The sequence below is a fragment of the Dryobates pubescens genome, chromosome 5, assembly GCF_014839835.1.
Source record: "Dryobates pubescens isolate bDryPub1 chromosome 5, bDryPub1.pri, whole genome shotgun sequence".
Taxonomy (NCBI): Eukaryota; Metazoa; Chordata; class Aves; order Piciformes; family Picidae; genus Dryobates; species Dryobates pubescens.
The window spans coordinates 5,726,925-5,796,786 of record NC_071616.1 but is presented as its reverse complement, the minus strand read 5'-3'; the positions used below and the strand labels follow the sequence as shown (position 1 = coordinate 5,796,786).

At 50.2% G+C, this 69,862-nt stretch overlaps 2 protein-coding genes across 2 annotated transcripts; one reads left to right on the top strand and one right to left on the bottom strand.

The window, feature by feature from the left end:
- Positions 1–15,112: 15,112 nt before the first annotated feature.
- Positions 15,113–41,652, bottom strand: SPINT1 (serine peptidase inhibitor, Kunitz type 1). The gene is made up of 11 exons (XM_054161496.1): positions 41,644–41,652; positions 41,034–41,506; positions 28,445–28,596; positions 25,212–25,350; positions 23,139–23,309; positions 22,320–22,346; positions 21,262–21,387; positions 20,152–20,202; positions 18,137–18,307; positions 17,370–17,423; positions 15,113–15,776 (listed from the first exon to the last, which is right to left on the bottom strand). The coding sequence occupies exons 2-11, from the start codon at positions 41,461–41,463 to the stop codon at positions 15,580–15,582; spliced, it is 1,518 nt and encodes a 505-aa protein (XP_054017471.1). The 5' UTR covers positions 41,464–41,506; positions 41,644–41,652; the 3' UTR covers positions 15,113–15,579.
- Positions 41,653–54,715: 13,063 nt separating this feature from the next.
- On the top strand, positions 54,716–65,122 carry PPP1R14D (protein phosphatase 1 regulatory inhibitor subunit 14D). Its single transcript, XM_009910757.2, has 4 exons — positions 54,716–54,968; positions 62,086–62,181; positions 62,381–62,413; positions 65,041–65,122. Exons 1-4 carry the CDS (start codon positions 54,786–54,788, stop codon positions 65,107–65,109), a joined length of 381 nt encoding a protein of 126 aa, XP_009909059.1. The 5' UTR covers positions 54,716–54,785; the 3' UTR covers positions 65,110–65,122.
- The last annotated feature ends 4,740 nt before the right edge of the window (positions 65,123–69,862 follow it).

Sequence of the window (69,862 nt, the reverse complement as noted above, 5' to 3'; positions counted from 1 at the left end):
GAAGAGACTGGCTGGGGTGCTTGGTGCCATGGTTTAGTTGATTAGAAGGTGTTGGATGATAGGTTGGACTGGATGATCTCAAAGGTCTCTTCCAACCTGGTTTATTCTATTCTATTCTATTCTATTCCGAAAGGGCCTAAGCTTCCAGCACAACCTCTCTATCTGGTCAAGAAGCAGAGCATTTCACATTGCACTTGCCATCCTATGAAATAAGGTTGGAGAAGTACCAGTGATAGAGGCCTGAAGGGATAAGTCTGTGATCATCACTGCTTTTCTATTTCTTCCCTTCCCCTCCCAGCATCCCACCAGCTAGGAGAGATTTCTGCTGCCCTGCAGTCATTTGGATGCATTGTCTGGAGAGCTGGATTCGGGATGCAACTGTGCAGGTATAGTGGATTGGTGTTCTGAGGCTGGGGAGGAAAAATGAGCAGGAAGGAAAGCAACTGACTGAAAACAAACCACATCTCAGTCAGCTTATGGAAGGAGTCACTCAGGGCTAAGCTAGTTTTGTGCAGAAGAGCAGGAGCCCTTGAAAACCCAGGGAGCCTCTCTGGCTCCTGAGCTCCTACTGGGGAGCTCCTGAGGGGGAGTCACCCCACATGTGGAGTGCTGCCCTCAGAGCTCTGCCTCCCGGGTGCTGACTGAGCAGGGAGGGCATGAGTGCTGTGCTCAAAGCATTTCCCTGTGAAACAAACACCATGCTGGCTGGAAGGAAGCTGCCTGCCCATAATATGCATTGCTGGTTGCAAAGCTGCACAAGGAGAAGCTGGTTCTGAAGTTGGTGAGAGTGGCTCACTGAGCAGCCTGAAAGAAGAAGGTGGCAGCTCAGGTCCCACAGGCGGTGCTGAGCACAGACCTGTTTTCAAAGGCTGAACCTCCACTCAGTGAGCATAAAGAAAGAGAAAATGGACACCAGGCAAAAATATTGTTGTCTTCTGTGGGCTCCTTCAGGGCCTGCACAGATGTGCCCAACTGTTGGCAGTGAGGGCAAACCAAATGAGCTGTCACTTCCATCTCCAGCACTGTCAGTGACAGGGGAACCTTCTGATACCAGGGACAGATTTCCACTTCAATTTTTACTACAATCTCTTTTCATCTTCTAAGCCAACTTGTACATCCCTTGCTCCTGTTCCTAAAGGGTGGTCAACAGGCTCCTTACTGGTAGGAATTAGCTCAGTGTTATGAAGAGGACAGAGACATGAAAAGCAGGCTTATCTGACAGGGCAAGCCCTTCCATCACTGCAAAACACTGCGGTGCAAACCAGCCTGCAACACTGTTTTGGTGCCCATTGTTCCTTTGCATAAAAGCCTTTGAACCAGAGTTAGTAATTATGGGAGCTGCACTGTGCACAGCTCCTCAGCTGCTGATATGTTTATCAGTAGAGCATCAGTCTGACTTGCTTCCAGGAGGTTTAGAAGGCATGGGGTCATGCTTACATCAGCTAATAAGCTCCTCAGAGCAGGGATGAACTCTTTCTTTTGTATCTGCGAAGCAGACAGCGTGAATAGAGTCCCCATCCCTGATTTAAATAGCTGCCTCAATTCAGCAATGACAAAGTGTGAGGCTTTCAGGCTTGGGGGCTGGAGAAGCATGGCAAAGGTGCAGAGGTGCTTCCTAGCAGCTTCAGGAGGCTGAAAACAAAGGGTCTTTGAAGCTAAAGGAACAAACAGGCTTGCTATGATAGAACTGACTGCCAGCTTCTGCTTTCCTCTCACCCTGCCTGCTAAGTACTGCTGGACAACTTAGAAACAGTCTCTAACCACAGCAGGATCCTCTTTGACATCTGCCCTTTCTTGGAAGGAGCAGGGATGCTTGGGCAGCAGGGCAGCCCTTCTGATTTGTCCTGTGGTGAATCAGAAAGTCTCAGCTTCATCAGATACCCTAAGGAGTTCTGAAAGCTCTCCTGTTTTGTGAGGTTTGTTGCTAACCCCATGGAGCTAGAAGATCCAGCGCTGTAACCATCAGATAGGTGAATGACTGCAGTTTAGCAGCCTGCAAGGAGAGGCTGTGACATAGCCACTGGCCATCCTCCTGAAGAGATTCTCAGCTTGCTCATCTTAGGCATAGAAAAGGCCCTTTTAAGGCAAAGAAAAAAAAAAGAGAGACAATTTTGGACACAATTTAAATGAGTGCAAACTGGAAAAGATCCAAGACAGGTTGGAAAGCAGAAGATGGTTTTATTTTTGGTCACAAAACCCAGAGAGCTGGCACAGTGTGAGAACAAACCCTCCCCCTGCAGACAGAGCATGTCTTGCTTATGAAAACTACTAGATGAAAAAGTTGTCTAAAATAGAAGGTAAGTGGACATGAGTCAGGAGGCCCCTTCCAGCCCTGCCTTCAAAAGCAGTTTCAAAGGGCTGACGTACCTCACAATTACAATCACACTGAGGATGGCTCCCAAGCATTGCCCAGCTCCACACTACTCATCTCTCTGAGAAATTTGGACCATTCTCTGTGCAGCATGGATTCTTCCACTCTAATTGCAGAGCAGACAAGCATAGACTTGGTTAGGAACTGAGTGCAGCGTGTCTCATTGCTCCCAGTGGCCAGGGGAGGTTTAGGCTGGATGTTAGGAAGGAGTTCTTCACAGAAAGAGAGATTGGCCATTGGAATGTGCTGCCCAGGGAGGTGGTGGAGTCACCATCACTGGAGGTGTTTAGGAAGAGACTGGATGAGGCACTTGGTGCCATGGGTTAGTTGATTAGATGGTGTTGGGTGATAGCTTGGATGTGATGATCTCCAAGGTCTTTTCCAACCTGGTCTGGTCTATTCTATTCTATTCTATTCTACTCTATTCTATTCTATTCTACTCTATTCTATTCTATTCCATTCCATTCCATTCCATTCTATTCTATCCTATTCCATTCCATTCCATTCCATTCCATTCCATTCCATTCCATTCCATTCCATTCTTTCAAGAAGCACCCATGCATTGGCTCTTCCCTCACAGCAGAGTCCTTAGGCAGGAGCCTGGCCTTCCAACCAACTTTCTTTTTTTTCTTGAGACAGCTGGGCAAGGAACTGATCTCCTCTCTGACTGAGCAGGGACAAGGACTCTGCCACCACCAGACACCCACAGTTTTAGGAGCCGGAGAGCAAAAGTGCAGGGTTGCGTGGGTCCCCAAGACAGTGGGGAGGGGAGTGTAGCACCTCAGCAGACATCCCTGAACCCATGTCACAGAGGCTGCAGCCTGGTCATGAGGAGGTCATAGCTCAGACTTTGAACTTCTCAAGGAAGAGTTGTTTTGTCCTGCTCCAAAGAGATGAAAGACAAACTGGAGAGGACATTGCAGTTCAGCTTTGCTCAAAAGGGCACAAAACAGGGGCTCAAAAGCCCCACTGAGCTGGATGAGAAGACAACCAGGTTGTTTTCACTTCCACACAGCTGCTGGAGATCCTCCATGGATAGGAGCAGGACTATGGGTCTCATATAGATACCCTGGGGTGAGCATTTCCTTATCCTGAATCTTTCTGTAGAACACTCACCCCAGGTTGGCTCTCCTGGAGTCAGAGGAACTGCTTGTTACAGCCGAGGCACATTTTCAATCCTAAGTGTTTCCTACGGGGCATTCTGCAAGGTTTGCAAGCATCCCACTCAGACTGCTGTGGGAGTGCTTCCCACAAACATCTCTTCAGTGCTTCAAACTGGGGAAAACTGTTACCACTTCCATTCCTGACACTGTCATGCAGCAAGTCTACAGGGCCCCAGGAAGACACAGAGAGATGTGGTGCTTCTGTGACTGGAGAAAGATGCTATCTCCTGCCTGATGCTGTAATATTTGGATTGTGTCATGGTCTGGTGGTTCCAGACACCTTGTGATGCATGTCAGAAGTCAATGGAGGGGGGAAAAAAAAAGAAAGAGAGGAAAGAAGGGTGTGCTGGGAGTCAAACAAAGGTAGAGTTTATGGGAAAGTGAAGGGGAGGGGGGCAAACAAGAGCAAGAGGAAGTCAGGCTTTGAACAAGCCCAGTCACGCCTCAGGTACCAGTTTTACCTGCCTACCACCTGACCACAGCCCAGTCTGCCCAGTGACTGCAGTGGGAGCTGGGGTGCAGAGCAGCACCGAGTGAGCAGGGTTTGTTAGCCAGGGGTGCTCCTATGGAGGGCAGGCAGCTGGGACACGCCGCGATGGCTGCGTCAGCTGGCAGCCTTTGCCAGAGGCCCCAGAAGTGCCTCTGCAGAGGACATCACATGACATCTCTGCTGCAGGGCTTGATTGTGGGGCAGTGACCAAAGAGGGGATCTCTGCAGCTGACCTCAGGGTACATCTGGTTGCCAAAAGAGGTGGCAGAGGGACAGGAATAGGTGTATTCATGAGTCATTGCAGCTTAGCATCACCCTCTCTTTACAGAAGAGGAACAACTGCCCCCTGCCCAGAAGATCTGCCTTTCTCCTGTCCCACAGGGTGTAAGGACCTGGCCAAGCTCTGAGCTTGGTGAGAAGAGGCAGCACTCAGCTGCAACAGCAAACTCTTGGGCACAGGAGCGCTTCTCCATTTTGAAACAGGAGCTGCATACTCCAAAGCAAATTGCAGGCTGAGATTAACTGTTCTGGATTTCATTAGCTATGTATCAATTATTTCATCCCTGGAGGAAAAGTCATTAGGAGCTATTGAGTAGAAAGGGCATTAGCTGGATGGAGCCACCTAAGACAGTTATCTCCCTGGGAAGGACAAGCATCCAGTGCTTCCCACCATCCTCATTTCCCTGGCTGCTTCTCAAGGCCTGGAGACACCAACTGTGCGTTTCTGCTTTGTCCTGGCTGAAGGGAGCAAGCAGAAGGGAGACTTGAGCATGGGCTCTGCAGGTCATCTGAGATTTCTCAGCATCTCAGCTACAAAAACCTGCTGGAGGAACATCACTGGAGCACAGGGAGTGGAGCAGGGCCACAGGGTTTGGTTCCCTCCAGCCTAGAAACCCGCCGAGCTCTTCAGAGCTACCAAAACAAACAAACAAAAAACCCCTAAACAGTTTGCTGCCATCACCTGTCTGGGGGTTTGGTTGGGTTTTCTCTTCTTTTCACCCAGAGGGGAATGATGCCCCAATGGCCTTTTGCACCCACTGCGGGGATGATGCAAGGGCCGTGTGGACAAAACACCAGCGCACGTGGGTGCAGGGGGGCAGCCCCTGTGAGCCGGGGCTGGGGGCAGCCCTCGCTGCCTGTGGGAGACCTGCCGGTGGTCACACACTCACACACACACTCGCACGCACAACCACCCCGGCAGGCAGTCCTCGGTCTGCTGTCTCGGATGACTTAGGCAGAATGAGCGTCCGCTGCTGCCCCCAGCACAGGTCCTGCTGGCGGCTGCGTTCCTGGGCTGTCGCAGCCTGCTCCCCGTGCTGCCAAAACCCGGGCTGAAGGGAGAAGCTTCACCGGCTTTACATGTGGGTTTCACCACCACCGTTTCCCGGCTCGTCCCTCCCGGCCTCCTTGGAACAGGCTGTCAGAAGAGTTTCCAGCCCACAGCCGGTTAATCACGCACAATTAACATAAACCCGAGCTCCGTGGGGAATAAATGAGAGCTGGGAAAGCCCCCTCTTCTCAGCAGCTGGAGGAGGCAATTTGCTGCGAGCCTGGAGGCATGGGAAAGCAGGAGCCTTTCATGAGGTTGCAGGTCCCTGTGAAAGGGCGGATGAGGGCAGTTTGGGGCAGCACTCCTGGCCTCCTCAGCTCCAGAGGCACGGGCAAGGCAGGACAGCCGGTGAGCTGCCTGCCCCAGACACCAGCCTCTGCAAACGGTGCAGGGGAAAGGTCCCTGAACCACAGGGAGGGCTGTGAAGTGAGATGGCAGTGGTAACGCCAATACATGGAGCAGGCACCTGACTTGCAGGACAACAAGCAGGAGCTGGACACAGATTTCTAGAGCCTCAGTTCAGTGCTGCAGAGCTGGGGCACACAGGGAGATGTCAGGGCTGATAGGTATGGTTTGACATTTCTAGGTTAGCTTCCCTCAAAGATGCTCTCCAACAGGCGTGCTCCTGTAGGTTTTCTCCTGCCAGTGCTGGTGCTCAGCTGATGCCCTGAGGAGTTGCTTCCAAAATCTGCACCAGCAGGAAAAAAAAAATCCCTGAAAAGAGAGTAGGTTTTTGCCAGGATGTTTCAGGTGGGACAGTGCTGTGAAGAAAGCAACCTGTGGGGCAGACTGCCTTGGAATGCTGAGCTGCTCCCTAGAGCTCAACTTTCACCATCAGCTCTGCAGGCTGCTGCTCATACCGGGGCCCTGCCCTGTTTCGTGCCCTTGTCTGGAGGCTCCCATTAACACGGAAAAGCAGCACAGCTGAAAGCTCAGCCAGCAGAGAATCAGAAGGTCCCTTCCAGCCTGCTCCATCAGGCAGACCTGGCTGGTGCTTGGTGACGGGAGGGACCAGTGCCCACATCACAGTACATTAGAGGTTGGAAGGGACCTCCGGAGATCATCGGGTCCAACCCCCCCCTGCCAATACAGGATCACCCAGGGTAGTCTCCACAGGAATGCATCCAGGTGGGTTTTGAATGCATCCAGAGAAGGAGACTCTGTCACAACCTCTCTGGGCAGCCTGTTTCAGTGCTCTGTCACCTTCACTGTAAAGAAGTTTCCCCTCGTGTTGAGTTTCTCCTTCTGCTGAGGAGCCTAACTCTCCCCCCCGTGCGTGGAGACAAACACTTTTGGCAGTCTGGGAGAAGCTGAAGTGCGTTGTGAAACATCAGCTGCGAGGTAGCTCACACAAGATCTTAGATCAGCTCCTTGCAGCCAGAGCCACCTGGAGGAAGAAAAGCCTAAAGGTGAAAAAAATACTGATAAAAACAACCGGCTGTTTTCCTGGGATTTTGGCCTTCCTTCTGGACCTCACCCATCGCCCAGAGGTTGGCCAACAGTGGAAGTTTCCCCAGTACACAATGCTTTTCATATTCAAATGGCAGTATTTGCCTTCCTCGACCATTTCCAAACAAAGTCCTCCAGAGGCTTACTCATTTTCTTGATGGCCAGTTATTTGCATGGGTTTTACCATCTTGTGTGCTTAAGACAGTGAGGTGATGCTGAATGCAACAGAAAAGGAAGCAGATAAAGCCTTAGTGGCTGAGAATGTTCATACATTAGGCAGAGGAGGTGATGGGAAGAATGATACTGGGCATACACGGTTGTGCCACCTCTTCCCTGCTTTATCTAGGGGGGGGTGTGCTGCGAGCAGATCCTGTCTCTGATGGGTCTCTTAGCAGCTGAAGGGGGAGATAAGTGGCAGGAGGAGGGTGGGAATTTTCGTTGCTGGGAAGCAGAGGGGTGGTGCAAGGATCAACTAGCAGAAGGCAAGTCGGGCAAGAGGCCATTCCTGAGCAAGCCTCTTTTTCATTTATAACAGATGAGCTCAGACCTGGGGAAAGGCAACAAGACCTCCCCCTCTCCCCGAGCACTAAGGACCAGAGGGAAAGGAAGCTTTGTTGACAGGGTGTAATTCTACAGCATAAGCAGGGATAGTTTCTAAATATGAGAGAGAACCAGCTCAAACTGGTTCAACAGAAACTTTGTGCACCAAAAACCTCTAGCAAGGACATTAGAATAAGACACTTGCATCCTCAGCAGCAGCTCCCATCTGCTCAGCTGCAGAGCCACAGGGTCCGTGCAGCAAACCCACAGCTCCCCAAAGTGTCTGCCTCTGTCTTTAAACCTCCCCAAGTGTCCCTTCATCCTCTGGTATAGATTTGCTGCCACCCCCAAGGCAGAGGAAAGAGCTGTGTGATGAGGATTAGAAGACACAGCTACCGGCTTCAGAACGTGATGACACTCTACAAAAGGGCTTGCTTTGGTTTTAATGAAGTCTCTGCTGCCTCTGATTACAGGGGAAAGGGGGGGGGGGAACCAACTAACCAAGTTCTTATTTCTTTCTATATATATATAGAGAGAGAGTGTGTGTGTGCTGGGGAGAGGAGTGGAACCCAGCAAAAAAACGTCTGGGAAACTGATCTATGTAGATAAAAAAAACAAGAGAAAGAAGCACCCAGATGCTGCTGCTTTTAAAAGGACAAAGCAAAATCTCACTGGCAAGTTTTTGCTGCTGGCCTAGTGCCTCCAGAAGCTGGAGCTGGCTCTGATTAACCCATACAAAACCAAGGAAATGCAGATCCAGGGCACAGAGGAGCCACAAGAGGCTTGGGAAACTCAATTTTCTGTTCTTCTGAAGGTTGTATCAGCTATCAGCTCTCCCCTGCCTCTCAGGTGACTATGAGGCTTTGAGTATGATCACAGAATCACCAAGGTTGGAAGACACCTCAAAGATCAACCTGTCACCACAGATCTCATGACTAAACCATGGCGCCAAGTGCCACATCCAAACCCCTCTTGAACACCTCCAGGGATGGTGACTCCACCACCTCCCTGGGCAGCACATTCCAATGGCAAATGACTCTCTCTGGGAAGAACTTTCTCCTCACCTTCAGCCTAAACTTCCCCTGGCACAGCTTGAGACTGTGTCCTCTTGTTCTGGTGCTGGTTGCCTGGGAGAAGAGACCAACCCCCATCTGGCTACAGCCTCCCTTCAGGCAGTTGTAGACAGCAAGAAGGTCTCCCCTGAGCCTCCTCTTCTCCAGGCTAAACAACCCCAGCTCCCTCAGCCTCTCCTCACAGGGCTGTGCTCAAGGCCTCTCCCCAGCTTCGTTGTCCTTCTCTGGACACATTCAAGTGTCTCGATGTCCTTCTTAAACTGAGGGGCCCAGAATTGGGCACAGGACTCAAGGTGGTGGCCTAACCAATGCAGAGTCCAGGGGCACAATGACTTCCCTGCTCCTGCTGGCCACGATAATGTGGAGCACATTACCGTAAATGGGGATGAAGGGAACAGGACCTTGCATCTTATGGACCTCATAGAAGCCTAGAGCATGTCACATCTTAGCATCAAGCTCCAGCAGTGCACAATGTCCCTGCTGGTTTGGCAGTACAGTGACCAAGGTGACACTAGCTGGTATATAAGGATATTGCTGCCCCCTCTTGTGGATGTTTCGAAGGAGCTGGCAAACCACACTGGGCAGCTGCTCTGGCTGAACATGAATCAGAGAATTGTTTGGACTGGAAGGCACCATAAAAATCATCTAGTTCCAAAGCTCCTGCCATGGGCAGGGACATCTTCAGCTATTTCAGGTTGCTCAAAGCCCCATCTAACCTGGCCCTGAACACTTCCAGGGAGGGAGCATACACATCTTCTCTGGGCAACCTGTTCCAGTGCCTCAACACCCTCACAGTAAAGAATTTCTTCCTGATATCAAATCTAAATCTAGAAGTGGGGAGATTCAGATTGGATGTTAGGAAGAAGTTCTTCCCCATGAGAGTGGTGAGACCCTGGAACAGGCTGCCTATGGAGGTGGTGGAAGCCTCATCCCTGGAGGTTTTTAAGGCCAGCCTGGATGTGGCTGTGAGCAACCTGCTGTAGTGTGAGGTGTCCCTGCCCATGGCAGGGGGGTTGGAACTGGATGATCCTTGAGGTCCCTTCAACACTGACAATTCTATGATTCTAATCCCATGATTCTTTCAGTTTGAAATGGTAACCCCTCATCCTACCACTGCACCCCCTGATAGACTCCCTCTCCATCTTTCCTCCTTCAAGTACTGCAACAGTACCCCCATACCAAATGAAAAGTGGAGCAGCGCAGCCCACAGCCATCGGTGGAGGTGCAGGCAGCAGGCAGGCAGCAGAGCTTGGGTCCCTCCTGGGAGTGGAGGTTGGTGAGGTTGGCTCCCATGTTGGTGAGGGAAGGGCTCCCACGATGCCTAAGTGCGAGGGACACTCTCATTTGATTTTAAGGAGAGTTTCTGGCTGGGGGAGCCCCAGCAGCTCAAATTCCTGGGCCAGTGCTTCACTAGGCAGACTGGTCACAAATACTTGTGAAGATTCCTGAAGCAGTCAGCATGTGGGTCAGGTGTGTCAGGGAAGAGAAGAAAGAAGACACAGACACTTTGTCTTGTGGAAACTTTCCCCTCTCCTCGCCGGAGCGCCTGGCTGGCTCCAGCCGGGCTCCTGGCCTCTGCAGCTCCTGTCAGCTGCTCGCTGTCATTTGTATATCCTCTCATGTAGGCTGGCTCTGGGCAACTCAGTGAAGATGGTAATTAAATGTTGAGTCTGCCCTCTGCAGAATCTCCTGGAGCTGTTAACAGGAACCAATGGTGAGTTTCAAGACTCCTGACACAGCCGGAGATGAGGACATCTCCGAGAGGCAACCACGGGCTGAGGGCGACAGAACTGCTGCCGTGCCTCAGGCGGCAGCTTGCCCAGGAAACACTCATTTGCTTGTGACACTGCTCAGCCAAGCTGCCTTGCAGAAAGGTTCCTCCATGGCCACAGAAGGTTGGATCTGCCACAATTTCTATAGCTGACTGTACTTCTCCACATCATCAGCTATTACAGTGACAGGCAGTTCTATGCTTGATGACCTCATGGGGTTCAAGAAGACCAAATGCAAGGTCCTGCATCTGGGTCAGGGCAATCCCAAGCACTGATGTAGGCTGGGCAGGGACTGGCTGGAGAGCAGCCCTGAAGAAAAGGACTTGGGAGTGCTGGTAGATGAGAAGCTCAACAGGAGCCAGCAGCGTGCACTTGCAGCCCAGAAAGCCAATCACATCCTGGGCTGCAGCAAGAGAAACACAGCCAGCAGGTCAAGGGAGGTGATTCTCCCCCTCTACTCCGCTCTGGTGAGACCCCACCTGGTGTACTGTGTCCAGTTCTGGAGCCCCTGTTACAGGAAGGATCTGGAGGTGCTGGAAGGTGTCCAGAGAAGGGCCACGAGGATGAGCAGAGAGCTGGAGCTGCTCTCCTATGGAGACAGACTGAGGGACTTGGGGCTGTTCAGTTTGGAGAAGAGAAGGCTCTGAGGTGACCTCATTGTGGCCTTCCAGTATCTGAAGGGGGCTACAAGAAAGCTGGGGAGGGACTTTTTTAGGGTGTCAGGGAGTGATAGGATTAGGGGGGATGGGAACAAAAAAGAAATGGGTAGATTCAGATTGGATGTCAGGAAGAAGTTCTTCCACCATGAGGGTGGTGAGACACTGGCACAGGTTGCCCAGGGAGGTGGTGGAACCCTGGAGGTTTTGAAGGCCAGGCTGGATGTGGCTCTGGGCAATGTGATCTAATGTGAGATGTCCCTGCCCATGGCAGGGGGTTTGGAACTAGATGATCCTTGAGGTCCTTTCCAACCCTGACAACCCTGTGATTCTCTGATTCCATGACCAGGGAAAAGTATGTCCAGCGCCTCTCTATTTCTTCAAGGAGAGAAAATAACCCCAACACAACAAAACCCCAACAACAAACCAGCCAAACAAACCAAGAGTGTCTGGGAAGATTGAACAGGCTATTTCCCACACAGGTGCTACTTTAGTGAGCAATGCTTTCTTACCACATTCTGGTGTAGCTGTGGCACTTCAAATCTGCATCTGTTCTCTTTAGGAGGCTCAAAGCACACTTCAGTAGAAGCAAGTCAGGTCATTCCTAAGGCTTTCAGTAAGGGGCAGGAAAAATTGCATTGAAGATTGCTCTTTCCATTCTGCAGAGCTTGCAGACAGCTCCCATCCCTCCTGCCCCCCAGCTTTAGCACTTGCTTTTTAACCTGAATGAACTGTCTGACCTCAAAGACAAAATTATTTCTTCCTTAAGCAATAAATTAGGCAGGAGGGCTAAAGTAGCTTATCAGGAAGGATCACACCACCACAGCTTTTGTGCAGGGGACAATATTCTGGCCTGCCACTGTGGAGCCATCCCTTGTCATGCAGGAGCAGCTGCTGCGTTCATTTGCAGAGCCATTGTGCCAAGGGGCACCTGGGGACACCCAATATTTAGCTGTGAGCAAATGCTTGCTGCATCCAGCCCAGCAGCCACACAAATCCTGGGAGGTCCCCTCCAGCCTGCTGGGATTAACTCAGCCAAAAGCTTGGGCAAGCCCCTCATCCTGATGGCTGGAGCAAGGTAGGTCAAAGGTTTGCTGGTCAGGAATGGCTGAGAAGCTTGATGGACTTCCTTCTGCAGAGGGGGATGTTACCAACAAGGCAGATTAGACACTTCTGAAGAAGCAGCAGGTTTCTTTCACTGGAGCAGCTCAATGGGCAGAATCTCCCAGTTTTGGAGAGCCTTGCCTTACAGAGCCTTGCTCTGTAAGCTGTCTAAACAATGCCCCTGAAAAACACTGATCTGGGTGGAAAGAACATTGCCAGCACCCACTGTAAGGACAAGGGGCCAACCCCAGACCTCCTGTGCTACAGAGAGGCTGCCCTGGGGCACTGGGCTCAGAGGACACACACTGGGGAGCTCCACACCACGAGTAGCAGCTCTGCCCAAAAATGACCAACACTTCATATAACTGCTTGTTTCTGGGCACAGCTGGGGCAGTAGCAAGGACTTGCTCATTGCCAGGCACAGTGAAACCAGGCAGTGCACTTTGCACTGACAGCAGTTCTGGCTCTTGAGGAGTGGGATCCTAAGTCTGCAGGAAGCTTCAAGAGCTGTACTCCTGTTGCCACCTGAAGAACAAAGTCATTTGAAAGAGCTGAGATTTCCTGGAGAGCAGAAGCCCTGGTTTCTGGCATGGAGTGGAGGGGGTGTGAAGGCTGAAGGCAGGTGGGAGCCCTGGGGGGGCAGGGCCTTTCCCCAGCCACCCCAGGCAGAGGCTGCTGGCACAGCCTGAGCGACACCACACGGCAGAACCGGGGGAATGCTGACACCCGGAGTCCGTGGTTACAGGTGGGGGTGTGGCCCTGGTGCCAGCCCAGTGTCTGAACATCCCTGGGTCTCCTGGTACCAAACTGGTGGCACTCCCCACAGCCCCTCTGCCCCTGCGCCTGGGAGCAGCAGCTCGCCTTGGAGCAGAGGGAGCCTGATGGGGTCTGGCCCCTTCACCTGCAGCTGTGTCCCCTCTGTCTTTTTGGGCAGAAGGAGAAAGGGCTTTCCAGGCTGCAAAGCAAAGGAGAGGGCTCAGGCTGCACATGCAGGCACCACCGGGGCCGTATCTAACACCAGGAGACATAAAGATGTGCTCTAGGTGAAAGAGACTGTAAGACACAGAGCCTTCTCTCCCTGGAGACTATCAAGAGAAGCAGCCATGGTTTCTAGCAGCACCCTCTTGCCTGGGGTTACCTGCACCATGCCAGGACTGGCCACCCCATGGGCAGAGCATGGCTCAGCAGGGAGCTGCTCCTGGGGCAGCTTTCAGGGCACATGGAGGATAAAGCATGTGTAAATAGCTGGAAACAAACCAGTGGGACTGGTGTAGAGAGGTGGCAGTGACAGAGCAAACCCCACAGAGCAGAGCAGAGGGCAGAAAGCCTTCCAGCTACAGAGCAGCATTTGGAGGCCCAGCACTGCCAGATCAGTGGTGCTGGGGTAGGTCCATCTGGTTCCCATACATAGCCACTGCTGATTAGCCAAATTAACATTTAGCTAACTTTCCATTGTGGTGCCTGAGCCACCACCTGCCTGGAGACACAGCTAGAGCAACTCCTGCTTGAAGAACAGTGTCTGCTTTTGGTTTCAGACCCAAACCCCAAACCAGTCTGACCAGCTGGAGCCCAGTTTCAGGTTACACCCTGCTTGCTCTCTGGGTGACTTAGTGAGTAATGATCTCACTCCTAGCACACTGAGCAAGGCAGTTGCCTCTGCAGGTACCCACAGATGTTACATCCCCCACTTCCAGACCTTCCCAAGCCATGGGACTGCAACACCTGAGTGCTCTCCCCTGAGCGACCACAGCCTGGGCAGATGAAAGGGTGCGAGATAGCAGGCCTGGGAAACTTACCTACCTCCTCTGCAGGTCATTGCTTCCCAGACACCACTCCCAAGTCAGATAAGACAAACAATTCCTCTTTATTATCAGAGTGAGCACACAAAAAACAGATCAAGATGTTAGGTTTATTGCATAGACCATGATAGGCTGTGGCAAAACCAAAGAGATGGAAGAAATGATACAAGGCAGATCACGATGGTTGGACTCAATGATCTTAAAGGGTCTGTTCCAACCTAAACAACTCTATGAAAAGCCATGGAGGAATCTGACCAGCCCCAGGGACACTGAGGCAGATGCCTGTGATGGGGAGAAGCGTGCAGTCAGATTGCCAGCAGGCTGTGGGCAGCAGTTTCTTCCCTTCCATCCCAAGCATCAGCCCAATAAGGCAGCTCTCCTGGAGCTTGAGAACCATGCCCTGAGCTTCACCAGAGCCTTCCAAAGCCACATTGCTCTTGGCCCTGAAAGGGTCCAAGCATTGAGACTGAAGTCTGTACATAGATTTATGTTTCTCACACACACACATGCAAACACACACACAGGTTTACTCTCTCTTCACAGCAGGAGTTTTTCCAAGAGCAGCAGGCACTGGAAGTTTGGGGATTGGTGCCAACCCCACAGCCAACAAAGTGTACCAGGCACTTCACAAACAGCAGCTTCTGCCCATAACAGCAGTCCTCAGCTCCCAGAAGTACAAGCCCGGACCACAGAGATGCAGCAGTACGAGAAGCACCTCACTGCAAACAGCCTGTGGGGGAACACACCAGATCTTCCTCAAGTGAGAATGTCACACCTTGCCATGGGGCCAGCACCTCCCAGTGCTGGGCTCATCTTGCACTGGGAGAGACAGGCCAGCAGAAGCAAGGAAGCCCCAGAACATTAGCTGGTGCTGTCCAGCTCAGTCCTGTGTTCCGGGAGCTGCCACAGACTCAGGTCAGGCTGTGTTCTTGGAGGGGAGCACAGTAAAATCAAAGCTGCAGCAACGGTCCAACTGCAAGGGAGCTGAGTCCTTCCACCCTTCAGTTCCCCTTGTCAGGAGGAGTAGGGACATTTCCTTTCCTTTCATGTGAGAATAAATAGTTATTTACTCAATGTGTTTGAGGTCAGATTGAACGCTAGAAAAGCAATCGGGGCAACTCACGTGGGGAAAATGGTGGACATGTTGGAGGCTGTAACATGCCAGCCAGGCAGAAAAAAAACCCTAGGTGTGCTTTTCTCTTGAAAAGCAAAGCCTAGTGATTAAAGCAGGTATTTCTGTTTCCTTCCATCTTGAAAACAGGAACCACTGGAGAGTGCCACAGGGCCCTTGGAAGGGTTCTGGGTGGTTACGTGAATCTCACAGCCCTCAAGAGGCTCACACGGCCAGGAGGAGCGCTGGGAGGCAGGGTCACCCTGCAGAGGACTGGGCAAAGGGAGGAAAATACAAGGCTGGGTGGAGTAAGTGGCACTGCCAACAAAAAAACTGTTGACTCTGCTGAGCTTGCACCACTCACCAGTGTGAATGCTACCCAGATCCAGTCCCAGGGTCCATCGGTAAGTTGAGCGGAGTTGTGCTCTGGGCTTGAGCAGGAAGAAAGATGCAATTCAGAGTTTCACTGGATGGTTTGGGCTTAGGAAGGGATAGACATCAGTGAGCGTCAAAATGCTCCCAGAACCTCACTTTCCAGGGCAGCCCTTTAGCCAAGACAATCACAAACACTAGCACTGCCAAATCACGGCTAGATCTTGGCCTCTTGCTACAAATGTCTTCAAAGAGAAACAGTCCTGCAGGCACAGACCCGTGCCTAGCAACAGCACTGCAGAAGTGCTGGGGAATGCCCCAGTGCTGGGCTGCAGAGAGAGGCTGCAGGTCAGACTGGTTTGGTGGCACTGCTGTAAAAGAGATGCTCAGTGTCCTCTGTGGTGGAGAGGGTCGAGTTGGTAGCAGTGGCTGGCTGACGGCGGCGGCTGTTCTTCTTCCTGCTCTTCAGGAAGAAGTAGCCAATGATCACCAGCACCACCATGATGCAGACCCCCAGGAGCACAGCAATCACGACCTCAAAGGCACCTGTGGGGGATACATGAACACATCAGAAGGGCTGCTCCCCAAGCCCTAGTGCAGCAGGAGCGCTCAGGAAGAAGCAGGCACAAAAGCTGCTGCAGAAGCTGCGCTGGCAAAGAGAAGAGGTGGGCAACAGCTGGCCTGACAGCAGGATGGGCAAAGAAGGGAACTGCTTGGCATAACGGCATGGGCAGGGCTTAGCCAGCCTGCCTCTCCCAGTCGATGGTTCTCATCCTTTCCCAGATGCACCACGCCCTCTAAAGGCTGTGTGGTGACTTCGGCAGGCTTGGCCATTTGACACCCCTAGGAATAAGAAGCCCTTCTGCAATGCTGGCCTTGCTTTCTTATGCCAACAGGCAAGCCACCAAGGGGTGGTCTCAGAAAGGACCTCTTGTTTGGGATGTCAGAGTGAGCTGCGCTGGACAGGCTGCAGGGAAAGGAGAAGAGGAGGCTCAGGGGGGACCTTATTGCTCTCTACAACTACCTGAAGGGAGGTTGTAGCCAGGAGGGGCTTGGTCTCTTCTCCCAGGCAACCAGCACCAGAACAAGAGGACACAGTCTCAAGCTGCACCAGGGGAGGTTTAGGCTGGAGGTGAGGAGGAAGTTCTTCCCAGAGAGAGCTGTTAGCCATTGGAATGGGCTGCCCAGGGAGGTGGTGGAGTCACCATCCCTGGAGGTGTTCAAGAGGGGATTGGACATGGCACTTGGTGCCATGGTCTAGTAGTCATGAGGCGTTGGGTGACAGGTTGGACTTGATGATCTCTGAGGTCTTTTCCAACCTTGGTGATTGTATGAGTCTATGAAAGAGCTTGTAGCAGTGCTGTGAGCACTTGTTCTTCCACAGCTATCAAACTCCTGCATCATCAGTGGAGACAGTCACACAGGCTGCACTTGAGAGCTCATGTGAATCTCAGGCTTCAATCAGTCTCTGGGGTTGAAGAATGGAGGTGGATAATTTCAGGAGGTCTCTACTGAAGAAAGAGGCCTTACAGCCCTGTGGTAAAAGGCAGCAACCTCGATGTGACATTGTTTTAAGAACTTTTAATTTAATAGCTTTGGTGTTTGTTACAGTTGTAGAGAGGATGTTTAGGGTCATCAGATTTCCCCATAGCCTAGCACCCAATGTTACTCCCATACCAATCTGAGCCTCCTTTCTTGCAGCAGGGAGTGGTCCTTATGTGACCTTGGCACTTAGCAAGAATTTTACATGCCTTTTTCTGAGCTTGAACATGCAAGTTGATGGAAGGAAAATCAGGAGCTTCTTAATCAGAGAATCATTAAGGTTGGAAAAGACCTCTAAGAACTTCAAATCCAACCTTCTACCCAACACCTCCATGACCAGTGAGTCACAGACAAAGGAGAAACTGGACCACAGAAGCACCTCAGGTTGGACTTGATGATCTTTGAGGCCTCTTCCAACCTTGGTGATACTGTGATACCCCTTGCCACTGCTGGCATCCCACAAAGCCCACGCTGCTCCCTCAGAATGAAAAGCAGGGAGAGAGATAAGACTACTATTTGCAAGGAAAGACCAAATGTTTCCCAGGACAGGGTAAAAGCAACAAGTAAGATCTGTAGGGAAAACCAATTGTCACTTACTTAAGGTATCATTCTGGGATTCAAATTCCCACCGCCGGCCAATGACATCCGCTTCTGAATTGGGAGCACAGAGGGAGAAAAAACTGTTACAAAGAAGGCTGGGAACAAGGCATATGACAGGCTTCTGGGGAGCATCCTTGTGGTGCTCTGAAGTAAGTGAATAGATAAAAGCATCCCTCTTGACAGCCATGGCACAGAGCTCTCGGGGCAGGCTGTGAGGCAGAGTGGAGCTGAGGGCGACACTTCAAAGCAAGCAACAGTTTGCCTCTTTAGAGACACAGTTTGGCAGAATTCCTCCTGTTTCAGCTGCTGGACTCCACAGCAAGACACACAACACTCTACAGTGTAGGCCTTTCCCTCTTGTTTCTGCAAAACTTCTGCCCAGTATGTGCTGTTGAGGATTTTCTTACTCGATCCACTCCCGCTCGGGGAGAGCTGGAGCCAAGCGGGAAAGCTCAGATTCTTTCCAGAGAGGCCACACAGTGTGCCCGGTGGTTTTGTCACCATCCTCTCTCCCTTTTGCCACACCAGCACCCAAAATGTTTTCCAGCTCTGAGAAATGACAGGCTGCACTGCAGGAAGAGGCTGTAGGTACACACTGCTTCCTGTAAGCCCTCGGTCATGCTGAAGAACGCTGTGATGCATGGCCAGGGACTGAGAGCAGAGCTGTTCTGACTGAAAGCCACTGTGCCTCTTTGGGACCACAGAATTTCACCTGGAGTGATGAAAACTCCCATAAAATCCCAGCTTGCACTATGTCTGCTTACTTGTGATGCCTGAACATGACTTCATACACTCTTCCTCCTCTAGAAAGTTGTTGTTGTTGCCACCACAGCCCCCATAGGTGAAGGGGTCACACTTCTCAGAGAACGGGTTATAGTACCAGCGGGGGATGCTCTCGGTGCACTGTCCGGTATCAGGCAAGTCCACACAGTGACCTGGTAAGGGAAAGGAGAGGTGTTCTAATGCAAGCAACATCTTCTGCTCACAAGAGAAGAGCACAGGCACTATTGGCAAAGGGAATCCGTGGCCAGAGCAGTGGCTCTCAGGTCCCCTCTGCCCAGCTGCCCGCTGCTCAAACCTTGCCAAGGTGAGCTGCCACCTGCCCAGAAACCCAACTTACAAGGAGGAGAAAGAATCATCAGACTGTGTGGTGATGCTAAGCCTTGGATTCAATGCCCTGCAGAAATGACCTGTCCTTATGGGCAGGCAAAAGTGCAAATGGAAGAGCCTGGACTCACAGGCTCAGGTGTCCTCTAGAAGAAAGCTTCATTTAAGCTGACTGGGGTGTTATGGGTTTAAGAGCCCTAGAGAAGAAAAGTTCTCCAGGGACTAGATAGCCCAGGAAGTGGACACTGGGGAAAATACAACCTTTTGTTATTTCATCCCATAATTCCTGCATCTGCCCTTTATAAACAGACAGCACAGCAAGAAAGCCAAAGGCAGCCTGGCTTGTATCAGAAATGCTATCCAGCAGGAGGAGGGAGGTGACTGACCATGGGACTCAGCTCTGGAGAGGCCACACCTTGAGTATTGTGTCCAGGTTTGGGCACCTCAATGCAGAAGAGATATGGAGGTGCTGGAGCCAGTGCAGAGGAGGGCAATGAAGCTGGAGAAGGGCCTGGGGAATAAATCTGATGAAGAGCAACTGAGGGAGCTGGGGATGGTTAGTTTGAAAAAGAGGAGGCTGAGGAGAGACCTCATTGCTGTCTACAACTACCTGAAAGGATGTGGTGGAGAGGCTGGTGCTGGTCTCTTCTCACAGGTAGTTAGTGACAGAACAAGAGGGAATGGCCTCAGGCTGTGGCTGGGTAGGTTTAGACTGGACATGAGGAAAAAATCTTTTCACAGCAGGAGTGGTCAGGGATTGGAGTGAGCTGCCCAGGGAGGTGGTTGAGTCACCAAGCCTGGATGTGTTTAAAGGTGGTTTGGATGTGGTGCCTGGGGATATGGTTTAGGGGTGACCCTTGTAGAGTAGGGTTCTGGGTTGGACTTGGTGATCCTGAGGCTCTTTTCCAACTTGAATGTTTCTGTGATTCTTCTCCTTTTCTCCCTCTTTCTGCTCCCAGCTGGACCTTACCTCTTTTGGGGGAGGTTTGCAGCCTTGGCGGAGCTAATTTTTACTCTGTCATTCAGGCCTTGGAAGGGAGGGGTGGGGGTGGGCAGTGTTGAGGCCTGGGATTGAGGAGTGGTTGCAGGGGGAAGGTTTTGGGAAGGTTCTGGCCTAGTTAGATCTTGGTAAAGCCAGGATGGGATAGAACTGGGATGAGGCTAATGATGGATTTGTGTATTTTGTATGTTTTTGTGGTGGTGTATATAGTTGTGAATAGTACTTCCATTTAAACTTCCAAACCTGTGTGGAGAGTTTTCTTTTACTCCTTTGGGGAGGGGTAAAAGAGCTTCTGTCCACTCCCTAAGCCCACGGCACTGGGGATATGCTCTCTCAGCCTGGTGACAGTGTCATTGTCTACACCAGCACAAACCAGACAAAGGTATGGGATCAAGCACAGGAGCACAATAACTCATGTGATGCTACTGTTGGAGACCTGCTGGGGTGGAAATGGTTTGGGCAGGGGAGTGTAAACCTGCTCTAAACAGCTGTCCTCAAGGTCACAGAATGGGCCTTGCTCATTTTCAGTACAGGGACTATCCAGATGCTACCCAGATCTCAAACCACCTGGTTTTGGAATTACAGAGGGAAGCAGTTTTACCATAAAAGAACAGACAAGGAAAAACCCCAAAGCTGGTAGATGTCAGCCCAGGCTCTCTGAGCACTCCATACCTTGCTTGTGTGTGACATTGAGTTTCTGCAGTCTGTTGAACTCCCGAGCATCTGCAAGAGAAACATTTCATGTTAAAACTTCTCTCACCAGCTGAAGACAGAAGCAATGTCTCCATCCATGGGCAGGCAGGGCTCTCCTGCTCATTGCTTTGCTATCAGATGCTAGGGAAAAGTGAGGTACATTTTGAGGTTCTGAAATATCTCAAAGCTATCAGAGGAACCTGGGAGAAATAAAATGTACTTACAAGGAACCACTCCAAATTTCCAGCCCACAATTACAGAGACTAAAATAAGGAAAACAAAGGATGCTTCCTTGGTTGTTTTTTTTTTTCCATCAGGAAGTATGGGGAAACTGCTCTCACTCCAGGTTTTAAGAGGTGTGACAGAGCACTAGTGTAAGAGAGGGCAAGAGAGACTTAAATTGTGTGCTTGCAACATGAAAAGGCAACAAAACACCCACATATAGGAAAAAGGTGATGAGGTGGGAAGAGAGGTGGGAAGAGAGGTGGGAAGAGAGGTGGGAAGAGAGGTGGGAAGAGAGGTGGGAAGAGAGGTGGGAAGAGAGGTGGGAAGAGAGGTGGGAAGAGAGGTGGGAAGAGAGGTGGGAAGAGAGGTGGAGGAAGGGGTGATCGAGGACTTGGACAGCTTGCCACTGTGCATTTACAGTAGCATAGTGTGAGGATGGTAAGGGGACTGTGGCACTGGATAGACTGAGAGAGATCATGGTTTCATTTCCTGTCTCCCAACTCTAGGGGAAAAAGAATATTGGAAGAGGAGGGGAGGACAGGCTCTGAATTCTTACTGACAGGTGCAGAGAAGGGAGTTGAAGGTATTTAAAAAGCAGGAAACATCCCAGAGGGAAGATCAGCTGTGGCAGTCAGCAACATCCCAGAGGGAAGATCAGCTGTGGCAGTCAGCAACATCCCAGAAGGAAGATCAGCTGTGGCAGTCAGCAGGGATATGGGAGATGGCAGAACCAGCAAATATAATGCTGCTGAAAGAGGTAAGAACAGAAGGCACCAGGAAGCATTGGGACAACACCTGTAACTGACACTGTACCCAGCCCTGGGCAGACACTATGTTGTCTAAGCCAGAATGTGAAGCACTTACATCGTTCACAGTACATCTCGTCCGACCCATCAGCGCAGTCAAGAGTTTCATCACACTCCAGATAGGCATCAATGCAGCAGCCATCCTTGCATCTGAAGTAGGGGGACTGGCAGTTCCCATTGCACACTGCATCAGAAACAGTTCAGATAGCTCATTAAAATTCATTACTTCTGCTTGCCACACAGATGCTTTATGAAGGACTTAAAAGCTTCTGACGGGGCTGGCAAACAAGAAAGGTTACAGCATCTCTTCAGTGCCACCCTAGACTCAAAAAACCCATAATATTCTTGTTTATAAAGGAAGCATTGCTCTAGGAACAGCCATGCTTCCTCTCACAAAAGTACAGAAGAAAGAATGAGCTACTCAGGAAGAATATGGAGATGTTGCCCAAGCAAGCATGAGGGATTACATTAGGAAAGCCAAACTGAAACCTGCAGACTGGGCTGAGAGAGCCAATGGAGAAGAGCAGTTATCCCCCTCTGCTCCAGAGGTGGTCCCAAGTGCTGAGTACTGTGCCCAGTTCTCAGCCCCACAGTACACAAAAGACTTTGGTATACTGGAGTGGATCCAGCAGAGACTCTGCAAGGGGCTGGAGCACAAGTCTGATCATGAAGTTATGGAAAAGACAGAGGTAGACTCATTTTGGAGGTGGACAGAAATAGAATGAGAGACATGAGTTGTGACAAGGGAAAGTGATTCAATAATAAGGGGGGGGAAATGTTAACAAGGGTCATCAAACACTGACACAGTATGAGCAGAGAAAGCATCAAATCTCCTTTGTCAGAGATCCCCAAAAATGGACTGAATGCAGTCCTGAGCAATCCAATATGACTCAAAGCTGGTCCTGCTTTGAGTAGAGGGCTGGAGCAGCTGACCTCCAGAGGTAAGCCCTGACCTGAATTACCCTATGGCATGGAAGTGAAAGGTTCAGTAAAGGAATTAGACTCCAGTGCTTCACTTTCCACTCTGACTGAGTGCTAATCAAAAGCCACAGGAATGGATGTGAGACAGTGAGCCTGAGCTCACAGCAGGATTACACAGGGGTACAGGAGGCTCACCTGGCTCTTGTCGCCCACCAACAGAACCTGAAGAGACAAGGGGGAAAATAAAACAAAATGATCACCACAGCCCTTTGTCATCTGAAAAGCAGTTTTATTTTACCTGCCCATCTCACCTAAGAAGTGCATATTTTCTGGAAGCAAGACCTCTAAGAGCTAGGGTGGGGAAACAGAGATTCCCACCACCCACAGACCCCAGATGAGTACTACCCATGTGAGGCAGGCCTGGAGGAAAACAGGGGAACTTCCCACCACCAGAAAGACCATTCCCAAGAGGTCTTTCTCTTCCAAAGCTTTTGCCTCCTCCTCCTTAAGCTGTTTATCACAAAGGGGTTGGCAGAGCCCATTGATTTCAGGCAGCACTAACTCACTGTGAAGACTTGGCTAAGAGGGTGCTAAGGATGAACATTGTTTTCATTTTGAGAGTGAAGCACTTCTAGCACACACACACCACCACACAACACACCACCACACAACACCACACCACACAACACCACACCACACAACACCACACCACACAACACACCACCACACAACACACCACACCACACAACACACCACACTCTCTTTAAGTTTAGGTTTCAGATGTGACACAAAGATTTGGTGAGGGTTTTTGCAGCCAGGGACACTGTCCAGGAGAGCAGTGTTCCAGGAGCTGGGTCAGATGTGTTGGCAGTGTAAGACTAGGACTCCCCATCCCTAATTAGCCCGGCCTCCTGAGTTCTCTGAGCTCTAACTAGCCAAGAAGCTGCCTGACCTGCCCACACAATCACCCCAATGCTATGAGAAAGAGTGGGCTGATTTTCGAGGAAGACTCACCTCTGACATTCCTGCAGGCAAGCTGACACTCCTCCTCTCGTAAGTAGTTATTCTTGTTGGGCTTGCAGCCACCAAAAATGAACTCCTCACACTGCTGAAGGCTGGGGTTGTAAAACCAGCGTGGAAAAGACCCTCGGCACCAACCCACCTTCTTAGGAGTCAAGCAGTGCTCTGTAAGGAGGTCAACATAAAAGGCTCTGCTTAGCTTCCTTTGCCTTCACTACACAAAGGAGAAAACCTTCCAAATGGCAGTTTGTGAAGAGTGTGGACACTTGTCTGAAGGGATTTATAACAGCTTAAGTGGCATGGGGAAGGTGAGTAGGGGATCAGCGTGTGCATTTTCTTATATGAAAGGCAGGGTCATAAAATCAAATTAGAAGGTGCCACATCCCTAAAGCAAAAGGAGCTGCTGCTTCACACAGCAGGCAGTTAAACTGTGGAACTCTTTTGCTTCAGGATGCTGCTGCTGTGCAAAGATTGTATGAGGTCAAAAAGGGATTAATCCATGGCTATTAAACACAAAGACACTGGCTTCTGCTTAAAAAACATCTCCCAGCTGCATATTGCCTGGGGACTAGCCAAGTATAGTAGAGGTTTACTGATAGCTTGTCATGCTCTTGTACTCTTTCCAAAGTGTCAGCCTCTGGACACTGTTGGACACTGTGTTAGAATAGAATAGAATAAACCAGGTTGGAAGAGACTCCACCACCTCCCTGGGCAGCACATTCCAATGGCTAACAACTCTCTCTGGGGAGAACTTCCTCCTCACCTCCAGCCTAAACTTCCCCTGGCACAGCTTGAGACTGTGTCCTCTTGTTCTGGTGCTGCTTGCCTGGGAGAAGAGACCAACCCCCTCCTGGCTGCAACCTCCCTTCAGGTAGTTGTAGAGAGCAGTAAGGTCTCCCCTGAGCCTTCTCTTCTCCAGGCTAAACAACCCCAGCTCCCTCAGCCTCTCCTCACAGGGCTGTGCTCAAGGCCTCTCCCCAGCCTTGTTGCCCTTCTCTGGACACGTTCAAGAGTCTCAATGTCCTTCTTAAACTGAGGGGCCCAGAACTGGACACAGGAGTGGCCTAACCAGTGCTGAGTACAGGGGCACAATGACTTCCCTGCTCCTGCTGGCCACACTGTTTCTGATGCAGGCCAGGATGCCATCTTGGCCACCTGGGCACACTGCTGGCTCATGTTCAGCCAGCTGTCAATCAGTACCCCCCAGGTCCCTTTCTGTCTGGCCACTCTCCAGCCACTCTGTCCCCAGCCTGTAGCATTGCATTTTCCACAGATCTCGAGTAGAGAAGTGGTAGAATGTAAATAAATTACCACTGGATGCAAAAGGGGAAATAATGATAAGGTCCAAATAACCCCATTGGTCTGATTGCTAACAGAAGGTTAGCTGTGTAAAGTAATTCTTTCTCTTTTCAGTTTCCTCACTCTAGCAGACACCAGCTGTTGCTTCTGCTGGCTTTGCTGGCCTTGGCTGCATCTCTTTGTTGTGGCTAAGTACTAACAGCTACTCTTTGCTCTTCTTTCTCTTGTCCCATGTACAGGGGAAAGGCAGTGGGGAGAGGAGGAAGCTGTTGGTAAGCCCCTGGTCTTCTAAATAAATATTTGTACATATTCATTGCATTCCATATTCCTAGGTTGCAGTGTGCTTGTAAATACAGCTTCATTTGCTTTCAGCTGAGCTGGTCTGGCAGTTTTGTGTTGGGGGGGATTTCAACCCACCACAAGCCTTCAGGCTCTTCTGTGCCCTACACCCCCAGCTGCACCCCCAGGCTTCAGCCGCTCTGGCGTCACCCAGCAGAGGGCACTGACATGCAGAAAGGAAGGAGTTACTGCAAGACATTTCTTCTGCAGAAAGGCACAAAAAAGTCTAAAATAGACCCCCATGGATGAGGAAACCTCCCACCACTGGTCAGGGGCAGGCTTTCACTAGGAAAAGTTGACATGCAGCTCCAGTCTCTTGGTTGAGCTCACTTCTCATCTACCCCATCAAGAAGGCCACTGGTAACACAAGAGCAGAGCAGCACCTAGGCTATGGGGACTCCAGCTAGACATCCATGGGCTGAGGCTCACCTTCAGTCTGCTCAGAATTCAGCACCATGATGGTGATGTTGGTAAAGTCTTGCTGTTGTGCAGTGTCCGTGACGGTAAGCTGGAAGACGTAAGTCCCCGCCTGCAGGTTGGAGATTTCTACCTGATCCTCTTGGTGATTCTGAGAACACAAAAGAGAGGTTTATGCAGAAGAAGGCACCTCCAAAGAGTCAGTGAGTGAAGCCATGCAAGGCCTATGATGTGATAGAATAGAATAGCATAGCATAGCATAGGAATAGGAATAGGAATAGGAATAGGATAGGATAGGATAGGATAGGATAGGATAGGATAGGATAGGATAGGATAGGATAGACCAGGTTGGAAAAGACCTTCAAGATCATCACATCCAACCTATCACCCAACATTATCTAATCAACTAAACCATGGCACTAAGTGCCCCATCCAGTCTCTTCCTAAACACCTCCAGTGATGGTGACTCTACCACCTCCCTGGGCAGCCCATTCCAATGGCCAATCACTCTTTCTGGGAAGAATTTCTTCCTAACATCCAGCCTAAACCTCCCCTGGCACAGCTTGAGACTGTGTCCTCTTGTTGTAGTGCTGGCTGCCCGGAAGAAGAGACCAACCCCCACCTGGCTACAACCTCCCTTCAGGTAGTTGTAGACAGCAATAAGGTCTCCTCTGAACCTGCATTTGGAGGAAAGGAGCTTGGCTGGAAACCCCCAAGCAGATGTCAGGCATGAAAAATGTCTCAGTGCTATACATTCCTCCCAAATCCATGGGCTGATTCCAAGCTGGAACAGCAGAGTGGAAGAGTACCTCAAGCATCATCAGGTAGTTCATATTTTGGGGCACTGTGAAGGCATGAGTGGAAACAAAACTCATAGGAGAGGACTGAAATACCTGCAGCTTTTATTTTAATTTGTAAAGAATGAAATCTATTGTGAATCATTTGCTTAGTGCCTGTGAGCTGGGTGTATACAAGAAACACAAACCCTTTCATTTTTGACTAGGACAAGTGTATTTCACTGCCAAGATGGAAATGAGTGCCTATTTCTTTGCCTGCAGAGAGGTTTCAGGAAGACTGAATTGCTGAACTCCTGGCCAAGCTGTCAGCCCATGGCTTAGACAGCAGCACTCTGAGCTGGGTTAGGAACTGGCTGGAGGGCCGAGCCCAGAGAGTGGTGGTGAATGGTGCCACATCCAGCTGGCAGCCAGGCACTAGTGGTGTGCCCCAGGGACCAGTACTGGGCCCCATCCTGTTCAATATCTTCATTGATGATCTGGATGAGGGGATTGAGTCAGTCATCAGCAAATCTGCAGATGACACCAGGTTGGGAGCAGGAGTTGATCTGCTGGAGGGTAGAAGGGCTCTGCAGATGGGCAGAGTCCAACATGATGGCATTCAACAAGTCCAAGTGCCAGGTGCTGCACTTTGGCCACAACAGCCCCATGCAGAGCTACAGGCTGGGGTCAAAGTGGCTGGAGAGCAGCCAGACAGAAAGGGACCTGGGGGTACTGGTTGACAGCTGCCTAAACATGAGCCAGCAGTGTGCCCAGGTGGCCAAGAAGGCAAATGGCATCCTGGCCTGCGTCAAGAATAGTGTGGCCAGCAGGAGCAGGGAAGTCATTGTGCCCCTGGACTCAGCACTGGTTAGGCCACACTTTGAGTCCTGCGTCCAGTTCTGGGACCCTCAGTTTAAGAAGGACATTGAGACTCTTGAACATGTCCAGAGAAAGGCAACGAGGCTGGGGAGAGGCCTTGAGCACAGCCCTATGAGGAGAGGCTGAGGGAGCTGGAGTTGCTTAGCCTGGGGAAGAGGAGGCTCAGGGGAGGGAGCTGGAGTTGCTTAGCCTGGGGAAGAGGAGGCTCAGGGGAGACCTCATTTCTGTCTACAACTACCTGAAGGGAGGTTGTAGCCAGGAAGGGGTTGGTCTCTTCTCCCAGGTAATCAGCACCAGAACAAGAGGACACAGTCTCAAGCTGCACCAGGGGAGGTTTAGGCTGGAGGTGAGGAGAAAGTTCTTCACAGAGAGAGTTGTTCGTCATTGGAATGTGCTGCCCAGGGAGGTGGTGGAGTCACCATCCCTGGAGGTGTTCAAGAGGGGACTGGACGTGGCACTCGGTGCCATGATTTAGTAGTCATGAGGCGTTGGATGACAGGTTGAACTTGATGATCTTTGTGGTCTCTTCCAACCTTATTGAGTCTATGATGATTCTATGACTTTGTCAGAACAGAAAGCTGTGATATTATTGACAAAACCCTTTTTTCCCCTTGTCTTTCCTAAAATTATTTGGTCACCATTTCCACGCTGTCTGCCTTTTTGGTTAGGTTTCAAGAGAATAGAGTGTTGCCACATCTCATCTTACTGTAGTTAACATAATACTAGAGGATTCTTTCCTTCCCCTGCCTGCTCCCCCCCCCAACCAAATAAAACATCCTTTGGTTGGGCTGGGGGGGAAGGGAAAAGCAAAAGAGCACTGCCAGATTTCTACAGGCCCCTTAGCACCCAGTCATTGGTGGTATTCAAATCAGCTGTGGGACTGATGCAACCATTTGCTAATTCTTCCACAAAGGTGTCACAAAAGCTGAGTATGACCCCCCCCAAGGCTTTCCAGAGCATTTTGCAGAAGCTTAACAGCGATCACTTGCCCTTTTAAAGCCACAATTCACATTCAGCATCTATCAGATAGGCAAGGGTCACACCTCACGGATCTTGGAGGTGTCAGGAGACCGTGACTCCTGCTCAGAGTAAATAGGAGGAGCCACCTATCCTCTGAACGGAGATAAAAGTCCAGAAAAAGCCCCATGAGATCAGAAGCAGAGCCCGACTGCATTGCTCAGAGTCAGAGGGGATGAAGCACCAGAATGGAGCAGAGCAAAGCCAAGGGCAAGCCCTGCAGTGAACTGCAGGAGCTTGGAAGCAGAGGCAACCCTCTCACTGAAGCTGCTGCCCTCTCAGGTGCTCCCACCCAGGCAGACAAGATGTTGTTCAGGAAAGTTTGAGATGGAACCATGGTGCAGGGAGCCTGAGTCCCGATGAGGCCAAACCCCAGCACCTCCTAGCAGTGCAGGAGAGGCTGGCATCCAACAGGAGGAGCGCTCCCCAGCTCCTGGGATCAGGCTGGTGGGAGGGCTGGCTCCAGGAAGGAAGGAGAAGGTGACCTGTGAGTCAGTGGCTGTGACAGCAGAGCAGTGCAGATCAGAAGTGATGCTGAGCAGTGCAAGCTGCTTCCTCCCTGCAGCTCCCTACCTTCATCTCCACAGAGGTGTCACCAAGGATCTGCTTCCATTCGTATCTGACTATCCCTCGGTCGTCCGTGCTCTCTGTGCCCCTCAGCATCACCGGCTCCCCGGGCTGCACCCTCATGTCCTTGGCAGTGCGGGCGATGGGAGGATGGTCGTCTGCAGAGCAAGTATAGAACAAGGCTTGGGTAAGCGGCCGAAGGCTCCAGTCCTTATCTCCGTGGCAGCAAGACAAGGATTCTTCAAGGCTAAAGCAGACCTGAGCCACTGAAAGGAAAACACTTTTACAGGGCTGAGCTTCTGGCAGCTGTTACAGAACACAGAATTAACCAGGTCGGAAAAGACCTCAGAGATCATCAAGTTCCACCTATCACCCAACACCATCTAATCAACTAAACCATGGCACCAAGTGCCTCATCCAGTCCCCTCTTAAACACCTCCAGTGATGGTGACTCCACCACCTCCCTGGGCAGCATATTCCAATGTCTCTTTTTAAACACTTCCAGTGATGGTTACTCCACCACAGTATCACTAAGGTTGGAAGAGACCTCAAAGATCATCAAGTCCAACCTGTCACCACAGACCTCATGACTAGACCATGGCACCAAGTGCCACGTCCAATCCCCTCTTGACCACCTTCAGGGACAGTGACTCCACCACCTCCCTGGGCAGCACATTCCAATGGCCAATCTCTCTTTCTGTGAAGAATTTCTTCCTAATATCCAACCTGAACCTCCCCTGGTGCAGCTTGAGACTGTGTCCTCTTGTTCTGGTGTTGGTTGCCTGGGAAAAGAGAGCAACCCCCACCTGGCTACAACTACCGTTCAGTTAGTTGTAGATGGCAATAAGGACTCCCCTGAGCCTCTTCTCCAGGCTAAGCAACCCCAGCTCCCTCAGCCTCTCCTCACAGGGCTGTGCTCCAGACCCCTCCCCAGCTTTGTTGCCCTTCTCTGGACACATTCCAGCAACTCAATATCTTTCTTAAACTGAGGGGCCCAGAACTGGACACAGCACTGCCCTCACTAATCTAGCAGCTCTAGCTCTTACTGCCCTCTCTAATCTAGCAGCTCTAGCTCCTACTGCCCTCTCTAATCTAGCAACTCCACTGCCCAACACAGCAGTGCCACTGGGCCAGTTGGCTCCCTGCCCACAGGAACAACTCTAAGTGGGTGTCCCTGTGGCTATACTGCCATTGTGCTTCCAGCTATTGGACCACATCCTCACAAAACAGCACAGAGCAATTTCCACCCTTCACTTAGGGAGATGACCCAGTGTGGGTGTTGGAAGAATGTGGGACTGACTCTCATCACTCCTCCCACCACCCCTAAGCAGTGTGTTGGCCTGCTTAACCAGAGCTGTGCAATGCAGGAATTGGATGGGAAATACCTCTCCTCCACCTTAACTTCCACCCCAGTCTCTGACATGCATGTCTTACAAAAAGAGCACCCAAATGCCATCCATGAGATCACTGTTTCTGCGCCATTCCATGCATCCTCTGCAATCCCTAACACCCTTTTCCAGGCTGCGAGTGCTTGCACATCAAATGAAAACCAATCCCTGCCCACGCCAGCAAGAGCAGCCTGTACAATGACACCATTGAGCCTGACTCAGACCTCCTTTTGGTCTGAACATCTCTGATCACAGGCTTCCTGCATAACTCAGCCCATAAAACTCCACCTGGCAGCACCTGTTCCAAGTCCAAGACTCAGTGTTCAAGTTCACCCTCAGCCTTTTGGGAAGGCATCGATCGTCATTTACAACCTAGATAAAAATCACTCAGCCACATCAACTGTGACTGGAGAAGAGGGTAAGTGCCCAACCCCCTGAGAAAACTACTCCATCAGCTAATTATTTTCACTGTTGTAGACTCACTCCTAATTTCCTGTGTGAGTGTTTCTGGATTCTAGCTGACTCTTGCTAGAGCTTAGCAAAGGGACCTTTAATACAAGGCATATAAACAAACCAACCAACCTGACATTCCAAACAAGCTGCTTTTCAGTTCTTTCACCCCTAAATTCAGTGGGGTAGAGGGCTTTGCAACACATATTCCAGATCAGTTACCACAACTCAGCCCAGAATCCTCCTGTTTTCTAGTGTCTCATACCACCAACTTGGGGGTACTGGTGGATGAAAAGCTGGACATGAGCCAGCAATGTCACACTCTCAGCACCTGGGGTGCATCAAAAGTATGGCCAGCAGGTCAAGGGAGGGGATTCTTCCCTTCTACCCTGCTTTGGTTAAGACTCCACCTGGAGTGATGTGTCCATCTCTGGAGCCCTCAGCACTTTAAAGACATAAACCTGTTGGAGAGGATCCAGAGGAGGCTACACAAAGGATTGAAGGGCTGGAACACCTCTGCTACAAAGAAAGCCTGAGAGAGTTGTAGTTGTTGAATCTGTAGAAGAGAAGGCTCCCTGGAGATCCTATTGCAGCCTTCCAGTACTTCAAGAGGCCTATGGAAAAAAGATGGGGACAGTCTTTTTAGCAGGGTGTCTTGTGACTGAACAAGGGGTGATGGTTGTAAACTAAAGGGAGGACATTTAGACTGGATGTAAGGAATAAATATTTACCTTGAGGGTGGTGAAACACTGGCACAGGCTGTCCAGAGAGGTGGTAGAAGCACCATCCCTGGAAATCTTCAAGGTCAGGTTGGATGGGGCTATAAGCAGCCTGATCCAGGTGAATACATCCCTGCTTACTGCAGAGGTTTGGACTGGGTGACTTCTATATGTTCCTTCCAACCCCAATCATTCTATGATTCTATGATAGTCATTTTATCACGGTTTTATCATGCTGCTGCCACCAGGAAGTCACAGAGGGAACAAACCTTCCCTTGTTTACACATTCAAGTGCTGTGCTCAGCCTGTTTGGCTGCAGAATCAGGGAGGGTACATGTGTGCCAGCCCTCTGAGGCTGCCCCTGCAGCTTACCACCCTCATCACCAGGCTGATGGGGCTGCAGTTTTGCAGTATGAGAAGAGGTCAGCCACTCCTAGCTTTGCACAGCTGCAGGGCTTCTAGTTGTATTTATCACTCCAGCCTGTGTGCTCTCTAAGCTGGTTGTGTCTTTGATTCCATCCTTTTGTGTAAGCCTTGGGTGGGAACAAAATGGCATCAAGCTGATATTGTTGAGCTTGATCCAGTTACCTATAGGCAGAGGAGACTCAGACAGACTGAAAGAGGCCAGGAAGACAAGCAGAGATGCCCACCCTGGTGTCCTCTCACCTTTGGGTGAGACACCCCCCTGCCTCAGGGCTGCATGCCAGAGTGATGAGTCCTATCACAAAGGCTTCTTCACAAAGACTTCTGAAGACACTAAGCAGGGCCTTGAGAGACTGGCACTTCTTGGGTTTGAGCTGATCCAGCAGAACAAATTTTGCTTTATTTTCAAGTGGTCTTGCCATTGTTCCTTGTCTTACTACTGTGCACCACCAAAAAGAGATTGGCCCCATCCACTTGACACTCATCCCTCAGATGTTTATAGACATTGATCAGAACTTCTCTCAGTCTTCTCAAGACTAAACAGCCCCAGGGCTCTCAGTTGCTCTTCATGGGGGAGATGCTCAAGTCCCTCAGTCATCCCCGTGGCTCTCTGTTGGACTTTCTCCAGCAGGTCTCTGTCTCTCTTGAACTGGGGAGCCCAAAACTGGACACAATACTCCAGGTGTGGTCCCACCAGGGCAGAGTAGGAAGGGAGAAGAACCTCTCTACACCTGCTGCACACATTTTTCTTCATGCACCCCAGGATACCATTGGCTGTCTTGGCCACAAGGGCACATTGCTGTCCCATGGAGAATTTGCTGTCCACTAGGACTCCAAGGTCTTTCTCCATAGAGCTGCTCTCCAGCAGGGCAACCCCTAACCTGTACTGGTGCCTGCTGTTATTCCTCCACACATGGAGGACCCCTGTCATGAGAACATTCATGAATAAAAGCCATGACTGGACCTGGCAAAACCTTCCAAACTGGACAGGGAAAAGGAGCTCCATGAGCACCTTGTACGCAGCACCACATTCTCTGGAAAGGGAACACGATCCTGTCATTCCTGCCAGGCAAATGCCATGGGCCTGCCAGGGAGAAATACAGCCTGCTCCCTGGCACCTTCCTGCCAGGGTGAGCCAAGGAGGTGGGTGCAATTGCACAAGGGAAGGACCAGTTCTTCAGCAACACAGAGACTGATCATTACCTGGCAGCTCCAAAGCATATTTTTCCTTGACAGTTGGAAGGAGAAGAAAAGGGAAGGAGAAGAAAAGGGAAGGAGAAGAAAAGGGAAGGAGAAGAAAAGGGAAGGAGAAGAAAAGGGAAGGAGAAGAAAAGGGAAGGAGAAGAAAAGGGAAGGAGAAGAAAAGGGAAGGAGAAGAAAAGGGAAGGAGAAGAAAAGGGAAGGAGAAGAAAAGGGAAGGAGAAGAAAAGGGAAGGAGAAGAAAAGGGAAGGAGAAGAAAAGGGAAGGAGAAGAAAAGGGAAGGAGAAGAAAAGGGAAGGAGAAGAAAAGGGAAGGAGAAGAAAAGGGAAGGAGAAGAAAAGGGAAGGAGAAGAAAAGGGAAGGAGAAGAAAAGGGAAGGAGAAGAAAAGGGAAGGAGAAGAAAAGGGAAGGAGAAGAAAAGGGAAGGAGAAGAAAAGGGAAGGAGAAGAAAAGGGAAGGAGAAGAAAAGGGAAGGAGAAGAAAAGGGAAGGAGAAGAAAAGGGAAGGAGAAGAAAAGGGAAGGAGAAGAAAAGGGAAGGAGAAGAAAAGGGAAGGAGAAGAAAAGGGAAGGAGAAGAAAAGGGAAGGAGAAGAAAAGGGAAGGAGAAAAAAAAAGGGAAGAAAAAAAAAGGAAGAAAAAAAAAGGAAGAAAAAAAAAGGAAGAAAAAAAAAGGAAGAAAAAAAAAGGAAGAAAAAAAAGGAAGAAAAAAAGAAGGAAAAAAAAGGAAGAAAAAAAGGAAGAAAAAAAAGGAAGAAAAAAAAAAGGGAAGAAAAAAAAAGGGAAGAAAAAAAAAGGGAAGAAAAAAAAAGGGAAGAAAAAAAAAGGGAAGAAAAAAAAAGGGAAGAAAAAAAAAGGGAAGAAAAAAAAAAGGGAAGAAAAAAAAAAGGAAAAAAAAAAAAAGAAAAAAAAAAAAAGGGAAAAAAAAAAAAAAGGAAGGAAAAAAAAAGGGAAGGAAAAAAAAAGGGAAGGAAAAAAAAAGGGAAGGAAAAAAAAAGGGAAGGAAAAAAAAAGGGAAGGAAAAAAAAAGGGAAGGAAAAAAAAAGGGAAGGAAAAAAAAAGGGAAGGAAAAAAAAAGGGAAGGAAAAAAAGGGGATCCAAATACTTCTCCACAGGTCCTGTTAGTTACTTTGGGTTGTGGACTGCATAGTGAAGTAAAATCTTGGTTCTGATCACCAGAACCTGGGTCAACAACTTTTCTGGATCCCATCTCTGATTAGCCAAATACCCTGACCCTCCTCACCTCCAGGAAAATAGTCAGAGAATTTGCTTGTCTGTGTTGGCTGCTAAGGAAGAACTCTCACTAGAAACTAAGGACTCCATTTTCCAGTCTTTCCCTTTCCTCCTTAGGACATCTGAAAAAGTCAGTGTCTTTGGGGTATTTCTGCTGCATTGACTACATGAAGCTTTCAGTGGCAATGTGGCTGATCCCCACCTGAGCTTCACAAACAAATGCTGCCTGAGCCAGAGGGAATATTGGCCAAGAGGGCCAATGGCATCCTGGCCTGTATTAGGAAAAGAGTGGCCAGTAGGAGCAGGGAGGTCATTCTGCCCTGTGCTCAGCACTGGTTAGGCCACACCTTGAATATTGTGTCCAGTTCTGGGCCCCTCAGTTTAGGAAGGAGGTTGAGTTGCTGGAACGAGTCCAGAGAAGGGCAACAAAGTTGGTGAGGGGTTTGGAATACAGCCCTGTGAGGAGAGGCTGAGGGAGCTGGGGTTGCTTAGCCTGGAGAAGAGAAGGCTCAGGGGAGACCTTCTGGCTCTCTACAACTGCTTGAAGGGAGGTTGTAGCCAGAAGGGGGTTGGTCTCTTTTCCCAGGCAACCAGCACCAGAACAAGGGGACACAGTCTCAAGCTGCACCAGGGGAGGTTCAGACTGGATGTTAGGAAGAAGTTCTACAGAGAGAGAGTGATTGCCCATTGGAATGGGCTGCCCAGGGAGGTGGTGGAGTCACCATCATTGGAGGTGTTTAGGAGGAGACTGGATGGGGTGCTTGGTGCCATGGTTTAGTTGATTAGATGGTGTTGGATGATAGGCTGGACTTGATGATCTTGAAGGTCTCTTCCAACCTGGTTTATTCTATTCTATCCTAATATCATGGAGCAGCTGGCAGGAGGGCAAATCTGCACTCCATTTGGGTTTGCTCTGAAAATCTGTTTGAAAAATGAAAGTGGCTTCTGGTGTGATGCTCTTCTGACTGTGGAAAGTTTCTGCTGTAAAACTCTGTAATTAACTGGGAGATTAAAGCTTTATGATGCTGCTCTGTGCTGTGCTCTTCACTGTGGAACACCTGCTCCTGGAATCATGTCATTAAGTGACAGCTTCCATGTATAAAACTCATCAGAAGGTGAAATACCTTTCCTTCATGATCCCAGAGAAAAGCTTGAGAGAGTAAACCAGAAAAAGCCAACTTTGTGTTTATGACTCAGTCCCTGCTTCTGGCTTTTTCACAGATTTAATTTTGTTTGAAGGTTTATGGAATCAGTGGTTTGTCCTTGCTTCATCTGTAACAATGAGCAAACCTGAACCAAAGCTGATGGGGAACAGCAATCTAAAAGACGCTCCCACAAGGGCTGCAAAAGTAAGCAGCTAGGTGGGAGGAGAGACCCCACTAGGGACCTGGCTACCTGAACATGCAGGCACTACTGAAATTCCACAGCAGAAGGCACTTGCAAAGCTCCCAGTTTGTGCTCTGTTGGAGCTATCAGGATTTGCCCTCCAGACACAAATTCACAGAAAACCTGATTTCCTCCATTCCAGTGCTCGTGCAGATACACCCTGAGTGCATGAGCCCTGAAAGCAAGGCTTGAAAATACCCCAGAATGATTTGAGGTCGTAACCTGAAAGAGCTGGAAAGCTTTGTCACAGTCACCACTTGTTTGTAAGGAGCACTTTACAAACAAGATGAGTGTGGCTTGTGCTGGGGACACTGAGGCATTGCAAAGGGAAGGACCCCACAGAGGACAAAAGCCACTGCTCAAAGCCACTGGGCAGGCCAGTAGCAGAGACAGGAGCAGAAGCGAGGCCAAGCAAATTCCAGCATCCATAAGACACAGAACCATGGCGATTTCAAGTGTCAGAAGACAGTCTGCCTGCTGCAAAAAACACCTGGGCAGGGGTGGACAGCATTCTGGCTCTCCCAGAAAAGGCTGAAGCTCTGCTCTGACCTTGCTTCCAGGGAAGCCACTCAAAAGCAAACAGCCTTCAAGGAGGCTTCATGCAAGTCTTGCCAACCGACACTAGAAAGCTCTCCATAGTCACAGACAAAGGTAAGGAAGGATGCTGCTGCTCCCACCAGTGTTAACTTGGCTGAGGAGGAGGAGGAGGAGGAGAGGGAGAAAGTGGCAATGAGGCACAGTGCCTGGAAAAAGAGAAGCACAGGCTCCTTCTGCAGGGATTCACCCCGGCAAAATGCAATCACAGTAAAGCCTTATAGGCTTTGCACAACTCCTGCTGACATAAGCAGCTCTCCACATTCAGTTCTAGAGGTTTCTATAGTGGTTTGTAAGAGGTGCAGAGAGCAGGTCAGTTTAACCTCTCTAGAGCAACAGAGCACAATGAAGGGATTGCAATTCCAGATCGATGCAATCTGCTGCCGCCGCAGGCCCCTTCCATCCTTCCTTATGGTGTGGGAAACCAGTCCGAGTCACTTTAGTGGGAAACAGCCTCCTGCAGGTCTTTGTGCCATGTTAACAAAGATTGGTCTGTTATGCCTTAGACAGCTCCAGAGCCATGCTGTGAGGTAGCCACAACGTCAGTAAATCCATGACAAACAGTAGTTTCAGAGGGAGTGGAAGCTGCTCAGAGCAGGGAGCTGGACCAGATGGTCCTTAGCCTCTCAATCTGTGATGTAGGTACAGAACGTGCAGTTTCCCCAGTCCTAGACAGAGATGGGTGCTGGAGGGTGAGCAGCATCAGCCATGAGGAGATCAGTGACCAGAACTGAATAGAATAGAATAGAATAGAATAGAATAGACCAAACCAGGTTGGAAGAGACCTTTGAGATTGAATCTACCCTATCACCCAACACCATCTAATCAACTAAACCATGGCACCAAGCACCCCATCAAGTCTCTTCTTAAACACCTCCAGTGATGGTGACGCCACCTGGGCAGCACATTCCAATGGCCAGTCTCTCTTTCTGTGAAGAACTTCTTCCTAGCACCCAGCCTTAAAACTGCCTCAGCCCCAGCTAGGATCCCAGCACCACTCATTTCAGTTGAGCTGTGCCCACAGAGCAGGAACCAATGCAGGACCAGAGACCTGCAGAGAAAGGAGTTCCAAACTTGGAGAGCTCTCCTCTTTGAATGCATTGCTGAAGTTGTTACTTGCAAATATCTCTCCATGGTAGAGACACATCCTGACACCTGAGGTTCCCCAAAGCTTCCCATCTCCCACTCACAAACCCTGAACTGGTCAGGAGGAGGACAGTGTCACTGGGCATTTCCCAGCCACCACAGGAGGTTCAGTTCAAGGAACGGACAAAGGTTCAGAGAGGTTATTTGCCAGTTTCACACCCAGAACTGGTTTGCCTAGACCAGAGTGAGCCCGACAGTGGTTACTTAAACACTGGGCTCCATTATTACCAATGAAGTGCACGGTGAGCCTGCCCCTCCCACATGAGCCAGGCAGAAAACTCGCACCAAAGTTCAGGCTGGAGAGCCATTTAAGAGGACAGTGCCTTTTAACAACAGCGGCAGAGACTCTGGGCTGTACGTTAGCTGGGACAAGCAAGAGACTGCTGCCCCCCAGCTTACCAAGGACTCAGAAGCTCTTGGTTTCCAAACACTGGAAATACTCTCAGATGATAAGCAGAAGCCACATTTCATCTGTATTCATTGCTGCCTGTACCCATAGGCTCCTGTGAAGTCCTGACACCGTAAGAGTGGCCACAGTGGGTTATGGCAAGGGTACCTCTGTCCCTGTGCTCAGCTGCCAGCAGTCTCACTGCTCATGCTCAAGCAAGCGCAAGAGCAGGGCCAGCATACACAGGACATCCCCTCTGATGCTCTCCCAGCTTTCAGCCACTTCCAACAGGCTCTGGAAACACTCCAAGGTTAAAGTTGCCCACATTCTGCGGCCCCCAGCTGTGCTCTCTCTCAAGTGTTACCTAGTCTTCTCCTGTACATGCATAAGCCTCTTAATTCAACAGATCTGCTCCCTGTAGTAGCAATGTGGGTCTTGCAATGTGTGGCTTTTTTTGTTCTATGTCACCCACTGGAATCACTAAGTATCTATGTCACTATTCACTAAAAAAAACCCACCCATGCTTTTAATCCTCATTACTGCAGAGGATGTCTGAAGATTGCCACTTGGGCAATACCCTAAAGGCTCCTAGGACACCTGACAGCAGCACATAAAGGAAAGGGATGGGTGATAAAGCAGCATATAAGCTTCCTGCAGACCTTTAGAGTCCAGCTCAGCAGGCTGACAATAACCTGGGCTCCAGAGCAGCCACAGAGCTTCACATTTTAACAGTGATACAGCACAACAGCAGGAGGATGATAGTTCTGTCTTCAGCCCAAAACCTGGGCCAAGATTTTTTTTTGCCTATAAACATTTGGGAGGAAAGCCTGACATGCTGAAAACAGCTCCCTCAGCACTTGCTTCACTTGGTCTCTTCAGGTAGCCTCAAAAGGGCTGGAAGCAAACAAGCTTTAGAGCTTCCTTCTGCTGCCAGGTGGACAGGCTCAGCGCCCAGGGGCTCCTTCATTTGGCCTGCTGCACCTCTGCAGCTCGGCTCAGGCCCATTGCTCCTGCATGGACCCAGTTCCAGCAGCGTGGCTGGAGGGGCCTGGGGTTTGGATTTTTTTGTTTGGATCTGAACCAAAATTGAGACCTGCATTTTTGAGTGCCAGCAACTGTGGGGAGGAAGGCCCAGCTCGCGTGGTCTGACTTAGCCCCTGCTGTTATTTGCTGTTTCTCCTGTAAAACACATCTTGATTTGCACAAGATTAGATTAAAATGCGAGGCACTCTTCAGCTCTGGGTTCATAAACAGTGATAATCCTTCATCTCTTCCTGCCAGGTCTCCTGTGTCATTCAAGGTGATTCAGGGATCACAGAATCACCAAGGTTGGAAGAGACCTCAAAGATCATCAAGTCCAACCTGTCACCACAGACCTCATGACTAAACCATGGCACCAAGTGCCACATCCAATCCCCTCTTGAACACCTCCAGGGATGGTGACTCCACCACCTCCCTGGGCAGCCCATTACAATGGCTAACAACTCTCTCAGTGAAGAACTTTCTCCTCACCTCCAGCCTAAACTTCCCCTGGCGCAGCTTGAGACTGTGTCCTCTTGTTCGGGTGCTGGTTGCTTGAGAGAAGCTTTTGGTCTCACTCAAAGACAATGCCTAAAAACGTCAGGGTAGGAGGGGCACACGTTTCCCATGGAAGCACAGCATGAATGTTGCAGCCTGATTCCCTCATGAAGCAGAAAGCATCCCAGCGTCCGTCGCTATACCTGGGGCCCTGCCTGGCACCCTGCACCCTCCAGCAGTGCAAACAGAGGGCGCAGAAGGGGCTGAGCCCTTCCTCCACCCGCAGCAGTACGGTGGCGCAAGCCCCACGTGAGCGAGGAGGGGCAGGCCAGCCTCGGCAGGCAGCGTCCCCAGCTGCATGTCTGGCATGTTTTGCACTTCTCACTGATAAACCCTCCTGGGTCTTCCTGCTCCACCACGGCCAGTCCACCCCAGCGCTTGTGAGAGCCGCGATAGGGATGGTTTGCAAGGCAGCACCTGCCTACCGGCGGCTGAGATGCCCCAGCTAGGTGCCACGGAGCGGCAGACTGGTGGCACAGGCTGCTCTGTGATCCAGGGACACTTTCCAGAGAGAGACTCACACACATGTGACGCCGCGTCCTGAGACCAGCCCTGGGAGGAGGGGGGGTTGCAGTCTGGGTCCACAGAGGTGAAGAGACTGAATTGCTCAACAGTTACGCTGTATTTTAATCTAATCTTGGGAAATCAGGATGTACTGCAGATGATGCATTCCCCTTTCCTCCTACAACAAAGCATGCAGGAGTTCAGAGAGCTGCCAGCATGCCACCTCCAGTCCTGGAAATGTGGGCATCAGTTCCTTGCTAAGTGAAGCTCCTGCGGAAAGGATGTGGACCCTGGCATGGAGAGGCTGGACAAGTACTACAACAGTGAGATAGAGATTTACCAGAAGGCCCTAAAATGGGGTGGGAAGCAACTAGCAGGGACAGAGGACATAAGAAACACTCCAGCCACATCATTGCTCAAACCATTGACACCCAAGGGCTGCTGCAGAAGAGCTGTGCCCTCCTCTTACTGTTACTTCAGACGAACAAAAGTGGCTAGTATGAGTTTTGGTGCCATTTCACACCTCTGTCGCCAACAAGCCTCACAGACTGGCACATCCCAGCAGGAGATCAAAGACCCGTTCAGCTCACACCAGCCCAGCCTAAGCCCATGCACCCCACCCCACCTGGCTGCCCCTTTTGCCACCTTCACAAATCCTCTCCATCCCCACACAGGTGGGCTGGGAGCACACTCGATTAGCCACTGGGCATCCCCTCAGGGCCCCGCCAATGCATAAACACAGAACACTGCTCATGGTTGCCAAAGACCCAGGCAAGCCAGAAACATCCCAGCCCTTTGAAGCTTCCTCAAAAACACGGGAGAGGGAGGCAGAAGGAGGGATCCCCAGGTTTGCAGGGTTTCTGAACACTGCATTTCCTTGGAGATGGCAAGCAGCCAGCTCCACAGTAGTTTGTTTCCTATCCAGGTGCGATCTTTCAGAGCGGGGAACCACGCAGTGGGGAAGAAAAACCCACCCCCAAAGAGGGGGTTTTCTAATCAGCCTCACTCAGCTGCTCCCCATCCCTCCCCCAGCAGCAGGGACGAGTCCCAACAGGCACAGCGATCCTGAGACAGCTCATCCTGTCCAGGCTGCTGCTCGGGAGACTCAGGCGGTGGCAAAATGAAAGGTGAGTGAATTGCGTCCTGCCTCCAGTCCCTTAACAATTAAGAGATTAATGCAGCCCTTTAAAACGCAGTGATGTGCGGATTTTCGGAGGGTTTCACTTTCCAACCTCAAAGGCCTGGGGGGGAGGGAGAAGAAAAACAATCCCTTTTCCCCTCCACATTGTCAGGTATCAACACACAGCCTGCATTTCGTAAACACTCGCTCCACCCGCTTCCAGCAGGGGAAAGAATTATTCCCTCTCTGTTTACTAGTAGGTAAACTGAGGCACAGATCTTAGGTGAGCTCATCAAAGTTAGGGAGAGCTTTTGCAGCAGAGGGACGCGCAGAAACCTTCTCCTTACCACCACTCTACCCCAACTGCTGGCAGCACAGCTGCGCAAACGATGGCTGGAGGAGCCTGGCACCCGTGGCCATTAGTGCTCCTCCACCCCGGTTTGTACAGATCCATTGCTGGCTCCTTACCAGCAGATCCGTGATTCTGCATCGTCTGGTAGGAATCGTACACGTCCTTCCTCAAGAAGTTCACAAAGCCGATCTTCCTGGCAAACCTGCAGACGAAAGCTTGCTCGTAGAGGCAGTTGAGGAGGAAACAGCCCTGGATGTGGTCGTCCTCTGTGCCCGGGACCTGCTCCACAAGAGCTAGGTTACAAGCGGGGTCCTTACAGCAGGCTCTCATGCAGTCCCTGCTCCGATGGACCATGGGGGATGATAAGAAAGTGGCTCCATTCTGGACAGAGGCGTCCGTATCCAGCACGAAATCCGGCATCCCTGCTGTAAAGTCCTCCAGGCACATTTCACCAAAGGGTTTTTCCTCCTGCCCTTTGCTTAAGTCCACCGCCAGCACCAAGCAGACCCAGAGCACAAACCACGGACCGGGACTCCCTCTAGCCATCTTGGCGCCCAGATCCGCCTCACCTGGAGACCTTGATCCTTTCCTAAAGGAAAAGAGAAGATAGGTGAAGCTATGAGGAACGGTGTCCGGGTGCCTGCCACCCCCCACTCACCCTGAGGTGGTCAGTGTGTGTGTCCCCAGCTTCAACTCATGCCCTGGCATGCCCTCTCAGTCCCCGACCTGGGAGGTCTCCGGCGCTGGGAGCGGGGTGTCCCGCTGGTCCCCCTGCACATTCAGCCTCAGGTGTGCTTTCAGCTGCGTCCAGCGGAGACAAAGGCTCGGAGTGTGCAGGAAGTGAAAACCAACTACCTGGGGGCGGGGGGGGGACCTCAGTCACTCCCCTGCATGCTGAGTTGCGTAAGAGGAAGGGGAGGAGAGCAGGGCTGATACCATCTTCTACTCTCCTGGTGAGAGAGAGAGAGCTCAGTCCCAGTGGGAGCCCAGAACGGTGCTCTTGCTCACGCAGGTGCAAGGGCATCCACTCCAGGTAAGCGTCCCACCATCCCTGTGCTTAGAATGCTTCAGAGGAACCACAAGCTGGGAAGCACGCAGTCGGAGTCCTCTGGTGGCAGCCCTTGTGTCCCAGTGTGGCCAGCTGCATGGCATGAAGCACCATTAGCTCAGGTCTCGCTAACCCACATGAGTCACCCTTGCAACTACATCGACAGTGTCCGCTGCAAGAGGTGTTGTGCTCTAGTGCAGGCATCTTGAAATCATGGATTCTCTGCTCTTGGGATGCAGTGCTCCTTTTGGCTGAAAGCACTTGGTAGCATGCATGGAGGCTTGACTGCATGGTAGGTGCTCTGCCACCACAGAAGTGACAATTGTTAGGAATCCTAGAATGGTTTGGGTTGGAAGGGATCATCCTAAAGATCATCTAGTTCCAGCCCTCCACTGATGATCAGTATTTCACTCATCTCCTCAATCTCCTATAGATCAGCTGTGGTCCACTTATCATGCCCTTGCCTGGCAGGATGGTGCTGTTATGGTTGCCAGCCATAGCTTCCATGTATTTTCTCCCTTCCTGCCTCTACTTGCAGGTCTGTGGTCAAATTCCTCTGTTCAATAGCTACACCAGTGTCATCCACCCCCTCTGTAAACAGTCCTAAAGCCCCTGGGTAAGCTGTTCTCATCCTTCTGTCACAGTCCTTAGGAAAGCAGGGAGTGCTTGCAATTTGCTTGGGCATTATTTGTAATGGAATGTTGCATCACTTAAAGCAACAGCAGCAAATGGGAGATGGTGCTGAGTGGGGTGTCTTTGAAAAGAGATGGTGAACAGCAGCTGTGGCTTGAACAGCAGCTGGCTTTGTGGTTTTGAGGACCATTTAGGCTCAAGCTGAGGAGAAAGTTCTTCACAGAGAGAGTTGTTGGCCGTTGGAATGTGCTGCCCAGGGAGGTGGTGGAGTCACCATCCCTGGAGGTGTTCAAGAGGGGATTGGACGTGGCACTTGGTGCCGTGGTTTTAGTAGTCATGAGGTGTTGGGTGCTAGGTAGGACTTGATGATCTCTGAGGTCTTTTCCAACCTTATTGATTCTATGATTCTGGTGTCCAGAGTTTCAATTTTTGCTGCTTCTTTCTGTCCCTCTGATCCTGCCTTGTGTAGCCTCATGGGATTCTGGGATTTATTGAGAGCCCCTAGAGACGTGCTTCCCCCTCCTGGCTGTCACAGGCAAGCCCTGTGGGAGCATAATGTTGTGGGAATATGATTTGTTGATACCTTGCCTGACTTTCTATGGCCTGGTGCTGATGCACATGGGCGGTACTGACTTCTGTTTGGAAAAGGGACTTGCTTTGGTCTGGCTGTGGGCAGGGTATCAACCCAAATGCAAGCAAAGCCTAAGCCATGAAAATATGTGATAGGGCAGTAGGAAATGTGTGTGTCTGCAGAACAGAGAGATGTTTGTTTTCCTCACTGGCTGTATGAACCTTTGTCAGAAGCAGCACAGGTGTCTTCCACTCCACACTCAGACCCCATCTCTACACCAGGACTTTAGGACTCCCCTGCAGACTCTGCAAGCAGTAAAGCTGACTTCACTGTCCTGTATGCCTTCTAAATACATGCAGGAGAAATAAAAAAAGTCCAAGTTGTCTTCTTCTTTTATTCTGCACTGCCTGAGACACTCTGCTGGGGGCTCTCTCTTGTATTTCACCTGGAGGAGTCTTTTTGCTGGATAAATATTTAAAGCCTTTGGTCTGGATCCAGGTCAGGCTCAGTGCAGTTCCCCAGCACTGAAGCCTGATAGTCAGTCAGCAGCTGGCCTCATCCCCTTGGCAAACCAGTAACCCTACCTGCACATCTGCACCGGCAGAGCTGTCCCTAAACAGTCTGGTTTGGTGTTTTTGTGTAACTGACAATAACTCAATGTCAGCAGCAGTGTTGTGTTACAGAAGCTCTGTCAGGGGTTTCCTGCAAACCTGAACCTCCTGCTTGTGCCAGGTAATGTAACTTCCACAAGTGCAGAGCTGGGAGGACACCTAGACTGGCGTCTCTAGCCCCTTTTGCTGTCAGCAGAAGGCTTTGCTAATGTCCTGCTGCAAGGTTTGCTGCTGCTCACCTTCAAGGTGCTGACAGTTACCATACATTCAGTTTTCTTGTACAATGTTGTGGTTTCATTTCAAAATCTCCTCTCCTTTTGCCATCTTCAGCTGTGTTTATTTTAGTGGAATCATCTCCTAACTCTGTCTCCAGTTTGCTAGTGCAAGCAAACCATGATAGAATAGAATAAAATATAATAGAATAGACCAGGTTGGAAGAGACCCTCAAGTTCATCGAGTCTAACCCATCATCCAACACCATCTAATCAACTAAACCATGCAACCAAGCACCCCATCCAGTCTCCTCCTAAACACCTCCAGGGATGGTGACTCCACCACCTCCCTGGGCAGCCCATTCCAATGGGCAATCACTCTCTCTATGAAGAATTTCTTCATAACATCCAGTTTAAACCTCCCTTGTCACAGCTTGAGACTGTGTCCTCTTGTTCTGGCGCTGGTTGCCTGGGAGAAGAGACCAGCCTCCATCTGGCTACAACCTGCCTTCAGGTAGTTGTAGAGAGCAATGAGGTCTCCCCTAAGCCTCCTCTTCTCCAGGCTAAACAACCCCAGCTCCCTCAGCCTCTCCTCATAGGAGATCTTTCAATCAGTTCTTTTATGGCAGGGTCTCCACTTCCCCTCTGTTACCCCTAATGGCTTTGTTTTTCTGCACTTTTTAGGTTTCTGGTTATGAAATAGGTGTTACAGAATCCTATGCCACCATCTAAGGAACAGATCACCATTAGAAGTATTTAATCTCCTCTCTCTCTGCTGGAAATATCTTGCTGAATACATCTTGGCATCATGGTATCACCTTTCACAGGCTCACTGCAGAGTAATCTCGTGACCAATCCCTGTTTTGTGGCCCTCAGTCTCGTTCTCTCTGACATTTTTTGTGTCATCATTCTACAGCTACATATTTTGGTGACAGTTTCCTATGTATGTGAGAATTCTCTGTATTCTTCAATATGACCCTATTTTTTCCCCACCCCCTGCTTAGGAGTTGGGCCTGGCTTGTTTATTTGAGCTTCAAAGACCATAGTTTTGGTCCTCTACTGTATCATGGAATACAATCATAGAATCAATAAGGTTGGAAAAGACCTCAAAGATCATCAAGTCCAACCTGTCACCCAACACCTCATGACTAGACCATGGCACCAAGTGCCACGTCCAATCCCCTCTTGAACACCTCCAGGGACGGTGACTCCACCACCTCCCTGGGCAGCACATTCCAATGGCTAAGAACTCTCTCAGTGAAGAACTTTCTCCTCACCTCTAGCCTAAACTTCCCCATGGTGTAGCTTGAGACTGTGTCCTCTTGTTCTGGTGCTGGTTGCCTGGGAGGAGAGACTAACCCCCATCTGGATACAACCTCCCTTCAGGTAGTGGTAGAGAGCAATGAGGTCTCCCCTGAGCCTCCTCTTCTCCAGGCTAAACAACCCCAGCTCCCTCAGCCTCTCCTCACAGGGCTGTGTTCAAGGCCCCTCCCCAGCCTTGTTGCCCTTCTCTGGACACATTCAAGAGTCTCAATGTCCTTCTTAAACTGAGGGGCCCAGAACTGGACACAATACCTAACCAGTAGTACCTAACCTAACTGGCCTAACCAGTGCTGAGTACAGGGACACTATGACTTCCCTGCTCTTGTGGCCACACTATTCTTCATGCAGGCCAGGATGCCATTGGCCTCCTTGGCCACCTGGGCACACTGCTGGCTCATGTTCAGCCAGGTGTCAATCAGTACCCCCAGGTCCCTTTCTGCCTGGCCACTCTCCAGCCTGTAGCTCTGCATGGGTTTGCTGTGGCCAAAGTGCAGCACCTGGCACTTGGACTTGTTGAATGTCATCCTGTTGGACTCTGCCCATCTGCAGAGCCCTTCTACCCTCCAGCAGATCAACTCCTGCTCCCAACTTGGTGTCATCTGCAGATTTGCTGATGACTGACTCAATCCCCTCATCCAGATCATCAGTGAAGATATTGAACAGGATGGGGCCCAGTACTGGTCCCTGGGGCACACCACTAGTGCCTGGCTGCCTGACTTGTTGAATGTCATCCTGTTGGACTCTGTCCATCTGTCCAGCTGGTCAAGGTCTCACCCCTGTACTAGTAGCACAGTTTCTACATTTGCCCAGTTTCTTCTGGAGAGGTTCAGTAATTAAAATGTTAACTCAGATGAGTCCCAATATCAAGGACTTCCCCTGTGGGAACCTCTCTGCTTTAGCAGCTCTTCTGCCAACTTGGTATCTCGCTCTCTGCCCTCCTAACCTAGACACCCCATCGCAGCCCCCAGCTTCTGCCAAATGAGTAATTTCCTGTGTGTTATTAGCACGAAGGGAAAGTAGGGTGTGTGGGTTTATGACTTGGGAGTGTTTTTAAAGGGGTCTTGAAGCGGTGAGTCATCGTTGGCGTCTGTCTGCCTTTCAGAAGGGCTGCTCTCAGGCTGGCAGTAACCACAGGGGAGATGGCTTGGGGGTAAACTGCACCCTGGTTAAATATTTGACTAAGATTATCTGAGCTCTTAGACACGCATGGCTGGTAACAAACCCCATGCAGGAGCCTGCATCACCTGCCTTCTCCTGATTACTATGGAGACCCCAGCACTCCTGGGCAGGTGGATGCCCACCTTCCAGAGGCAACTGAGCTCAACAGCCAGACAAATAAAGAAGCCCTGACCCCGGTGCCCTTTTCCTCGCCGTGCAGTCCAGCGCCGTGGCCTCACCATCTGCAGTGACTTCCTGGCAGCAGGTCGTCCCACCAGCTGCTGCAGACAAATCCATTCTGCTGTGCTTTACCTGGGAGCCACTCCATGTGTAATTAACTCTTGGGAGACAGGTTTGCTTGCTTGCTTGTTTTGTTGTATTTGCCTCAGGTTAAGCCTCCTGATGTGATTCAGGGGTGAGACCCGGATGCAGGTGACGGCACAAAAATGTGGCAAAGGAAGGAGACGGGGAGGGACCTCATGGGGCCATGACTAACCACTGGGTTTTGTGGAGCAAAGCCAGGGAAATGATGACAGGCTGCTGTGTCCTCCCAAGAGCCATTCTCATTGCATCCAGGGTAGCTCTGGGGAAGGGAGTTGCAGTGAGGGTATATTGTTTCTTTGGGGAAGTTCTTGTCTACAGTCCCGCATGGCATTGGCTTTGATTTTAATGTTGCTGGTGAAGGCAAACCCTTAAGGGCAGGAGCACTGGGAAAGGAAGAAGGGAAAATAATGTTGAGTCTAGTTACACCAAGAATACATCTGCATTTTGCTACTTGTCTGCAGTAGGCTTTTGCAGGGAGATAGGTATGGAAATGTGAAGCAAGGAACCTTCAATTTGCAGGAACTAGAGTGAACATCATATTCCACATTGAAGTCCCCAGAGGCAACCTGAGCTGTTCTTTAAGGTACCTGTGAATGGAACAGGATCAGTCATGGGGATCTTCTCCATCACTCCCTACACGGAACCTTCTCCATCACTCCTTACAGTGACCATAACCCCAGGAACCTTCTGATGTTCAACATGTCCAGCCTGGCTGCCATGAAAGGCTGATGGCCATTTTCATGTGGGTGAGAGCAGTACAGTCCCTGCAAGTGTAATTTCACCCTTTTGAGGGGACAGGGTCACAATGTATTTCTTGGTGCAAGAACTAAAGGGATGGCCTCTGCACACCTGAGATGTTGAAGTCAGGCTGAAAACCAAGGAAGATTCCCTTCATCTATTAGGACAACTCCATTCATCTGTTCTTTCCAGTTCTACCATTCAAGGGCTTGCTGAAACCTCTGTGCCACATGAAAACCCTGATAATGCTTTCAGTGCCACAGGCCTCTTTCTGTAGGAAAAGAGCAAAGCAATGCAAGAGGAAGGGCAACAAACCAACATGGACAGGTTTTCAAAGATCCCCAAATAATCCATTTGGTATCTGATTCACCTGAGTATTAAAAGGAGGGGGGTTTCCTCCTCTGTGGACATGCTTACTCATCCCTCTACAGGATGTTTGAGAATGGACACAGATAAGCAGGATTAATTGCTTAAATGAGGAGAAGCCCAGGTTCTGCTGCTCCTCTGGTGTGCCAGAGCAGTAATTACAACTGTTTCTCATGTACCTTTCTCAGCTGCTCATGAGCCATTAGCCTTTAGCCTTCACTTGACTCCAGTCCCAGAGGCAGGAGGGAGGGCAAGCAGGCAAGCTAGCTCATCTGACCTCTTATCTCTACTGCTGAGACCTGTCTGTTTTCTGAGGCAACGCCAAAGACTGCAATTTTGGGTTGATCAGTCAGACACTAAGTTGGGAAATGTTTTCCTCCATCTCTCAGCATTCTTCCTTCTCACTGCCTTTTCAGCACCTTCTGAAAGGTGAGACTTCTGGGGGAGTGAAATAAGGCAAACTAATCCTCTCCACGTAGCAGAGGTGGGGACTCTGTGAGCTGGAAGCCCCTGGTTGCTTCCTAAAGTACCCAGGAGTTGAGGGTGAGAGGTGATGGACTCTTCTTGATAGAGCTTTAGGGCAGTCTTTTTGGTTTTTACACTCCTGTGGAGAGACTGCAGGCTGAGGGAAGAGGATGATGGACATCAAGATGCTGGATATACTGGAGTTGCTCTCTCAGTGCTCTGGAATTTTTTTAACCTCCAGTCCTGGCTATATTTTCCTTGCTTGTTCCTGCTCACAGGAGAGTGCAGGAACTCTCTACTTTGTGGTGTCAGCATAGGATTGATACAGTCACCTCTGCTGCCTTCCCTGGTAGAATTTGTGGTAACTATCATGTTTGCAACCACCAGGAAAGGGATTATTCTCTGAAACAGGTGGAGAGTGGCTTCTGGCTGCCTTGAAAGGAAACCTTCCTCTCTAGACTGAGGCTCAAGGGAAAGAGGCCGACCTGGTTCTCTGGAAAGATGAGCTAGGGCCCTGCTGAATTATTGAGCACACACTGCAGTCATCAGCTCGCAGAGAAAGAGAAGCACCAGCTTAGGTCACAGGTGTGGGATGGACATTATTAGCTTCAAGAACAGAGGAGAGTAACCAGATCTGCCTCGTGCAGTTGGCTGCTATGCTGCCTGGATCATTACCATGCAGATGGTTTGGTGGCCCTCTCTGGGGCCAGAGATGGTCACAGAAGCCCACCTCCACAGTATCAAGGCATCATTCCAGGGCAGGCCTGGAAGAGCAGCAACCCCAGGTCACACAGATAGTAACTGAGGCTCAGTGTCCAGTTCTGGGCCCCGCAGTTTAAGAAAGATGTTGAGTTGCTGGAACATGTCCAGAGAAGGGCAACAAAGCTGGGGAGGGGTTTGGAGCACAGCCCTGTGAGGAGAGGCTGAGGGAGCTGGGGTTGCTTAGCCTGGAGAAGAGGAGGCTCAGGGGAGACCTTATTGCTGTCTACAACTACCTGAAGGGAGGTTGTAACCAGGTGGGGGTTGGTCTCTTCTCCCAGGCAACCAGCACCAGAACAAGAGGACACAGTCTCAAGCTGCACCAGGGGAGGTTTAGGCTGGATGTTAGGAAGAAATTCTTCACAGAAAGGAGATTGCCCATTGGAATGTGCTGCCCAGGGAGGTGGTGGAGTCACCATCACTGGAGGTGTTTAAGAGGGGACTGGATGAGGCACTTGGTGCCATGGCTTAGTTGATTAGATGGTGTTGGGTGACAGGTTGGACTCAATGATCTCAGAGGTCTTTTCCAACCTGGTTAATTCTGTATTCTGTTTCAGTCTAATGGTCAAATGTGTTGGCCACACTTAAACCCCCTTTATTTACCTACATAAATGACAAAGCAGATCTGCAGAGGATAGCAGCAGCAGCAGCTACAGCAGGAGGTCCAGTGGAGCTTACATGTGCACAGCTCTCGTGGAAAAAAAACCCAGGCTGTCTGACAGGGATGACTCAGTTGCTCAAGTACATGTGTTTGCTTCTGAAACCTTTTGGTCCAGGTTGTATGCCTAAGACTATAAGCAGAGAGAGTTAGGTTAAAAATAAGATCTCATCCCCTAACCATGCCTGAGATCTCTGAGATCCCCCACATTGTGCATGCCCAAATGAAACAGTCAGTGTTATTCTGTCCCTTTGTCCAGCTGAATCTGTTGTGATGTGAGGAAAGACTCATAGAATGGTAGGGGTTGGAAGGGATCACCTAAGGCAGGTCACACAGGGACAAATCCAGGCTGGTTTTGAAGCTCTGTAGAGAAGGAGATCCCACAGCCTCTCTGGGCAGCCTGCTCCAGTGCTGTCACTCCCACAGTAAAGAAGTTTTTCTTCACATTGACAGGATGCTCAGCACTGTGAGAAGAGTCATGTACCTGCTTCTTGTTTGGTGGAAGCTGACACTCACTGGCACTGGCAGGTGCAGCTGCAGGAGATGCTGCCACGTTCACAGGGGATAATATCACTCAGCCTGTTTGAAAGATCCAGTCCTGTGCCTGCAGGAACTTCTACCATGCCCTTATGGAATGATCCTGCACACTTTTTTCTTCTTCATCTTGCTGTAATGATGGGAGGCCTATTTTATCTTGTAAACATTTATTTCCATACTACCACCCTCTTGTTACAAAGAAATCATGACTAAGCTCTGATAAGGCAAAGCAGTGTGATGAACACCCTCTAACCTGGCTCGGTTTGGCTTACGGCTTTCCTAAGAGGGCCTTCAACACCCTCCTCTTCAGTATCTTATCCCACTGTAGGGTGAGATTAATAGAGCAGTGTGAGGGCACCAGCATCTGATTATTACTTTGCCAGCAGAGTACAGACAGTGGGGTGAGTCTGCTTGTGGAGTTCTCCAGCTGGGGTATCGCAGTGCATTGCTCGTTCTCCGGGTTACACAGCAAGAGCAGCTAAAGCTGTTTGAAGAGGGCAGGCTCTGTTGTCTTCCTCTTCTATGCACCTGTCCTGTGACTTCTGGATCGTGTACTTCATAAATTCAACCATGCTGGCAGAGGATTCACAGGGAAAATTCCACCTTCCATGTAGAGATGAGTTGAACTGATCAACAAAGAGCACCAGAGCCAGTGGAGGGGATGGAGGAAGGGGGGCAACTTCCCTGCCAGGGGAGGGGATGGAGGAAGGGGGCAACTTCCCTGCCAGTGGAGGGGATGTTGGAAGGAGGGAACTTCCCTGCCAATGGAAGGGATGGAGGAAAGAGGGAACCTCCCTGCCAGTGGAGAGGATGCAGGAAGGAGGGAACTTCCCTGCCAGTGGAGAGGATGCAGGAAGGAGGGAACTTCCCTGCCAATGGAAGGGATGGAGGAAGGGGGGCAGCTTCCCTGCCAGTGGAAGGGATGGAGGAAGGGGGGCAATTTCCCTGCCAGTGGAGGGGATGGAGGAAGGGGGGCAACTTCCCTGCCAGTGGAGGGGATGGAGGAAAGGGGGCAACTTCCCTGCCAGCCTTTCAGTCACTGCAAATCTTTGGATTGACTCAGGGATGCCAGGTAACTGCTCTTGGTTCTCTTTCTCAGGCTTTAATGCCAGCCTGTGTGGAATTCCTTGGAACCAAAGAAAATACAGGTTGTCTTCCACTGCTGAAAAAGGTCAGTCCTTGAACACCGAAACAGAGCACTGTTTGGAGCCAGGAGCTCAACACCTGGCAGCAGTGTGTCCTTTGACCAGAGCTACCCTGTGAAAAACCTGCCTGTGTTGGGCCAGCAAATCAACCTTTGAAAAGTCAATAGGCTGTAAACACGTGACAGGGTGATCAATGGGGTTTGCAAGCTTTCTAACAGTCTAACAGTTAAGAACCACTGAAGGACCTGCAGTCACTGAGTGTGCTGTGAGCCTCTCCCAACACAGATTTTTCTGGGAAGTTTTGGCCTAAGACAGACAGTTTTAGGAGCGAGATCAGAGGGAAGATACAGCCAAGCAGTAAGGAAAAAAAATGGATAAAGCTGCTTGGATGAAATAGCTGACATCTGTCTCCTGAATAGAAATATTAAACTATCTGAAAAGCAGAGTAGCCATACCTTGAGTTTAGGCTACACCTCGAGTCCTGTGTCCAGTTCTGGGCCCCTCAGTTTAAGAAGGACATTGAGACTCTTGAACGTGTCCAGAGAAGGGCAATGAGGCTGGGGAGAGGCCTCGAGCACAGCCCTGTGAGGAGAGGCTGAGGGAGCTGGGGTTGCTTAGCCTGGAGAAGAGGAGGCTCAGGGGAGACCTTACTGCCCTCTACAACTACCTGAAGGGAGGTTGTAGCCAGGAAGGGGTTGGCTTCTTCTTCCAGGTTGGCTTCTTCTTCCAGGCAACCAGAACAAGAGGACACAGTCTCAAACTGTGCCAGCAGAAGTTTAGATGTGAGGTGAGGAGAAAGTTCTTCACTGAGAGAGTTGTTAGCCATTGGAATGTGCTGCCCAGAGAGGTGGTGGAGTCACCATCCCTGGAGGTGTTCAAGAGGGGATTGGACGTGGCACTTGGTGCCATGGTCTAGTCATGATGTGTTGGGTGACAGGTTGGACTTGATGATCCTTGAGGTCTTTTCCAATCTTATTGATTCTATGATTCTATTCTATGATTGTATGATCATTTTCAGGTTTATTTTGATACCTTATCCTCAGTGATGTGGAAGCAAGTTTGGGGATCAGCATTTAGTGGAATTTTCTGTCAGAAAATGATGTTTTGTTTAGTTGTTTGTTTGTTTCCCCTCAAATCAATGATAAAAAGAAAGCCTGGAATAGAATCTGGCCATACTCAGTGTTCTAGCACCCTGTGTGCAAGAAGTTCCTGGCTGGCTGTACCACCATCCCTCTAGGCACAGGAATGTGGCTTTGGCAGGGGGACTGGCTGTGCCATGGTTTAGTCATGAGTTCTGTGGTGACAGGTTGGACTCGATGATCTTTGAGGTCTCTTCCAACCTGGGTGATTCTGTGTGATTCTGTGACTTCCCTTGCAAACTGCCCCATGCTGCCCAACAGCAGCTCTCAGTGGGAGAAGGGGGTGGTTGCTTTTCCTGTGGTTTATCTATCTCTTGGTCTCCAATCTAGAAGTACCTTGGCTGCCAGGAGCAGCAGAGACTTACTTGTTTTGTTCCATATAAATCAAGGCACTGGGGTTGTTGGATCTGCCTCGCGATGGAAGGTCTCAGCTGTTTCATCCATTTGAGAGGGCAGGTTGCTGGAGGGCTCTGGGAACAGATGAATAAAGAGGTGTGATGGAGCATCTAGAGGGAAGGCAGGTGTCTCAGTGCTGTGGCATTCCATGAACACGGTCAGCCTGGTTTTTGCTCCTCTGAACAGTGCTGCTTGTGCGTACCCTTATAAAACAGCCAAGGGCAATAATGCTGCAGACCTTTAACCTGCCTTCCAGTAAGAAAGAGGGTGTCAACCAAGCCATGATAATACACAGTACAGTAGCAGTTTGTGATCTCAGAAGCCCCTTGTGTAAATGATCTCAAATTCAGGATTTCTACAGAAATTGTTGATAAAGCCAAAAGAGATTTACAGGCTGAGGAACAAGGTGAAAGCCACAGAGCCGTGGAATTGTTTGGGTTGGTAAGCTTGGAAAAGACCCTTAAGATCATCAAGTCCAACTGTTAGCCCAGCACTGCCAAGTTCACCACTAAACCATGTCCCTAAGCACCACATCTATACATCTTTTAAACACTTCCAGGGATGGTGACCCCGCCACTTCCCTGGGCAGCCTGCCTCAGTGACTGACAGTAAAGAATTTTCTCCTAATGCCCAATCTAAACCTGCCCTGGTGCAACCTGGGACCTTTTCCTGTTGTCATAAAATAGGACTGCTGAGCCCGAGCTACTCCCCTAAAACAGTGGATGTAGCCACCTGACTCCAGACCACTTCTCCTTTAGAAGGATATTGAGACTCTTGAACATGTCCAGAGAAGGGCAACGAGGCTCACAGCCCTGTGAGGAGAGGCTGAGGGAGCTGGGGTTGCTTAGCCTGGAGAACAGGAGGCTCAGGGGTGACCTCATTGCTCTCTACAACTACCTGAAGGGGGATTGTAGCCAGGTGGGGGTTGGTCTCTTCTCCCAGGCAACCAGCACCAGAACAAGAGGACACAGTCTCAAGCTGTGCCAGGGGAAGTTTAGGCTGAAGGTGAGGAGAAAGTTCTTCACAGAGAGAGTTGTTAGCCATTGGAATGTGCTGCCCAGGGAGGTGGTGGACTCACCGTCCCTGGAGGTGTTCAAGAGGGGATTGGATGTGGCACTTGGTGCCATGGTTTAGTAGTCATGAGGTGTTGGGTGACAGGTTGGACTTGATGATCTTTGAGGTCTCTTCCAACCTTATTGATTCTATGATTCTGTGATTCCTTATCCATGCTGGGTCCAAACTGCCAAATACACTGCTTCAGTGGGAGCTAAACCCTGCAGCTGAAGGCAAAGTAGTTTTCAGAGTCTCATGGAGCTTGAACACAGCAGGGTTTCAAGGCCTGATGCCTGGATCAGCCCTCTGGAATTGCACATGCACATAAGTTATGCCTGTAGGAAAACAGTAATTTAAACCCTGCTGCTTCCCCACCTCTGGGAGCTGCCACGTTAAATATTAACCAGCTTGGCTCATCAATTCCCTGGGTCCCTTGGCTGCTTTTACCAACAGATGTTATTACAACAACTCCTCTGCCTGCCTCCCTGCTCCCGTCAGCACAGCCCATGGTGAAACCCAAGAATCTGCCGCTGTAACTCTGCCTGCAGAGCCTGGCTGCTGCCCTGCCTGCGGGCTCTCTCCCCCGGGCTCACCAATGCTGCCCGCCCTTGGCACCCGCCAGTAGCTTGTGCTGGCAGCCACAGAGAGGCCTTGCTTAAAGCAGACAGAGAGAAGGAGTCGGGGAGCCCACGGGAAGGGCAGTCGCAGCTGTCGGAGGAGGAGGCAGCGAGCATGGCCAGCAACCCCAGTGCACTGCCCCGGGTGACTTTCCAGACACCAGAGAAACCTGGGGAGGAATCCTCACACAGGAAGCTGGGCAAGCTCACCATCAAGTACAACCGCAAGGACCTGCAGCGCTGGCTGGACCTGGAGGAATGGATCAACTCCCAGCTGCAGGAGCTCTACCAGTGCCGGGTGAGTGGCTGGGGGCAACCAGCCCCTCTCATATCAGGTGAATGGGACTAGATGCCCCATGTGCTGGCACAGCAGTTTGTTTGCTCTGCCCTGCTGGAGATAGCTTCCCATCTTCAGTCTTCACCAGGTGTCTTATTGCCACCTGCTAGAGCACCGTGCCTGACTGCTGTGTTTGCAAGTCAGAGAAGTTTGCACCAATATCACCAAACTAGGTTTAAACTGCTTGGTCTTGCACCTGCTGGGGTGGGTGTAGCTCTTGTTCAGGTTAGTAGCAGAACCTAGAGAGGTACAAAGCTGGGATGCTTTCTTGTTGCTGAGCCTCGTGTGGTGATGGGCTTTGCTGCAAGCAGCTATCTGGGCAAGAGCTATCCGTGTATCCTTGTTCCTTTCAGTCACAACAGCGTAGCTGCAGCTGCTCTTGGAATGAGTTGCTCCAGATAACGCTGTTTCTGTGGCTCCAGGGTCTGGAGACACTACTAGCAGCATGGGAAGAAGGAAAAAACTAAACCATGATCACAGGTAGAGATCCTATGCCTTCATCTTCACAGATCCCCACAGCTGTCTTCGTTGCCTGAGATTCCCTTTGCACACCACCAACAGCTCCTCCTAAGTTCTTCCTGCCTGAGAGCTGTCCCACTAAGACCTAAGAGTGCCCAGGTCCAGCACCTGGATGCTACCAATCTTTGCTTGACCTGTTGCAGGGTGTATCATATTTTTCCTTCAGGGTGGTGTGACATTTAAGTCAACTACTAGCACTGGCTGGGTACACTGACAATTTAACCTGGCTAGTGTCATTTCTATTCATATTTTGTGCTTAGATGGCTGGCACTTCCCTTGGGAGCTTTCAGAAGGGATAGTGCTTTTCTCTGCTGGAGATAATACCTTTGGAGTGTGCTGCAGGAGAAGGTGAATGGATTTCTGACATTGTACATCATGGTCTTAAACCCCAGGCTGAGGGAGCTGAGTCTCTTTAGCTTGGAGGAGCCTGAGGAGTGACCTCATCCATGTTTAGTCATGAGGTCTGTGGTGACAGGTTGGACTTGATGATCTTTGAGGTCTCTTCCAACCTTGGTGATTCTGTGATACTGTGTGATTCTGTGAAGGGGGAGTGTTGGGAGGATGGAGCCAGGCTCTGCTCAGTGATGCACAACGACAAGGGGCAATGGGTGCAAGCTGGAGCGTAGGAGCTTCCATGTGAACATCAGTAAAAACGTTTTCACTGTGAGGGTGACAGAGCACTGGAACAGGCTGCACAGAGAGGCTGTGGCAGCTCCTGCACTGGAGACATTCAAACCCCACCAGGATATGTTCCTGTGTGACCTGCTTTAGGTGATACTGCTCTGGCAGGGAGATTGGGCTGGATGATATTTCAGGGTCCCTTTCAACCCCTAATACTCTGTGATTCTCAAGACATATTGGGAGAGAAAATAGTTCATTGCTGGTTTAGTTTATGCAAAGGTCACACAGCAGAAAGCAAATATGGAGAAGAATGTCCCTCCTTCTGTTACAAATGTGTGGCTCCCCTGAAGATGGGTATAGCACTGCTCCTGTTCTGTTAATCAACATTCTCAGACTTCCCAAACAATTCTATAGCTTGTTTAGTGAAAATGGCAAAGGATGAAAGCTCATCATCTCTTCAAGCCCTACTGGTGAGCTTCCAGTTGTTTTCTACAGTTTATAAAGTGACAGTAATAAATTCTCAGCTGTATCTCAGGCCTTGTGGTATAATGCATTATGAAACATCATGCAGTGAACATAGGAGCAGATATTATTGCTAGCCCTATCCAGGCAGGCAAAACTCAGAGTGTCTGCAAAGTGCTGGTGCTGGTGAGTGAAGGCTGTTCAGCAGAACAGCAGCAGTGGTGCCACACTGATGTTTAAGGGACTTGTTAGCCCAGTTCAGAGTCCTTAGCCTGACTGTAGAGATTTGGCAGAGATGAGCAAGGGGAATGGCTGCTGCTTTGAGTAACAGAACATCTTGCCCTGTGGGCAATCATTGCTGCTTTAAAGGGATGGTTTGATGGGGTTTTTTTGAGATAGGTGAAAAACACATGGTACCTGCAGCACCATGGGAGAATAGAATAGAATAGACCAGGTTGGAAGAGACCTTCAAGATCATCGTGTCCAACCCATCAACCAATCCAACCCACCTAAACTACTAACCCATGGCACCAAGCACCCCATCAAGTCTCCTCCTGAACACCTCCAGTGATGGTGACTCCACCACCTCCCCAGGCAGCCCATTCCAATGGGCAATTACTCTCTCTGTATAGAACTTCTTCCTAACATCCAACTTAAACCTCCCCTGGCACAGCCTGAGACTGTATCCTCTTGTTCTGGTACTGGCTGCCTGGGAGAAGAGACCAACATCTGTCTGTCTACAACCTCCCTTCAGGTAGTTGTAGTGAGTGATAAGGTCACCCCTGAGCCTCCTTTTCTCCAGGCTAAGCAACCCCAGCTCCCTCAACCTCTCCTCACAGGGCTGTGTTCCAAACCCCTCACCAACTTTGTTGCCCTTCTCTGGACTCGTTCCAGCAAGTCAACCTCCTTCCTAAACTGAGGGGCCCAGAACTGGACACAGGACTCAAGGTGTGGCCTAACCAGTGCAGCACACAGGGGCAGAATGACCTCCCTGCTCCTGCTGGCCATACTGTTCCTGATCCAGGCCAGGATACCATTGGCCCTCTTGGCTGCCTGGGCACACTGCAGGCTCATGTTCAGCCTACCATCGACCAGTACCCCCAGGTCCCTCTCTGCCTGGCTGCTCTCCAGCCACTCTGACCCCAGCCTGTAGCACTGCATGGGGTTGCTGTGGCCAATGTGCAGAACCTGGCACTTGGATGTGTTCAGTCTCATGCCCTTGGACTCTGCCCATCTGTCCAGCCTGTCGAGGTCCCTCTGCAGAGCCTCTCTACCCTCCAGCAGATCAACTCCTGCCCCCAGCTTGGTGTCATCTGCAAATTTACTGATGATGGATTCATTGTCCTCATCCAGATCATCAATAAAGATGTTAAAGAGCCTGGGGCCCAGCACTGATCCCTGGGGGACACCACTAGTGCCTGGCTGCCAGCTGGATGTGGCACCATTCACCACCACTCTCTGGGCTCGGCCCTCCAGCCAGTTCCTAACCCATTGCAGTGTGCTCCCATCCAAGCCATGGGCTGACAGCTTAGCCAGGAGTTTGCTATGGGGGATGGTGTCAAAGGCCTTGCTGAGGTCCAGGTGGACCACATCCACCAGGCGGTTCACCTGATCAGTGATGTGACCCAAGATGAGCATCCCTGTGTTCTACTCTTACTTGCCCAAGTCTGTGGATGTACACTTGTAAAGGTGTCACAAACACAAACCAGGTTAATGTTATCATTTCTGATTTTCTGAGATTTACTGCCATCAGGGTGGCTGCCCAAAGGGGAAACATTTTACCCTACTACAAAGTCCTAGCAGACAGAAGTGAGGAATCCAGCCATGCCCTTACAGAATCAGATTGCCAGTGGATTGCCTTTGCTAGCACCTCGGCAGCACAACAGGTTTCCCAACTTCCTGGAGTATTTGGGCCAACCAAAGACATTTGCTACCAGGAAATGCACAACATGATGCTGTGCCAGGTCAGAGACTGCTAATAGGATACAACAGGGGCTGACATAGAATCTTACAAAATAAATACATGTGTCACAATATATTACTTGCAGGTGTCCAGCAGGTCCTCCTGATCTCCTTTGTGGATTGTGGCAAGTAGTTAGTCCTGCTAGTCTGGATTTCCTTGGATCCCTCTATTTCCATCACACTGTCTCTTTGTCACCTTCTTCCTTCACTCCACCTGCCCTTGGCAGTGCAATGTTCCTCCAGAAATCTGTGTGACAGAGTGAGAATGAACAGCGTTGCAGATTCAAATGCCAGCAAGGTTAGGTCAAACATTGCCTCCTGACACAGATAATCTGAATGCTATGCTACTCCCCCTCTACTCTGCTCTGGTGAGACCCCACCTGGAGTACTGTGTCCAGTTCTGGAGCCCCTATCACAGGAAAGATCTAGTGGTGCTGGAACATGTCCAGAGAAGGGCCACGAGGATGAGCAGAGGGCTGGAGCACCTCTCCTGTGAGGATAGACTGGGGCTGTTCAGTCTGGAGAAGAGAAGGCTCTGAGGAGACCTAATTGTGGCCTTCCAGTATCTTAAAGGGGCTACAAGAAAGCTGGGGAGGGACTTTTTAGGGTGTCAGGGAGTGATAGGACTAGGGGGAGTAGAACAAAAAGAGAAATGGGTAGATTCAGATTGGATGTTAGGAAGAAGTTCTTCCACCATGAGGGTGGTGAGAGACTGGCACAGGTTGCCCAGGGAGGTGGTGGAAGCCTCATCCCTGGAGGTTTTTAAGGCCAGGCTGGATGTGGCTCTGAGCAACCTGAGGTGTGAGGTGTCCCTGCCCATGGCAGGGGGCGTTTGGAACTAGCTGATCCTTGAAGTCCGTTCCAACCCTGACAATTCTGTGATTCTACTGCCAGGAGGTTTTTTTACAACAGAACTAAGACTGGGGAGACAATTTTGATCCCCCCCCCAGATGATTCCCTGCACGTGGAAGCAGGACACCATCCACACTGAGCTCAGAGAGCCATCAGGTATTTCTGCCCTGTCTTGCCCTCCTGACCTATTGATCTTTTTAGCCAGAGACAAAGCCAGGCTGTTGTCTGAGCAGTCACATGGAAACTATTACTTCTAAGAAATGCTGTGTGGGTCACAGTGCAAGGTATTTAACTCTCTCTTATTACTTACTGTGAAGCCAGCTGTGTAACAAAGCTAAACAAAGGTTTTCTGCTTCCTCTCTGGCTTGGTATCAGGGACTGCCCAGGACAAGTTTCTTTTCTTCCTGTAAGTATTATCATAAAAATCTTTATTCTTTATGATAATACTTACAGGAAGAAAAGAAACTTGTTTAATGTTTTACACTCACATCCATAAAGGCTACCCAGCAAGCAGGTACTGTGCTGTTTACTGTGTTCAAGCACCACTGGTGCTGTCTCGTCACAAATTCCCTTTGGAGATGTGCTGGAAACCACAGCCTGCTTTCCTCCCAGTCTTGTAGAGACATGTGGAGCTAAAATGTGTCTGTGATCAAGTGTACAAACATTCCCAGCTGACACCCCCACACATTACAAGATGATTACTGCAATCACCAAAGCCTGGGGTCCCTCTTCCATGAAAGGAGACTGTTACATCCCAGTCGTGTCTGCCAGACAAAGCTGGCAAAGTATTATTAGGCCCTCCAAAAGCATCGTTGCTTTACTCTCCATTGCTGCAAGAAGCCTTAGGATAAATACCAAGGAGACTCTGGATGCACTTAGCCTAAAAGCCCCCAGTCTCCTTTCATCAGTTGTGCCTCTGAGACACAGCCCCAGTGGATTTGTTTGGTGAACACTTGTGCACACTCTCCGTGGCTGAGGGCTGTCCGGGGCTGGCTCACACTGTGCTGCAGTCAGCAGTCACAGCTGGATATTCCTGAGGAGGTCTTTCCAGGAGGCATGATGATCCCTGAGCAGTGCTATCAAGTGATAAGGTGGGGATAGTCGCTGGGGACTCTCTCCTGGGGGGTACTGAGGGACCCATATGTCGTCCTGACCCATCCCACAGGGAGGTCTGCTCTCTACCTGGGGCGCAGGTAAGGGACATTGCAAGGGGAATCCCCAAGCTCATCAGTCCCTCTGACTATTACCCTCTACTGGTAATACAGGCTGGGAGTGATGAGATCGACAGGAAGGGCACCAGGGCAATTAAGAAGGAGTTCAGGGCCCTTGGACAATTGATTGATGGGGCAGGCGCACAAGTGGTGTTCTGCTCAGTTCCCTCAGTGGCAGGGGAGTACACTGAGAGGAACGGGAGAACCCACACCATCAACAAGTGGCTCAGGGAATGGTGCCAGCGGAGGAACTTTGGTTCCTTTGATCATGGGGCTACTTTTATGGCATATCATTGATGATCTGGATGAGGGGGTTGAGTCAGTCATCAGCAAGTTTGCAGATGACACCAAGTTGGGAGCAGATGTTGATCTGTTAGAGGGTAGAAAGGCTCTGCAGAGGGACCTCGACCGACTGGACAGATGGGCAGAGTCCAACAGGATGGCATTCAACAAATCCAAGTGCCAGGTGCTGCACTTTGGCCACGGCAACCCCACGCAGAGCTACAGGCTGGGGTCAGAGTGGCTGGAGAACTGCCAAACAGAGAGGGACCTGGGGGTGCTGATTGACACCCACCTAAACATGAGCCAGAGGTGTGCCCAGGTGGCCAAGAAGGCCAATGGCATCCTGGCCTGTATTAGGAATAGTGTGGCCAGCAGGAGCAGGGAAGTCATTGTGCCCCTGGACTCTGCATTGGTTAGGCCACACCTTGAGTCCTGTGTCCAGTTCTGGGCCCCTCAGTTTCAGAAGGACATCGAGACACTTGAACGTGTCCAGAGAAGGGCAACAAGGCTGGGGAGAGGCCTTGAGCACAGCCCTGTGAGGAGAGGCTGAGGGAGCTGGGATTGTTTAGCCTGGAGAAGAGAAGGATCAGAGGCGACCTCATTGCCCTCTACAACTACCTGAAAGGTGGTTGTAGACAGGAGGGGGTTGGTCTCTTCTCCCAGGCAACCAGCACCAGAACAAGGGGACACAGTCTCAAGCTGTGCCAGGGGAGGTTTAGACTCGAGGTGAGGAAAAAGTTCTTCACTGAGCGAGTCGTTCGGCATTGGGATGTGCTGCCCAGGGAGGTGGTGGAGTTGCCGTCCCTGGAGGTGTTCAAGGGGAGATTGGACATGGCACTTGGTGCCATGGTCTAGTTGTGAGATCTGTTGGAACAGGTTGGACTTGATCCTTGGGGTCTCTTCCAGCCTTAGTTATACTGTGATACTGTGAAAAGATGAAGAATGTGGGCCTCAGGATGTGTGGCTGTAGCAGACACAGCAGAGGGGCTGCAATCCATGCCCTCTTTCTGAGAACCTCCTTATTCTGAGATGGTAACTTTGCAGCATAGATTTTTTTCTAACCACTGCTTTCTCAGCTACTCATTGCTTTAAAGATGGCCTCTAGAGTTCCTGGAAGTTTGAATGTTTATTAACTGTGCCTTGGTTATCTATTTGTTTGTTTGTTTTAGCTAAGAGAGGAAACAGAGGAAGCAGCTCCTGAACCACAAATTGATCTTGAAGATCTCCTGGAGGTCCCTAATGAAGAACAGAAGTTAAAACTACAGGTCAGATAGAGGGACTTGGTGACTTTAAGTTAGGGACTTGCTTCATAAAGAGAACTAGTGGTGTGTGGGGTACAGAATCTGTGTATAGAGTGTGCACAATGCATCCCTGTCCCTTAGCCTGTCAGATGCAGTAGGATCACAGGGAGGGCAGACCAGGTCAGCTCAGAAATACTAAAATGACTCCCCCTTTGTTTTTCAGGAAATCCTCCACGAGTGCTCCAGCCCAACAGAGGTGAGAGAAGCCTCATCAGTAGAGATCTGTGCTGTAAGAGTGTCTCTCTCTCGCTACTTGGTTGAACAGCCAAGACGTTACTGTGCCTAACATGATGTTGCAGATGTGTTGCATTCCCAGTGGGAGGTGTTTGCCCCTCTGTGGAAACCTGCATGGGTGAGCTGAAGGCAGAGCAGGGGAGCAAATAAGGATTTATGCTTTGCAACCAAGGAAAGCTCATTTTGGACATCCTAAATTGACCAGGAAAGCCCCAGCCCCAGGCAGTGATACAGCTCCCAAACCATTTTGTACATCGTTAACTAAACACATTCGTGGCTCAAACCACTCTAGTGTTATGAGTGGCAAGAATGTAGGATGGCCCTCAGATTTGATTGGGCAGATAACTGTTGAGCAGTGGCCACATCAGTTAGTTTTACACATGTTTGGGTTTTTTTTATCCCTTGTGAACTTTACAAGTACTGGTTTTGAGTTGGAGAGTTCAAGAGTACCAGAACAAGAGGACACAGTCTCAGGCTGCGCCAGGGGAGGTTTAGGTTGGATGTTAGGAAGTTCTATACAGAGAGAGTGATTGCCCATTGGAATGGGCTGCCTGGGGAGGTGGTGGAGTCACCATCATTGGAGGTGTTCAGGAGGAGACTTGATGGGGTGCTTGGTGCCATGGTTTGGTTGTTTAGGTGGTGTTGGATTGGTTGATAGGTTGGACATGATGATCTTGAAGGTCTCTTCCAACCTGGTCTATTCTATGTATGTATGTATGTAAGAGATCCCACAAGCTGTCACAATGCAGGGGAAGTTTAGGCTGGAGGTGAGGAGAAAGTTCTTCACTGAGAGAGTTGTTAGCCATTGGAATAGGCTGCCCAGGGAGGTGGTGGAGTAACTATCCTTGGAGGTGTTCAAGAGGGGATTGGACCTGGCACTTGGTGCCATGGTTTAGTCATGAGGTCTGTGGTGACAGGTTGGACTTGATGATCTTTGAGGTCTCTTCCAACCTTGGTGATTCTGTGATTCTGTAATGTCCAAAGGAGTGGAGTCCAACACTTTGCAGGGTGGTGCATCCACCACACACAGCAACTGCCTGCACTGCACTGCATGCCTGGGCAAATGGGGTCTCCTCATCACTTCTTCAGTCACCTGCATTGCCTGTGAATGTTGTGCTTTCATCAGTCCTCACATCTTGTCAAGCCTATGTGGCTGTACAGTGACAAGCACCCAGAAAATGAGCTGGATGCAAGCTATCATTGAAATCCAACTCATTTTAACAATCATTACAGAGAGTCTCCTAGCAGGGCTTCAGCAGACAGGGCTGGCAGGAGGGAAACAGTTTTCAGAGTGTTTGAATTTCAGATCTTAGGTAAGAACCTCACATTCTCAGAGATATAACTGAAAAGAGTTTGCTCTACTGATTCATGAGCCACATCTTGATCACCCTACTGATTCATGAGTGTCTTGCAGACAGCATGGTATTGCCAACTGCAGATACTGCTGCCCCACTGGCAAAAATGAGTGCTTTCACCCTGGTGATCTGGAATGCAGTCCCCTTGAAAGACCACAGCAGCCTCTCTGCAGAAAGCAGGAAACAAACTGGTTTCCTCCAAAGGGACTAACTGCAAAGGATGTGTTTAAAGGTCATTTAAATGTGGTGCATGGCTTAGGGCTGAACCTTGTAGAGTAGGGTTCTCAGTTGGACTTGATCCAGAGGGGCTTTTCCAACCTGCATGTTTCTGTGATTCTGTGTGGTGTGTGTGAGCCTAGGCATTTACTTCCAGAGCATGCTGTGGCAGGCAGCCTCTGACCACCCAAGTGAGGAAGCTTCCACACAGCACAAAATGTAACGAGCTCCAATACTTCCAGAACCTTGCCTAATTACAAGGACATGTAGCTGTCTTGTCAAGTGAAGAAAGGCTGCACACTCCTCCATGGTGGTGTTACTTGTCATGCAGAGGGTGAAGTTTGCACTAGTCACATTGACTCCTGCTTGGAATAACCAGATGGTCCAGTTTAGTTCATAGTCCTGGGCTGTGTCAGCAAAGTAGTTGCAGTTTATCTCCATTAACTGCTCGTCTATCTCTTCTGCCTGTCCTCAACCCCTGCTCCAGGTTATCATTAGTCCTATGTGTGTTTTGCTCCACCTCTCTTCTGCCAGCCACTTCCTTGTCAAATTGGCAGAGCTCTGAGCTGGTTTGCAATCCACAACATGGAGCTGTACAGGTTGAACAAGAGGGACAGCTTGCTGTGCCCTAGATTGGAAGGGCAGCAGAAATGGGCAGGAGGTTACGGTGGCAACAGGAAGCAGTGGAACCTAACAGAGGACAACAGCATCCTGAGGTCATCTCAAAGTGAAAAAATCCCAGATATCTGGGATGAAGAGGGCCAGGCTGGCTCCTGGGGAGAAAATAAACATGCCTGCTCCAGAGGGAGACAGGGGAAGGGAAGTAAAGAGGCTTTTCAACCCTTCTCATCCATCAGAAGGTCTCCTTTCCTAGGCTAAAAGATAGTTCTGCTGAACACATGTCAAAGTTCTGGTTTCTGCCTCGACACCAGGGTGAATGTGAGAATAATGCAAGCACCACAGTACTCCCAGGGCTCAGGAGCACTGGAATTAACATGACAACTCGTTCTCATTGCAGGACTTCATTACAGAACTGCTGAGTCGATTGAAAGGTCTCCGGAGAGTCACCAATCCGCAGAAAAAATGACCTTGCCCACGTGGAACACCGAGCTCTGGTCACAAGGAAAATGTGCATCTTCCCCACAGAACCCAGCATCAGCAACATCACTTCAGAATATGTTTAGGACTTACAGTTAGTGAGGAACAGCACCGAGTTCGTAAACTTTGTACCAGTGGTTTGAAGTCTTCACTCCTTCCAGAGCTGCACGTACACCAGGGAGCAAGACTGGACATTTTCCTGATTCTTAAGGGACACTTTAACCTGGGGAACAGGGTGAGATGTCCTTCCTTTAGTTTCTTCTAGGAATTTCCACAATGGCTGGGGAGCACTGAATGCAGTCCTCAAGCACTCCCCAGGACTTCTTTCTTTCCATGTGCTGCAAGGAAAAACAGGTGTTGGTTATCACTCATTCACTGGATATCACTCATTCCCCAACGTGGAAAATCAGTTGCTACTGAGCTGCACCCTGTTTCAGCCTGGCTGGGGCCCAGCTGTGACCCTTCTTGCCTGTTACTGCTGTGCCCAACTTCACAGCACTGTGCATACTTTCTAAGTCTTATTAAGCCCTGGCTATTCCTGAAGGTTGGACAGGAAATACATGGCAGGACAGAAGGAAGATGTTCCAGTGAAACTGCTCTGCTCAAGGGGAAGGAGAAGTCAGTGAAACAGCTGCTGAAGCTGAGGGGAGAAAGATTGTTTTCCTGGTTTTGGTGGAATTAAGGACTTAAAGATCTAGATGTGTCTACTGAAGGAGCGAGATCTGGGAAGGATTTTTCTCCTCATTTAAAAAAGATGTTGAAAATAATGCTTATTTTGTATATTAAACCAGAGAAACCCAGCTATGCACTGCTTGCTCTTGCTCTCTTTTTAAACACTGAAGGAAAACTGAAGTAAAAAAAATAAATAAGTAAAAATATCCCTGCTCCCAATTCCCCTGCAAGGAGCACCTCAGAGCAGTTTCCCCCACAGCAAACTGCTGTCTAAGCTGTCAGCCCGTGGCTTGGACAGCAACACTCTGTGCTGGATTGGGAACTGGCTGGAGGGCCAAGCCCAGAGAGTGGTGGTGAATGGTGCCACAGCCAGCTGGAGGCCAGTCACCAGTGGTGTGCCCCCAGGGATCAGTGCTGGGCCCCATCCTCTTTAATACCTTCACTGATGATCTGGATGAGGGGATTGAGTCAGTCATCAGCAAATTTGCAGATGACACCAAGTTAGGAGCAGATGTTGGTCAGTTAGAGGGTTGAAGGGCTCTGCAGAGGGACCTCGACCAACTGGACAGATGGACAGAGTCCAACAGGATGGCATTCAACAAGTCCAAGTGCCAGGTGCTGCACTTTGGCCACAGCAACTCCATGCAGAGCTACAGGCTGGGGTCAGAGTGGCTGGAGAGCTGCCAGACAGAAAAGGACCTTGGGATACTGTTTGACAGCTGGCTGAACATGAGCCAGCAGTGTGCCCAGGTGGCCAAGAAGGCCAATGGCCTCCTGGCCTGCATCAGGAATAGTGTGGCCAGCAGGAGCAGGGAAGTCATTGTGCCCCTGTGTTCTGCATTGGTTAGGCCACACCTTGAGTCCTGTGTCCAGTTCTGGGCCCCTCAGTTTAAGAAGGACATTGAGACACTTGAACATGTCCAGAGAAGGGCAACAAGGCTGGGGAGAGGCCTTGAGCACAGCCCTGTGTGGAGAGGCTGAGGGAGCTGGGGTTGTTTAGCCTGGAGAAGAGGAGGCTCAGGGGAGACCTCATTGCTCTCTACCACTACCTGAAAGGTGGTTGTAGCCAGGAAGGGGTTGGTCTCTTCTCTCTAGCAACCAGCACCAGAACAAGAGGACACAGTCTCAAGCTGCACCAGGGGAAGTTTAGGCTGGAGGTGAGGAGAAAGTTGTTCACTGAGAGAGTCATTTGTCATTGGAATGTGCTGCCCAGGGAGGTGGTGGAGTCACCATCCCTGGAGGTGTTCAAGAGGGGATTGGACGTGGCACTTGGTGCCATGGTCTAGTCATGAGGTCTGTGGTGACAGGTTGGACTCGATGCTCTTTGAGGTCTCTTCCAACATTGGTGATACTGTCATACTGTGATACTGAGTCTTTTGCAGGCAGGTGCCTCTCACAAATGAGAAAGAGGACACAGTGTCTTGCTGCACAGCCTTTTCTGGCTGCAACTAATGTATGGGCTGGAAAAATACCAAGGAAACTGCATCCAGCCTCTCAGCAGGTCAGTAACCTGACACACGTGGCTAGGAAATAAGATGGTAAAGGCAGGCTGATCTCTTAGGCAGAGCAGACTCTCACCTTATGCTCTCATCCCTATGCTCTCACACCTGCCCCTCAAACACAAGAGGTGAGCTGCTGAGTTGCATCCAGAGGAGCAACCAAGTACCAATATGTTCAAGGCTAGTTTTTGAGTAAGTGTTTAGTGAGATGGGGACAGAAGAAGCCAACTCTGGAACAAAAGGGACATGCAGGTTAGCTAAGTTTAGGAAAGATGTTGAGTTGCTGGAACACGTCCAGAGAAGGGCAACAAAGCTGCACCTGCTAAGACTCATGTAGCAGACCCCCTGAGCAAGGAGAGCAACACATGAAGAGCCCTCAGCTCTGTTAAAAACATCCATCGGGTTCAAGCAGAACTTCAGGGGCAAAAATCTGGGTGGATAGGCCATGGGTTGAGGGTCCTGAACTAGAGCTGCAATTAACTTCAGCACAGGAATGCACAAGACTCCAGATTAATTACATACCCTACCAGAAGGCTGTGTTTTATTCTTCTGAGCTATGACAGAACCAAGAGCTGAGATGCCTCTCCCCTGGCCTGACAGACTTCCCCTCTCCCCCAGACACTATTCTGTATTCCTCCAGTATGGGGAAGGGGGGATGCAAAGAGCATTGAGGTTTGGAGCACAGCCCTGTGAGGAGAGGCTGAGGGAGCTGGGGTTGCTTAGCCTGGAGAAGAGGAGGCTCAGGGCAGACCTTATTGCTGTCTACAACTACCTGAAGGGAGGGTGTAGCCAGGTGGGGGTTGGTCTCTTCTCCCAGCCAACCAGCACCAGAACAAGAGGACACAGTCTCAAGCTGTGCCAGGGGAGGTTTAGGCTGGATGTTAGGAAGAAATGCTTCATAGAGAAAGTGATTGCCCATTGGTATGCACTGCCCAGGGAGGTGGTGGTATCACCATCACTGGAGGTGTTTAAGAGGGGATTGGATATGGCACTTGGTGCCACGGTTTAGTTGATGGTGTTGGATGATAGGTTGGACTCAATGACCTCAAAGGTCTCTTCCAACCTGCTCTGCTCTGTTCTATTCTATTCTATTCTATTCTATTCTATTCTATTCTATTCTATTCTATTCTATTCTATTCTATTCTATTCTATTCTGTTTTTGTCTGTGCTTTAAGTCAGACTGTTACAACTGAGGAAAATGCAGGCTCTTGAATCTCTGCTTGGCAGGAGCTGTCTTTGTGCCTGTTCTGCACGTAGCAATAAAAGCTGCTGCCCCTACGGTGTGCAGCTGGTCCTGATACATGAGGACATGACTACCACATGAGAGCAGTCCAGATGAGCACAGTGTGACCATGGGGAACCCAAAGAAAGATGGGGCCAGTGCTAGACGATTCCTCAGTCCAGGGCTACTAAAACAAACAGAAAAAGCAGCATAAGGCAATCAGAGCAACTTCTTTTTGCTTAGCTCTTTAATGTAGTAAACCACATTTGCTTTTATTTTGGTTTTGGCTGTTCTCAGCCTAGGTTATAAAGGAGAGATTAAATTGATTTGGGCTCTTTTTTATAGCTTCCAATTGACTTGGCTGCTTCTCTGCACCATCATCAGCAGAAGGCTGTAGTGTTTGGAATGCAGATACTGCCTAAGAATGTTTCTTTAGAGGAGCTGAGGCTGGAGGTGAGGAGAAAGTTCTTCCCTGAGAGAGTTGTTGGCCATTGGAATGTGCTGCCCAGGGAGGTGGTGGAGTCACCATCCCTGGAGGTGTTCAAGAGGGGATTGGACGTGGCCCTTGGTGCCATGGTTTAGTCATGAGGTCTGTGGCGACAGGTTGGACTTGATGATCTTTGAGGTCTCTTCCAACCTTGGTGACACTGTGATAACTTTGCCCTTGTGACTCTACCAGAGGAGGCATTAAAGCTGAGGTGCTTTTCTGATTGAAGGTTGATGAAGGTGTATAAAATACCCTTTAATGCAATTTCCCCTTGGTTATGACCAACACTTACATTGCCTTTTAAAAAATAGTCTGTCTGCTGCCTTTGAGCACATGACCATGTTACAGCACTTGAGACAATCTGCATATTTGTGAACCACAGCAAAGGCAAAGTTAATGCAGTTTGACTTGCTGGAAGGTGCCCAGAGAAGGGCAACAAAGCTGGAGGGGGTGGGGGGGTGGAGCACAGCCCTGTGAGGAGAGGCTGAGAGAGCTGGGATTGTTTAGCCTGGAGAAAAGGAGGCTCAGGGGTGACCTTATTGCTCTCTACAACTACCTGAAGGGAGGCTGTAGCCAGGTGGGGGTTGGTCTCTTCTCCCAGGCAACCAGCACCAGAACAAGAGGACACAGTCTCAGGCTGTGCCAGGGGAGGTTTAGGCTGGATGTTAGGAAGGGGTTCTTCATGGAAAGAGTGATTGGCCATTGGAATGTGCTGCCCAGGGAGGTGGTGGAGTCACCATCACTGGAGGTGTTTAGGAAGAGACTGGATGGGGTGCTTGGTGCCATGGTTTAATTGATTAGATAGTGTTGGATGATAGGTTGGGCACGATGATCTCAAAGGTCTTTTCCAACCTGGTTAATT

What these genes read in the sequence shown, in the direction of transcription:
- SPINT1 (XM_054161496.1), bottom strand. Translation starts at nt 41,463, where the DNA reads ATGGCTAGAGGGAGTCCCGGTCCGTGGTTTGTGCTCTGGGTCTGCTTG. An exon ending in GAATTCTGAGCAGACTGAAG is followed by an intron (nt 23,310 to 25,211) that starts GTGAGCCTCAGC and finishes ACCTCCTTACAG; the next exon opens with AGCACTGCTTGACTCCTAAG. An exon ending in ATCCCAGAATGATACCTTAA is followed by an intron (nt 15,777 to 17,369) that starts GTAAGTGACAAT and finishes TATCCCCCACAG; the next exon opens with GTGCCTTTGAGGTCGTGATT.
- PPP1R14D (XM_009910757.2), top strand. Translation starts at nt 54,786, where the DNA reads ATGGCCAGCAACCCCAGTGCACTGCCCCGGGTGACTTTCCAGACACCA. An exon ending in AACAGAAGTTAAAACTACAG is followed by an intron (nt 62,182 to 62,380) that starts GTCAGATAGAGG and finishes TTTGTTTTTCAG; the next exon opens with GAAATCCTCCACGAGTGCTC. An exon ending in AGTGCTCCAGCCCAACAGAG is followed by an intron (nt 62,414 to 65,040) that starts GTGAGAGAAGCC and finishes TTCTCATTGCAG; the next exon opens with GACTTCATTACAGAACTGCT.